At 47.9% G+C, this 72,089-nt stretch overlaps 1 protein-coding gene across 1 annotated transcript; it reads left to right on the top strand.

Annotated features, from left to right (window-relative positions):
• Positions 1-31,471: 31,471 nt before the first annotated feature.
• Positions 31,472-44,880, top strand: GPR20 (G protein-coupled receptor 20). The gene is made up of 5 exons (XM_026058519.1): positions 31,472-31,549; positions 32,202-32,209; positions 33,501-33,505; positions 42,982-42,985; positions 43,814-44,880. Coding segments are annotated over exons 4-5 (1,068 nt in total). The 5' UTR covers positions 31,472-31,549; positions 32,202-32,209; positions 33,501-33,505; positions 42,982-42,984.
• The last annotated feature ends 27,209 nt before the right edge of the window (positions 44,881-72,089 follow it).

The raw sequence follows: 72,089 nt of genomic DNA, 5'->3' as shown, positions 1-72,089 counted from the left end.
CACAAGTATCATGAAAGGATCAGCTCTTTTCCCATGCAAGCCAATGGGCGTCAAGTGTCACTAGAGAAATGGATAGTATTTGGGAGAATTATGCTACTCGTGGGGGATAACTGAGCTCTGCACCCATCAGCAGCTAAGAGGTGAAATGTGTGTCTGAAGTCTATAGCATTAGCATGCACTTTGCCTTCCCTGTAGATCCCAAATGTTCCTAAACTCCATCTTCTCTGATTCCCACCCCATCCATCTCCACATCCATCGAAGGGGATGTTGTGATGACTAGTGAAGTCCCTTAGCCATTAGACAGTGGAATGGGAAGAAGGCAGAGAGAGGAGGAAGAGAAGGTGTCAGAAAAATAATCCCATCTTAGCTCACAAAGTGTTTCTGCTGCTCTTCACCCACAGGGGGAGTTGGGGTGGGGGCAGAATGGAGAACACCTGTGGGGGTACAGGGGTTTGGAGGGAGTAAGTCCCTTATCTATTATTTCTAGCCTGTGCTCATCCCAGTGGATCCCAGAACATCRTTCTCCCCTGGTCTCCAGAGAACTGGCTGTGGCATTCAGGATTTTGGGGCTGTCTGTGGCCAACAGCATCTTCTTCCTACCCTAACACACATCCTCAAGGAGCATCACCTTCAAACCATGTCCTTAAGGGGGGTTACCTCCAACCCACATCTTCAAGAGAGACCACCTCCTCAGGAACGCCATCTCCCCTCACTTCAAAATCCTTCTTCCAGCCCCTGCCCTGGCAGTGGTGTTCACAGAGAATCACCTCTCAGCTCACCACCCCCTTTTGAATCAGAAAGTTTGCCTCTCCCCATCTTCCTTCCTTTCTCCCATTCTGCTCCTACGGACCAGTCATCCTCTCTAGCTTTTTAATCCAGACTAACACATTCATTATAGTCTAGTCGCAGCAAAATCAGATTTTGTTTTTTGCTTTTATGCTGAGGGGTGAGGTCCTCCCATTTGAAAAATAAAGGCTGGGGATTTATTTAGGGGGGAAAAAAAGGTAATTAAAAAAAAAACATAGAAAGGCGCGCAGTAGCTAAATCTCAGAGCTGTTAAACCACATGTTCTCTAGTGTCTGTGTCCTAGGTAGGGAGATTTTCATCTATAATGRCGATCTGCCTTCTCAGTAGCCCTTTCTTGTCCAGCAATTTTCAAACATAAGCACACCAATTCTGGCTAGAGTAGCCAGGTAACACTCCTTCTTTTGAGCCAGGGAAACTGAGATACAATAGATGTGGCAAGAGGCCACCAGCAAGAGGAAATGGCAGTATTAGGAAGAAAATTCCCCTTCCCCTTTCTGGGATATTTTAATCACAGACAAAATCTTCTGGCTGGTGAGAAAAGCATGGAAAGAAAAAAATCTCCTGATACAGGAGAGCCTGTAGAAGAGAGACAAAATGATGCAGAGCTTCTTGCTAGTCACAGACTTGCCAGGGYTTTTCCATCCTTCTCTTGACTGCATGTGAGAAGCATCTCACACAGCTCTCCCCAAACAACTGATGCTCCTGAACGTGAAGAATAAAGAACAGAAACACAAAGGGATAAACAAGGGTGGGAAAGGTATAAATTTAGAAAGAGAAAAAGGGGAAAATGGTCCTTTCTAAACAGATCAGACAGGAGAAGGACATCCAGCAAGTGGCCACACAAGCCCAGCAGGACGGTTATTCATTGAACAGTTGCCCTGCAGCTCTGTGTTTGCACGTTTCAGGGGTGTTAGGACAGAAAAGGGGAAAYCCAGCTCTTCTCCCTGCAGTGGCCCAAGCGGTCCAAGTGGCAAAGGCACCCATCATTTTGGGCAGGGGCTGTCACACCCGTGACTCATACTTTTTCTCACCCTGCAGGCACGACTGCCTTCTCCTGTCTGTTCTCTGTCTATGTGACAACTCTGTAAGCAGGAAGGAGGAATCAGCATATCTCAACCGTGCTCTCACAGCTCAGCAAGCAGTGCTGGGCCCAGTCCTGCGCAYGGCTGAGCACCTTGGCGTTCCCTCCCAGCTGGTGGCAGGCCTGACACCATCATGGGCCAGACTGGTGGGACATCACAAACAATGCAAGGAGAAAGATCAAGCTGAGCATGAGGAGAAAGGGACCCTACTGGTTGCTGATCCAAAGGGTAACATGAGCTAAGGTTCCTACAATTTCTTCTTCATCCCTTTCTGCTTTGCTATCTCCAACATTTTCCACTACTGCCTCTCAGAGAAGCTTTGAGCTGTGTTCATCCCAGCCACCTTCCAGTAAGATAAGCTAGGGTTCTCATAAGGCCTGCAGTCAGACACAGCAAGCCTTACCCACTCTCCTCCCCTCTCCCTCTCTGTACAAACCCAACTTGTCCAAATCTCCAGGGGACTACAAAAGGATGGAAGATATTACAGAAGTCTCCTGGGCCCTAGTTGCACAGTCACGTCCCTGGAAGGAATGAGGAGATTTAGTTGGGGTGATTCCTGTTTGCAGATCTCACATGCATGGCTGGACTTTGCAATCTCAGAGATTTGGTTCCGAAACCCTGGGTGTGATTTCAAACCCAAGAATCCATGCTGCCTGCTGGCATTGCTGCTCATTGTTTTCCATGTCCCTGGCAGGTGAACAAGGAAGAGATGACAAGTACTATCATGGGACTTGGGTGGTTATTGCTTTTGCTGCTCACATTTAATAGCCACATGTTCCCATTGACTTTTATTTCTGATGACTTCCGTTTCTTCATAAAATGATCACATCTCTCTGTATGGAAAATTTAGCTGCTCTAAGTAACAAGCTGTGCTGCTTGTTCCATATGGGATGGACTGGAAACAGCTTAAGCAGGGTTTCAAAATGCAGATTAAAATGATGGGCTGGAACAAGATCTTGGTTTGAAAGAACCATGAAAACATCAGCTCAGGTTTCAGCAAGCTGAAAGTTAGGAGTGAATTGCAAGCCGGGACTCTTGCTCTTGGAACTTCAAAACAAATGCGRTTCTTCATGTAATATGTGGTCAAACTGTGGAACTCTCTGCCATCAGATTTTGTGGGTGCTAAAATTTACACATGTCAACAGGACAGTAGGCAAGTTCAAGAGAAATACGCTGAGCGTTACTAAATACATAAAACCAACATTCAGCTCAGAAAGTCCCCAACACACAAAGTATTGGAGGCAGGAAGAGCATGTGAAAGAAAAGCTTCATATGYGTTTGCTCTGTTTTTATACATTGTACATACAGACCATAAAGCTTCAATTCCCCTCTAAGACAAGGTATCCTGCAGGGAGACATCCAGCCACCCCAAGGAGGGTAGCACAAGGCAACTTGAAAATGTSCCTGCCATTGTGATTTTTATCAGATGAACACAAAGGCTATGCAAAATAGCAGCCCAGCCACTGATCATGGTCATTTTGTTCCCTCTGTTGATTCCCATTTGAGACAGGCCCTCCTCCAGTAACAGAAGGATGAGAAAAGGGAAAATCCCCATCCACCAGCATCACTGTTTCTGCGGGAAGTTGTCAGGGAGCAGCAGTTCAGCCTGAAGTGACTGTGTGCATCTGGAGACCAGCTGAACAGGCCTGCTCTATAGTAGGAAAGTCCTCCCAGGCCCTCAGGTGATAAGGTACCTTCCGGGTGTTTTGCCACAAAAGGACGGCAATCCTCCTKGCATGTCCCTAACCCTGCTTTGAGCAGAGAGTTTGGGCTAGAGACTCCAGAGGTCCCTTCCAACCTGAATTATCCCATGGTCCTATGATCCTATGCTTGTTTGCACCCATGGTTATATTCCTCTATTGGTTCCTTGGCAGTAGTCCAGCCCCGCAGGTTTAAACCCACAGCAGTGCAACACCGTGYTTTGGTGTGACCAAATCACAATTAAACCCATGGGCCTGTGTTTACAGCTAACTGTGCAAATGGTCACAGCCAGGTCCCTGGGATGCTCCTGTTTTATTTACTGGTGTAGACATGGCCTGTGCATCCTCCTGGGCTGCAACTATAGCAGGAGAGGTGAGGCTGAAACAGTCCTGAGGCTGAGCTCCTGCAACACCAGGATCCTGGAGAAAATAAGAGCGGGCTTGCAGCTCRACGTGGAAGCTGTTTGGGGGATGATGGCTCACCCGTGGTTTGACACGACTCACCTTCATCCCAAGTAACTGTCCGGCTTCAGTAAAACTGGGCTGCCTCTCACCATGGAGCAACCACAACTAGCTGCACAGTTGCCCCTGGCCAACCCCCTGTCACAGGGGTTCTCCCAAAAAAGGATGGAAATAATATCCCCAGAGGGAAAAAACTCCTCCTGACCCCGTCAGTCGTCTTCTCCCTGCAGCGTTAAGGATTTCTCTCCATGAGAAAGGGCCCRTGGAGGCTTTCCTTTCTCTCCCAATGAAGACCTATGAACATCCCTCGGCTCCCTAGGGATCACTGCTGACCCGGGGATCCCCTGGTTCCTGGGAACAGGCCGGTTGCTTAAATATAGCACAGAAGATTAAGGATACCAGGAAGTCTCACAGCTTTGCCCRGTTTGAGGAAGTTCCCAGTCTTCCTCACTGCTCAGAGTCATTTGCGCACTTTGGGAGAAGATAGCATTTTTCCATCTGATCCAACCCTGTCGCCGATGCTCCTGAGTCACGCTGATCACTTAGCATCGACTAAATGCTCAGACTCCCCCTGAGGGTGTCCCTCTCCTGTTCTGTGTCCTGAAATTCAGTCTCGCCTTGGGGGAATTGCAGCACAACTCTGTTTTAACCAAAATAAACTGTATTGGCATAAGTTCCTGTTTTTCAAGATGCATCTTTAAAATAATAAGGAGCATTTTTTTCCTCTTCTTTGCTCTTACAGACAGCATGTGCTCCACTGTGAAGGCTTCARAGATTGTCACCTACAACACCATTGTGACCCCAGAGTACTTGTCTATTTATTTTCTCGTGAGAGACACTTGTGTACTCAGTGGAGATTTATACTYTGAAAACAGACAAGATTTTCCGTGGCTTATAAACATGTGGAAAAATCAGAAGGACAAAGACAGCTTGGGGTTTCAAAGATGTAAGCTTAGCCTATCTCATTTTAAATGTTTGAGACTTTATATCAATATTGTTCTTCCATGAGGAGGAGGGAGGAAGAGGGACACAGCTACCCCAGCAGCAGGAGAAATCTTCCAGAAACAACAACAAAACCACAGGCCTGGGTAATCCCTGTTAATAACACCACAGCTCAGATTTTATTTACAAGATGAAATCAGGCAAACACCTTATTCCCGTGATGCTGTTGAGAGAGAAGAGATATCAAAGTGGTTGCAGAAGTCTTTCKGAAGCTTCCCAAGTGCATCCTTTAGACTTTGTCTTCTTTTTTCTCTTTTAATTTGAAGGAATCGAGTCCTGAGTACTATAATTCTGCYTGGATCTCCCACTCTGTTCCTCCTGTTATTTTAACTTTAGGCACAGCAGTTCTTTGAAAAAGTGCCCTGTTCCCACTGCCTGGGAGCTATGGGAAAAAGCTATCTTGGTCCCATCAGGAATGCGCCTCGCCTCTGCCCTGCGGTTGTGCTGCCTTCGGAGAAACTGGTGTCGCAAAGCACTGCGGAAGGACGGGCCACGGCATTCCCTCGAAGAGTCAGAAGTGTTCAGGAAAGGGGGGGGGACAAGTGGGTCAGGCTGGGCTGTCCCTTTGCTTCTCAGAGATGGATGGAAGTTGGAGAGATCTGGGGCTTTTCCTGCTTCTTATGACAGGAATGTTTTAGAACAGAGGAAAGTTTAGGACAATGTGCCACACGTCTTTGGAACACCCACGCTCTTTAGAGCAGCTAGAGGCCAAGTGAGAGACCAGGCAGCATCTCACACAATGCTAGAAACTTGTATGTGAGCAACTGAATTAAGACCTTTCTGGCTAGTCTCTGTTAACTATGTCTCCAGAAGCCATAATAGGAGCTTGGACACCTAGCACATGTGGAGATACAGACATGGAGACTCCTACATGTACAGGTGTCAGTCCAGAGTTGAATCCCACCCTGGAGTTAGTGAGATGAATTCCTACCCATGTGGAGGTAGGGGTATGGGGACCATGGAAATAATACAGCAATGCCTGGGTGAAGAAACACAGGTTTTGTAGCTTGGGTTTGCTGCAGGACCTACCTGACACAGCTCCTGGAAAGTTCATCTTTGAATCTAAAGGCTCACTCCCTTTGAAGGGGGAAGAGCTTAAGCCATCAAAGATAGTCCAACAGTAAGTAGTGATCCCATGACACAAGCATCTGGTACCTGCCTTCCAGCCTTGCGGAACGGGTGTTAGCTGGAGGATATTCCTTACTGAAAGGATATGTCTGGAGTTCCGAAAACAGACCCTCTACATATGGAAAATGAGGGTAGCCTGCCCCAGATTCTCTAACAGAGCTACAGGAAGTGACCAGGAGGGACATGCTGAGACATCAGGACACCCAATCTCAGAGGATGAGTCAGTGTATTAGTTCTGTCTCCACAAACAGGGCCAAAATCTACTTTCCATACCAAAATCATTGCCTCCCTCTACCAGTGCCACTGTCTTCCATCCCATGGCCTCTGCAAGCTCCAGCCAGTTGCCTGCACATAGGTGTCTCATCCTGTTTGAGCTAACCTGGAGTATCAGAGAGGTCCACCTGGAGCTGGCAGATTTGGCCCAGGAGCCTAGAGCTGTGAATGTGCACACTCTCCTTTCCACAATTACCCCCAAGATCGTGCTAGTTAATAGGCTCTGGAGAAATCTGGGTGAGAACTCCTCATCTTTGTTGAACCATAGAAACAAGGAAAATAAGTGTCAAGCCATGGAAAGTCACTACTTACTTCCATCCTCACTTGGTGCCTGCAGGCTCCTCATTTGCACGCCTTCGGGTAGGCAGGATTTCCCTCATCAGTCGTGCATCCACATGAGTGTGCCCTMCACTAATGTCAGGGCCTGCAAGGCCTGCAAGGTGGTACCTCACTGCATTTTGTCATTKGTTCCTGTTTGAAAGGGGATCCAGCAGTTGCACAGATTCTGTGCATCCAGCATTTGGGCTTTCCTGCCTGGTTTCAAGATGAATTTTTCCAGGGCCCTCCTCCCTCCTCTGAGAAGCTCCAGTGTTGCTCTGCCATGTGCCCGTCCTCCTGCCCTGGGCTGGCAGAAGGTGCCTCGTACTTCCCATTGCTTCTGTATGCTGTCCACCGCAGGCAGGCTGACTGTTCAGAAACAAAGAGAAAAAAATTGCACAACAAAAAGAAATTGCCCGTGATCTCTGTCCTTCRGTGGGGGGAAAGTGAGTTTGGACAGAGCTTAGCAAGCTGCCATGCTCCTGTCCATCCTCACTCACATTCCACCACACRTGCCCACCTCTCAGATGGAGGATGCATCTCTTCAGGCTGTCATCTCTTCAGGAGCTAAACCAAGGAGGCAGCTGCTTGGAGGGGACCTGCCAGTTCCCTTGCTGGACGCATTTACTGAGCTGTCGTAAGAAGGGACCACAGGTGTAATTACAGCACTTTTAAGACCAAAAMCAACTTGGAAGCAGATTTACGAGTCCTTCTGGCTAAGTAATGAACTAAAACTAAGAACAAAGCAGATCTGAACATCACTTGCAAATAAAGACCCCTTCCAAATAGTGCAGTGCCAGAGGAGTCCTAAATGGATCAAATAAGACATAAAACACAAGTCGTGGAAAATTTAGTCTAAATGAGAGGGCCTGTTTGTGTCATCATGTCCAGCCCAAAGTGGTCAGGAGCAACTTTGGAAGAACTCAGAATGGAGGTCATTTCCAAGAACAGCACAAAACCATTGCACAACCAGCATTTGTTCATCAAAGCTTGATATGGTTTTGCTTCAGAGCTATGCTGGTAGACAAAGCTAATTAACAACATCACTTTCCCATTAATCTGMAGCTCATATAGCCATTGGATGCATGGAAGCAAAACAATACATTGCTGAGATCTACGTCTTTCTCCCTCTTTTAAACCCAGTGTCATTTGTCAAAAGCTCCCAAAGCAATCAATAGGAACAAATCAATAACAGGCCTGTAGTCACTTCCAGGAATGAAATGTGTGYCTGCTTCTAGTAAACTCCTAGAGGAAAGATCTCGGCCTCATTGTTCAAACACACAGAAAAACTTCATAGAGTGTAAATTAACAAGCTATAAAATATACCAATGAACTAGCTATTCCTTAAGCATTTTACTGCCCCCTTACGCATTAATACATCTTCTTTATGGGCTTGAGGCTGAATGCAGCCGTGATGGGTATGACTGGTTACGTAAGTGGATGGAGGGAGCGTGGCACTTTCTCTTTAGAGAGCATCAGCCTGCTGCCAGGCTTACAGAGCACGGCCCTGCCATAAGCAACTCACCCCTCTGCTGGTACGGTGAGGCAGACGGTGATGTTAGAGGCCAAGTGCACATCAGTAAAGAAGCATTTTCTGAGCTCAAAAGGGTAAGGACACACAGGGGAAGRGTAAGGACACAGAGGGGAGTGTTTTGCTTGCCAACAACAGACCGTGAGTGTAGATCTGTGGTCAGCTGCAAGCAAGCCCATGCTGTTGCAGAAAGCACCAGTCCTGCTTTACCCACCACAACCTTCCCAGCACACATGGGCTCTCCTGCTCCTTTCGTGCAGAAAGGCTRACAGGGGAACTGATCCAGCACTGGATTAATCAGTGCTCAGGACCCTTTCATATCACTTCTCTGAGTCAGGTCTCCAGAGAGCCAGTCCAACATTTGCACTGGTGCATGCAAGGCAGCAGAAATGTACAGCGTGGCAGGAGGGCAGGGTTCAGGGACTGCAGAGCTGCATCCAAAGCAGAGGGAGACCAGCAGGCCTCATCCTTGCAGCATAGCTCCTATTTATGAGGAGACAACAGATGTGGTTCCGGACAGTAGATAATTGTCACCACTCTCTGCAAGGTGTTCCTATCCTCAAGTCAATGTGCCCCATCTATTTCTGTGCAAGGTCTTGCAACTCAGCTCAAAAGCCAGCAAAAGTGGGTTTTGCTTTGCCAGGCTCGCTCTGGGCGAAGTGGCCTCCATCCCAGAGGACAACAGACACCCTGGAGTGGTAACCTGCATGCTACCATCAGATCCTCTTGAGCTTTTCTGCTTGTATCCGTGTTGRCTCTGTGCTAGAGCAGACAGGGAAAAAAAAACTACATTTGCATCATATTTTAGGCTCCTTTGCATCATCAGAAGAAACTTAGCACAACTCAGAATCAGTCTTCAGTGGTGAATTTGTCCCCAGGGTACATTTTCACATAGCACCTATCAATCATGTTAATGGTTTGGTGTATTCTTACAAGCAGCTTGACAGACCATTTTCACTGCAGTTGAGGGYGAAATAAAGCTTCCTTCCAAGACAAGTTGCCTTGATCTGATCTGGGTGTAGACAAGGCCACTCTGTAGACTCTCATCTCACTCACTGCTCATGGGAGGAAGTGCATTCTGCCATGAGCCATCCGGTGCAAGGCACAAGAGGATCAAAATAGTTTTAGTTCCAGTTCAAGTTTTGGTTGTTTCCTTTTTTACAARAGGCTTTGAGAAACTGTTTTCCCCAAAGTGACTATTCTGCAGACGCCAAGGAAAAGCTATTACACTTCATGTAAACACACATAAAGTCCCATGATGTCTCCTGTAACTGTGTCACAGTGCATGATATATTGCCTTCTATAACTCATGTTAAAGACCCTGCCTAAAAGCCAAAGGACCCAAAGGCAGAACTCCCACTGATTTTAACAGAAGAATTAGCCCCAAAAGATTAACTCCTTTGATTGCATCGTTAATGTCCACGCGTTTTACATTGCGACTCATCAACAAGGTGAGATTTACATTGCCTGGGAGTTTGCCTTTCAGCAGCAGGCTGACTTTGGCCCAATAAAGTCCTGGATATCCCTCCCCTGGCTTTACTACTTTACATAAAACAAGCATGTTATTTTCTTTCCAAACATCACAGCTCATTCCAGCCACAAATCTCTGAGTTCATTTCACCCTTRGAGCAAGCTAGCCAAGGGACAGTGAGGACACTTTTAACGAGGGCAAAGCTGGTGGGCTTGAGGTGATGATGCTGGAAACAAAGAGGAACAGGTTTTTTCCCCTTTTTCTGCTCTGGGATAGATAAATCCCCCTAATGTCAAAGTTCACGTATTACAGGGGKTGGTGAGYCTTGATTACACACCTACATAGGAAATGCCATTTCGCCTATCAAACTCACTTAAAATAGCAAAGGTGCAAGYGCACCAATAGCCAGCTGCTTCCTTYGTATCGGGCTGGCATTCCTGTGGTCTATAGCTTACRCTAACTGTTGTCAAGTCTGGGAACAGCCCTGTATGCCAGCCCAGCTGGTGTTGGCACTGCTGCTATACTGTGGGTCACCCATCCTGTTCGATCGTAAGGACTGGAGCAGGTGGTTCCCTTAGGAACCCAACTCCATCCATCAAAGGTTAAACCATGGAAAAATTCCCAAGTACCACATCATCTGCCATTTGCAAATTGGGTAGTTCATTATGTGTGTCCTTCTCTGGCCTATTGAACTAGGACCTCTATGAGTTGTCCTGTTGACTAATGGAAAGTTGAGCCATAAGGGCTCTGAAGSTTGGGCCACTGAGCCTTAAAATTGCTGTGCTTTGCCAGTTTGTCTGAGACACTTCGGGCAGTACAGGACGTTGTTGTTGGGTTTTTATTTTTATTTTTAATYTTAATTTTAGCCAGAATGGAAGAGCAAGAGGATGGAAGAAATGCAGCAACAGTATTTGAAATGGGCATGGAATTTTACACAGGACAGAGCTCCCAGAAATAGCTTCCAAACAGACTGCTGTAAAAAAAAAAAAGAAAAATAACAGATTTTATTGGTGTTAGAAGGGTGATTTCTCAGGACTCTGTTTACTGAGACAAGCCTAGAAGGGAGGGAATGCATATTCCTACACAAGCAAAAGCAGGAAACATGCCATTACACAGCCAGCTAGGACATGAGACAGGGCTCCCTACGGCATATGTTTTTTGAATAGTGGCATTAAAAGTCTCATATGTTCATGTAGCAAAATGAGCTTGTAGTTCCAGATCTAAGACTCCCAAAGAATTGCTCACATCACAGGATTTGGATGTGCCCCTTGTTGGTTTGGGGGCGGGAAGGGTAAAGATGCAGATCAGTTGTAATCTGCTACTTGGTCACTGAGAAAAGGGAAAAAAAAATGCCACATGCTCCTTTTGTAAGTAAATTCTTTGGATCTGGTTTCCTGTTTCATTGGGTCTAGGCTGTCAGTTAAATTTCTGAAAAATGGGAATCAAGGGAAAGGAAAAGCTCTTAATGAAAGAAGCTCAGCCTGAGTTCCCTCCAGCTTACACTGAACACCCTTTTACAGAGGTCTGTCAGCAGCAAAGCAAGGAAAATGCAGCCTCCGAATGCAACCTTCATCTCAGCAACAAATGCACTGAGAGAAATAATCACCCCTGGCAGAGTCCCAAACTAACCGTTATGAATTTTATGAGCCATTGTTTCCCTCATTGATGGACCAGCTCTGATACACAAAAAAAACCCTGATTTTGCAAGGCAAGAGGAGAAAACACATTTGAAAATAAAGAACTGAGGCCCCGTGTGGTTACAGCACCATGGGAGTGTTCTGGGAGCCCAGCTGTTATTTACCTTGGACAGCTGCATGGCCACTCTCAAAATGTCTTTGTGGACAAATCCGCTTGCTGCCTGCTTCATTCCTTTGCGCCTGTAAACCTTGCTGTGGCATTTTCCCTCTGGGGCTAATGTTTGGGGGCCCCTTGCAGCTAAAGGACCTCTAGGAGTTTCTCGTGCAATACCCTCCCCTCCAGCATGCACCCCACTGATCACATAGATAAGTCATTACTCAAGGGATAAATAAAGGAGAAAGAGACTGAAATCCGAGTTGTTTCATCCTTCGATTGCTGAGTTGGCCAAGTGACGAGACCACTGGCCGTCTAGCTTGCAAGAGGGTGTGAGATCCTTCTCACCCACTGCAAAGGACTCAGTTCAGTTGCTCGCACAGAGGCACGTCGAGCCATTGGCATTGCCCTCAGCACCCAATACCTGTGGGAGCCCATGCCATTAAAGAGTAGCAACCAGAGGCCAGGCTARCACCTCTAAAACGGCATCTGCATGTGAGCAACAGCCTCAAGACCCTCCTGGCTGGTCACTGAATGACTGTCTAGGCTACACAACTGTATTGACTAGATCTCCAGTGATCGGAGCAGGAGTCTGGACACTCAAAGGACAGGGAAACACCAACATTTGGGAGTCTTTACTCAGGCTGAATATAGCTATCTTTGTTATGTCAGGGATGCAGCGCTGTCTAGTGTTGTCTGAGATGCCTTAGGAAATCTGAGTTCCTCACAGGACTGGGAGATATGACACAAGACCTATGGGAGACCTGTGAGCTCAGTGACTACCCTCCAGCATCTCAAGTGGCACTAGACACCTGCGCAAAGGTGTCTAGTGGGGCTGAGTGYAGCCCCAAGCTTTTTTTTCCTGCTTCGTCCTCTAAGACAAGCCACTTAGATCCATACTCTGAAATGCATTTATGTGCAGAGCTTGCAGTGCCAGGCCGAGCTAGCTTCAGGCCTGCAACAAGGGTGACCAGCCATGGGGACATGACCACAAGCTCCTGTGTCCCACAGCTGGCTCAGATGCCAACACCTCCCATAGCCCAGCCTGGGCCTACAGCAGAAGACAGCAGGCTGGCTGGGAAAGGGATGCTTTTTCATCTTGAAAAGAGATGTGTTTGCAAATGCTACTGTAGCAGAGAGTTCCCAGCATGTTCATAAGGAGTCAGAGAGTGGTATCTCCTCCTGTGCTGGCTGAGAGGGGTGTTTTTGGCAGTGTGGAGTGCTGAAGCCTTGTCGGACTCCACCTCTGCGTGTTTGCTTTTGGAGAGGCCACTGCTGTCTCTGAAGTGACACTGTCTTGCCTGCATGCAAAGGTGTAGAGGCAGCTCTTGGACCCAAGTGATCCCACTCTGTTCTCATTGTCCCCAGGAAACCTTGGATGTTCTTGTCTTCAAAGCACAGTGCCATGCTCCTGCAGTCTCCAAATGCTGCCTCTGCTCCCAGCACCAGGAACTGCAGGGAACATTTCTTCCTGCCTAGGAAACTCCTCAGATGTGTGCCAAATTAGAACCAACCCTGTCCAGCTGCTCTGTGCCCCCCTACATGGTGTGGACTTGGAAAGCCAGCTCACCAGTTCATCTAAGTACCTAAAAAGACTCCCCAGTGGCTTGAAACATTATTTGTCTGACACCACCTCAAGTCTCTGCCATGGGAGCAGGGGGAGGCTGGGGGAAGGAGAGCCTCACTTGGAGCCATGAGAAACTGGATGCACACCAGGACATCCTGAACACAGGGAGCAACCAAATCCCCCCAGCAGGATCTGCAGAGCTGGCATTCAGCTTCAAAGAAGGAGAAGTCCCACAGACTACAGCCACCCAACAAAGGACCTGGGAGAGCCCATCTCCACAGAGGTTTTGAGAGCCTACAGCTGCCTAAGCTCCCACCTCAAGCACAGAAGTTGAAAACTGTYGTCCTAAACTTCCCCTCCACAGCTGCCTTCCCTCAAAGAACTCTGAAATACCCACTCTGTTTTTTTTTGTTTGTTTGTTTGTTTTTTGCCAGTCTCTCTCACTGGGTGCATGGAAACAGCTGGTCAAGCCTAGAAGATCTCTCTTTTCAGCCCTGGKCTGCTCTCCAGACCCATCTCAGCATTTAGCCTTGCTCAGATCAGTGGCACTTCAGCCCAGGAGGCACCTCARCTCAGCCAGGCCTACATAAAGAGCATCCAAAGGATGAAGAAGACCTGCTTGTTTGGGTTTTTTAACCAGKGGCTCCAAAATTCACTCAAAAAAGGGAGACACCTTTTTTTTCCCACTGCAAATATTCTAGTTCAAATCCCTCCTGCACCTGAAGAGGTTCAAATTCACATCACCTGTCCCTCAGTTACCAAGTTAAACTGTCCAGAGGTGAGGATCTCATAGTCACCTCTGTCAAAAATCTTGCAGTTTATGTTAGGACTCCCCATCCAGACAAGGCATGTCATTGTGCAGGCACTTAACTGGGATGATGGAAGGGATGTCATAGAAGATCCTGCTATAATGAATGCTAAGATATTTTCCAAAAAGCAGTCACTGAATATATCTTTCCGTAGTTAAAAGAACAAAGACTGCAACCCAGGTGTCCAGCAAAACCTTCCTAACTACTAGGCTTGACAAAGAAGAGYCTCCAAATCCCTTCCATCCTTGGATGAAAGGGAAGATCTGTTATCACCATCCATCCATCAAGGACTAGCTAGGCTTTTCATTCAAATTCAGAGTTCTGAATATTCAGCTCCAGTCCCTTGGCTACATCTRGACCAGGACCAGATGCACTCTGTATAGTGGCTAGCAGACCTCATTCCCTAGTAGTCTGTACTAGAGCCCTGACCAGGACATGCCACAATTCCCTTTCAATCCACAGACCCTCAGCATCATAAGATCTCCCTGAACAACYCTTCAAAACCTTTTATGTCCTTCAAAAGCTGTGAAAGACTGTAAAAAGACCAGGAATCCTGTCAGGTAAATAGAGGGTTAATATTCATGCTACCTAGGATGTTATCTCTAAAATGGGACTGGTGCCTGGGAATGATGGCTTATGGGCACAGCTCCACCGTGATGGTTTCTTCAGAACTAGTTGGTCTGACTTCTTCTGTTCAGGAGGTCCATTTGTAGTAAAAATCTAAAAATAGTCTGCTAGGTCAAGAGATGGAATGAAAAAGGGCCACTGCTGGATCATTTAATGTATAGACAAATACACGTTCACTTGATCTGTCATGTAAACCTCAACTGTTCAAGTTTATCATTCACTGCCAAAAATGCTATTACAGCAGCTTGAGATTTCAAAAACACTTTTATTCCTGTTTCTGACTGACCTTTGGATGGATTTTTCAACTTGGGAAAAAAGTCTTTACRTGCTCTGAAATGGAGTTAAGAAGGTTTAACACATTTCTAAGTATAGACATGGTGATTTATCAGGACCTTTCTTCTGTTTTTTATAAGATCCTGTCGTTCTGCAGCCATGATTGGATTGGTTATGACAAGGACATTGGGAATATTTGAGACTTTAATATTATTTATGACAGACAGCATATGATCCAAGGGCCAAGGAACTGGACTTAYTACTTGGGCTCAGCCATCAATGTGCTGAACAACCTAAGAGATTCCCCTTTCTGTCTCTGCATCTCTGTAGGGATGGTATGTTCACTGGGGCAAGAAACCACCTTTTCACTACTGGTTTGCACAGAGCCCAGTGCAGCCTGGTTGTTCTGGTGGTACCAGATGATACTTCCTTGATAACAAGACCCAGATCCCTGAGAGGTTGTATTACTGCAGTTTCCAAGGTTTGGCCAACCCAATTACACTGGTATCACCAGATGCTTGGGGTGTTGTGAGGTCTGGTGCCTGATTCATACAGACTAATCTCAACGCCTGCTTCTAAAGGCTTCCAATGAATGGTTTGTACCAACATAGCATATAAAAAGCCTAATAACAGATGACAGACCAGTTATGTCAAGAATGCATCACAGAAAGGTGATCCATGACCCAGGGAAAGCACTGGTTTAATTGCTGTTGTGCAAAAGCGCTGGAGAAAGCTCTGTATTAGCTACTACATGACGCTTTAACATCCAAGCACTCAAGTGCTTGCATCACCTTACCCAAGTGAATGACTACCCACAAACCCAGAAGAAATCTAACAGCATTTAGGGCATGAAAGACGCACGTTGTTTGGCCACACAAAGAAATCTGGCTCCGTTCCCAGGCAGAAAGAAGTCCTAAATATAGGTGTGATTAATTTGCTGTGAATAATTCAGCATTAATGATTGCCCTTGCAGCTTCCCCAGTTTCTGCTGGTGTTCTCTGAATCTCTCACAGACACCATCTGGTGCATGCCCTGCACAGTGCATCTATGCCCATGCACACGTCCCCTGCACAGTGGGCGCACAGAGAGTGGGGAAGGATGTGCRCACCATGCAGCAAAAATCCCGGGATGAAATCTGAGCCCAAATATGACCCAGCCAGATCTCTGCAGGAGACGAGTGCTCTCTGACCTTAGAAGGGCCACGGAGAGGTGAGCGTCCTGCAAGGCCTCAGCAGTTATCAAGGCACTTCAATCTGGGCATGAGAGGTGGTGACCTGTAGGTCTGGAAAATGCTGATCTGCATGTGCGTACATGCATGTTTAGGCAAAGACACTGCACACTCATCTATGATTGARTGGCCCATGGGGCCTATTTCTTTAAGGCTGTGCTTTGTGACCACAAAAGCAAACCAAATCGGCATCTCCTATTCCCTTTGGCAATAGACACAGCCCTGGTCTGAGCCTAGAGACAGCCCACCTGGGTGGCCATGTCCACAGGGCATTGCGCAGGGGCACTGGACCTCCCTTGGTCCATCCTCACTCCCTCCTTCCCTCTCCCCTTGAACCAGCACCCGGGTACAAACGGCTGCCCACAGTGGGGGAAGGCCAGGCTTGTGCTCCCAGTCAGGTGTTSGTGCAGGTGAGAAAGCAGCTCTCTGAGCAGACAGGAGGGTCAGGCCTCCAGCATATCCACGTCCAGGTGATGAGCTACACACAGGGTCAACTTGGGCTCAGTATGCACCCCCTCTTTTAGTGCTAGCCCTCAACCCTCCTACCAGTGGCTGCCTACGTCACAAAAAAGCATCTCCCGCTCCTCTTCACTCCTCTCCCTTCCCCACCCCTTCCCTCCACCCTGAAGACATCCTTTTACCAAAACGAGCCGTGGAGGCTAGAAAAGACACTGACGTCAATGTAAAAGTAAACCAAAGAGGTCTGGTTCCTGTATTACTGTGCCGGGCTGAGCGCTGGGGAGTGAACACGCTGTCGAATCTGGGAGCGGGCTCAGAGACCGGCAGCTGAGCTTTCTCATTCAAGCTACGTAAGTACCGGCTGCGGCGCGCACAGGGCTCGGAGAGGCAGGCAGGCAGCAAGGGGGAGAGAGAGGCAGTCTCAGCAGCTGCAGCTCGGAAAGGCAGCGTGCTCCGGTCCCAGCTGCATGGGCTCTTTGGAAGCCATGTGGACGGGGACGGGACTCCTTGCAAGCCGGGTTGAGTGCAAAGCACGTGGGTTTTGAATCAGTTTGCTCCACGCACTAAGCAGGCAGTACGATGTGGATGGGAATAGCAATTTCGAGGAGCAGCTCGCACACCAAGTACTGCACAGGTAGGGGAGGATCGGGAAGTTTAACAGCCCAGCATCAGCACAAAGGGAGAGAACATCTCAACGAGGGAAATGTGGCTATTTTTCCTAGTTGCTGAACTGGCCCGTTTGGATGCCAGATAAACTTGTACTGGTCTGTTATCTCAACAGGCTATGGATGTGTGAGGACACTCACATGACTATACATATAAAACAGGCTGCAGGCAGAGCTGTCCAAGGGAATTCTGTATGCAAAATTGCTTATGCCTGGTATATCTTCATATACTGCTTACCTCTGTCAAGTGCTGCTACATATACACTTTGGTATCTTGCAAGTGACACTGCATAGAGACGCTGAGCTGGGTGCAAAGGGTTTAGACTCAAGCCATGAAAAGGTGGTCTGAGACAGAGCAAGATGAACTTTGTAACACAGGATTAGGAAGAAGAAAACTTCCCCCAGGGAAATGGTATGGAAATACCCATACTTCGGGCACTTTGACTGTGGATGGAAGAAAGTGGCAGGGCCAGAACCAGCTTGGGTGGGAGGAATGAATGTCCTGCTAGCCCCATGAGTGAGCCACTGCCAGCTGAGATGGGTCTGCTATAGCTCGGTCCATCCAGTATAGAGAGCATCGCTCGTCCTTTACACAAACTATACTCGGCAGTAGAGCGTGATGAATTGGAAATGCAGCTCTTCGGACTCAGTTCAGCTGTGTTTTGGTAACATGGGGCGCCTTTTCTTTCAACATTTCTTACATGCCAGGGCTAATTTCTCTTCTTAAGCTAAAAGCCTGCCCTTTTCCTGAAATGGCAGCTTCTTCAGCAAAAGCTAAAACTCCCCCATTCGGAAATGAAAGAGAGTGGGTGCACAAGTTAATCATTATTACATGCATGTGACAGTCGCAATTGAAAACCACTAGGGCAAAGGCTTCTGTTGCTCATGATTAGATACAAATGCTGCATCTCAGCTATTCTATAAATCCCTCTCTGAACAGAGATAAAGGAAAGCTGGGAAAACACAGAAAAAGGAAGCAAAACCCCCGTCATCTCCATGCCTGTGTTATGGCACTGGTATCATAGCATCTATAGGGCACAAGTGAAGGCAGAAGTGTGTCTTCAGTGGGAACCTTTYTTCCCAAGTGAGAAACTTTTCTAGCTTCTCTGAATGCAGAAATTTCTGCCAAATCACAAATCGGAAAGCAAATCCCCTTCTTTTTTCCCTCCCTATTTATAAGGGCACATGGCAACCTAGCAGCGCAGTCAGCCAACTACTTTATTAATCAATTGATTTCACTGAGGTTTTGCTTAACTCCGTTTCAGCCTCCTTCCCAATCTCACCAGTCTGTCTGAGACAACATACTTCATACAGACAGGGAGTCATTTCTTCCCTCCCCGCAGAGCGCAAAGGCGCCAAAAGCACCCTACAAGTCTTCCTTTCCCCGTTTCAAAGAAGGAGGCAAAGGCCAAGGAAAGAATTGTACATGAAACATCTTTCACAGCACGTTCTCCYGGAGACAAGGCAAGCAAGACGGGGAGGCTGCTGAACAGAGCAATAAATCCCACCGCACGCACGTACAGTGCTGCAGCATCTCTGCTCCCCGTTACKTGCTCGTCCCCAGGGTTGCAGCGCAGTCCGCCAAGTGCAGGGACATCTTCCAGGATCGGGAGGTTCCTGGAGGGATGGGAGATGTCCTGCCCCTACGGTCTCTTTCAGGGGGGAGACCAAACCCTGCACTCCACTTTTTCAAAAGAGCTGTGAGATTTTGGCCGTCTGCACTTTCATCAGCTTGAGACATTGAAACGGGGATCTTTAGTGGGCAGGTGCTCAGCACGTTCAAGGAAACCTCACCCTTTAAGGACATGTGAATCCTGGCATCTAAAAATGGAGACATCCAAATTCCTGAGCCCGTTTTTAAAATGGGAGCCAAAAATCCCCCATGGGAGTAGTGCTCTAACAAACACACAAAGTGTACATTGTTTGGACTTTCCTTTACACCAGGGACTTTTACAGCAGGTTTCTATAAATGCCCAGTTGCTAGGTTTAGGGAGAGGTTAAACAATTTATTACCTAAACGCGCGTGTTAGCGAACATCCCATGACATCTAAGGTAAAGTCTACAGCCCCTTCTGAGGAATGTCTGCAGGTTCTTCGCAAGCCCTTCTGCAAATATTTTAAGGACCCTGCCCTCCATTCTTGCTCTCTCTTTCTCTCCCTTCTCCTCCTGTTTTCATCTTTGCATTTTTCTTTGTAGCTTTTAGCTGTAGTTTTTACTCCATCTGGAAACAACCAGTTAAGGATACCTGCACAGAGCAAATCCTATTGAATTCTTTGCAGAGAGAGACTTCCCTTCCAGTAAGTCTGAGAGAGTCAAGGCAGAGCCCAGCCAAGTATGACACAGTCCAGAGGCAGAAGAAGGGCTGAGGTGAAGGATGAATCAGTGAAACAGAAAGGTGAGGCCCAGGGCCAGAGCAGACTGGATCAGTAAAGCTGTGGTTTAGATAGGGCTAGGCTGAGCTGGGCTGTGACACGCATAGAAATGATGTCACCCGTCAGGATGGCGCTAACCAGGGATGCTGCTGTTCAATCTCAGTGTGATATTTACTGGGGTCGATATGCCATTAGTGCATAAACACAGAAGAACTGAATTCRTTATTACCTCTTACACATAATCCATAAAAGATGTGTATCTCATCTATCAAAGCATCAAAAAGTGCCACTACAGCTGTTATCACACAACAGAAAGGGCAACTTCTTCCACATTGGGGGGAAAAGATTTACTGGTAAATGTCTCCTCTTCATAACTTCAGCCAYTTTCTCTCCAGATGCCTGCCTAAAAGATGGGGCACAGAGAAATGCCCCTAAGGATAATGCATGTGGGACTATGGCTCCTGTGGTGGTGGTCCAGTAGACAGCTCCCCATCATTGCATACCTTGAGGTTGTCAGCCTTCTCCATGGGATACCTGGAGATAYGGATTTGGGTCTGTTTGGGGAGCTGCCCCACAGTGAAGCCATCACAAGCAGACTTTGGCCTCATGGGTGAGGACCATCTGTGGATGCTGTGGAGGTTGGCTGAAATTCTGTTTTATCCAGAGCACTAGACAACTACAAAAAATTATCTTAAAGCAGCTTGTACAAGCCTGAGTAGGCATTGGCAAGGTTGGCTATGAAACTGCACTGAGCTCTGAGCATGCAGACTGGGGCAGAGATCATTGCAGGTGTTCGTAACCCAACTACACACTCTCAGAGCAATGTTTCCAGAAGGACAGAGTAAAGTGGAAACCTGGAGCACAACAGGAGAGGATGCTGAGACAGGCTCAGCAAGATGATCAGCTTTTTGTATGAGATGAAGGGGCTTTCTAGAGCTTGGGTGCAGAGGACAGGAGATTGCCGATGGAYGGCTTAGGTGGCACACGGTGGGCATAGAGCTTCACCAGGCAGAGCTGCTATCGCCCAATGAGCCCCTCTGCTCAATGGAGTATACGAATGTTTGTCTTACTGGTCTACCTGCTCTCCCATCCCCTGCTCCCCAATCATGCTGCTGCCCGGGTCCAAYGCAGGCCTGCTATTGCCTGCACGCYGACAGCCAGGGGGTGGATGGTGTGAACCGAGCCACACGGAGTACACCGCCTCGCTATAGCTGACACTACCTGACTTGTCATTACCCGTGTCAGCAGGGAGGCCAAGGCATTAGAGCGGGCTCATTAGCAGGACATTAGCTGGGCTCAGTTTCATCCTCACCCCAAGGTGAGGAACACCCATCCTCACCCATCCTCACTCTTCTGGCAGGATGGAGAAGGAAAGTTGGGTTATTGCAGCTGGGTTTTATCKGCTTGGCTCTTATGCAGAGTTGCAGCCCCCCAGTAGCCAGGCTGGCTCCTTTTGCCCTGCATGAATATGCCAAGAAATATATCTCCAAGATAAATCCAGGCTGCCAAGCAGCGTTATGCTGTCTCCAGCAACCAGTTATGTGGATAAATTGATTGTCATTAGAGTGATGAAGTAGCTCAGCAAATAAACTTTCAGGAATGAAGCAGCCCATTTTTCACATGCCAGGCTCAAGGTTTCCTGCTACTTTCATCAAATGCACAGAAAATTGTCTCCAGGCTGCACTGGTGCTAGAGACACAGACTTGTGAAGGGTGGAGCAAGCCAGTGAGGGATAGAGATTTATAATACACCGCTAACTTCACGTTTGCACGCTGTTGTGCAGGCCAGGTTGAGCAGGTAGTTTGTGAAGGAGTCCAGGGCTGAGCCACAGAGCAAGGTTACACAGTGTGCAAGGTAAGCCCAGGGGGACAGGGCTGCTTCTGAACTACCTTTTCTCCCGCTGCCCACAACGAGGTTCAGCAATACTGGGACTGATGCACAAGCCTTATATTTCCCACCCATGTCTCAGCAGCACAAAGAAAGCTGGTTGTCACATCCCACCATCGCATGAAGYACCACAGAGTTCATCTCGACTGGCAGCCACCTCAGAGGATACCCAGGACTGAAATAGCAAGGGACAGACGTCAGGAGCCAGAGACGTGGGCAGGAGAGGAAAAGGAAGGGGTGTCATGCTGCCTAGATTAGGCCTGTCTCATACCAGGGCTCTTAGTCTCCCACTCACAACAGTATTAAGTTCACTCAGAGAACCATAGCTACTAAGACACTAGCAGTAATAAATCCCAACAGTATGACTCCTCGTGAGCAGCTTACCTAGGAAAATGCATAATTGTTTTAAATGCACTGATTTATTAATACACTCGAGATGGCTCCAGCCATTAGTTCTTGCCCAAGGGAGCTCAGCAGTGGAGCTCAGCTTCTTGACTCACAGTATATGACTGATATGATATATGACTGGCTGTGATCAGATGGCATATCTAAAAATACAGAGCCTGCGGTTTATTTTTCTTGGAAAATGGAAAGACACCCAAAGAAGCATAGCCCAGTTTAGCAACCGCAGCAGACAGGATTTTTGCTTTAAAGAAGCATGCAAAATTTGCCCAAAGGAAAGTGCCACTTAGGTTGTGTTACAGCAATGTGGTTAACTTGCAGCCAAGTGCTGTGGGGGGATCCTCTGGCTGGCCAGGCCAGCCACTCTGCATGACAGAGGACAGCAGTTGCCAATCACATATTCCTGCCTCAGGAGACGTGAGGAGYAGGACCTCTCTGACCAGAAGGAGTTCTCTACCCTGGAACCGCCAGGGACTGGGTTGGTCATTTAGGCTACATCTGTACTAATGAACTAAGCAAGCCGAGGGCATGGGCTAAAGCCCTGTCTGCACAGTGTCCTCATCACCATGCAGGCTAGGAGGCCAGAGACATCCCACTAAAAACACCCGCTTCTCTGCCTTGGCTGGAGGGWGCTGGGGGTGACTCTCAGACTTCCAAAGCCAGGTGAGATGAAACCACCTTGAGCTGCTCCAAGGAAAGCTGCCTTGGACATCTCTGGAGCTGTTAGCAGGTCTGCCTTCGGTCATTGCCTCTCTAGACTAAACAACCCCAGTTCTGTCCRTCTCTTCTGGTGGGACATGTCTGCTGGACTTCAGGTCATTCCCACTGCTTTGCTTTGGACCTTTTCCAAGGCAGACAGAGACACACACCCCTTTTATTATCCCATCCAACAGTATTTATTACATCTAGAAGTGTTTTTCTGGAAGAAAAATCCCTCCAGAGGATGCAAAAGACCATGGTGCAAGGGTGTCAAATAGGTGACACCCAACACCTCACAGCACCTCCAGCACAATGGCAACTGAAGCTATCTGCAATGAGGCAAAGCTACAGAAAGGAATAGGTGACAGTTCAGCAGTGGCAAGTTGCACTTTTCCTCCTAGCAAAAAACTTGCTTTGAGCCCATAAATGCAAATTAGGGTCTCGTTTTGAGCCCATAAATGCAAATTAAGGTCTCAGTTTTCCCCACATCCCACCATTCATGGCCCACATCTCAGAGAGTTCAAGGCCTCCTTGATAACCTGCAATGTGAAGCTGTTTCTGTCTATAACCTTGTCCCAGGCAGGGAAAAAATCCCCAGGAATTTCTGAACAGTCGCACTTCCACCTGTCTCGGCTTCGCAGCAGGTCCCCTGTGTGCAGCAAGCAAACCATCGCACCCAGAAAAGACAAGTGGGGGTAGGCACAAGAGGAGCAGGAGTCCCATGGTTGATATTGCACACAGCAGTGTTACTGCAGAGGGGRATGTCTGAGGATTAACAAGCTAAAATGTGGTAGGTTTCAAATGGCTGAGAAATTCTGCAGAGGGTCCTCATGGCCAGGACAAAAGGATGTGCAATTCTGCAGCAAAAAGCATCAGCATCAGAAAYGGTGCCTGTTGTATTTTCCTGCCCGCTATTTGCCTTTAAGAGAAAATTGATTATTCTGACATTGCAATTTCCAGTAAGAAAACTCCTTAAATTGCATGTGTAATTCCCTCCTTCACTTCCTGAAAACTTTTCTTGAAAAGGGCATCTCTGCACCTTGTGTTTATAGGGGTCATTTCAACAAAAGGGAAACTGAGGCACCYCCCCAGAAGGTGGCTCTTTGCCCCTGATGAGGCCCCTCACACAGGGCTCRCTGCAGGAGCAGAGACTGCCTGCAGGGACTCAAAATGTAATTCCAAACAGCTGAAAACACAAAGGAAAACACCACCTCCAAAATAACAGACAAAAAATCAGCAATTGTACCAGCTTCTTCCAGAGGCAGCAATTTTAGGAACCACTTGTAACTAGGCAGCAGCAGCAGCAGGGTTTGTTTTTTTTTTTTTTTTCCAAATGGGGCCCTTTCTTTTCTTCCTTTTCCTCTAGGGTTTTTCATCACAGTGGAATTTCCTATCACAATCCATTAGATTTATGCTGCCCTRTTCCAGATCAGAGCATCGCTGAGCTCTGTGCATGTCTAACAAAAGACAGCCCTGCCCTGAACCACTTGCAATCTCTACAGACCARGCAAACAAAGAGGATAGCAGAGAGAGGATTAGTGTGTCCAGGTTGCAGAGAGCGAACAGGGAGGAGATGTGACTTTCTCTAAGCCCTTTTAGGACTGTGGGTCCAAAGACCAGATTTTCTAAGTTGCAGGTGTTCTTCCTCCCGGGAGCTGTGATTCTAAATGGCATTGAGGCATGGGCTAGGATGCTCGTACAGCAAAGGACCTCTGCTTGTTGAGCAGAGAGTCCCGTAAGCATCCTSCTCCCCTTTGCCAGGTTTGTGCTTCCTGACAAATCAGAGCAAGTGGAGGTACCAAAGTGGTGCCCTTAGACCTCTGCCAATTCCCTTCCACGGGTCTGTGAATGACCCTTCTGTCCTCACCACTCCACCAAGATGGAGAAACTTCTCTTGCCTGGCCCATGCCCAGGACAGAAGTGATCTGACACAGAGGAGTCTGCAGGCAGATGGGCAAGAGGGAAGCAGCCCCAGTTAGCACCTCTGTGGCACAGCATCTGCTCAGAGTGAGCTCTGGGACMTCCAGCCCCAAGCTGCACTGCACTCCTGCCACATGCTGGGGTGGGCAGGGCTGCCCCAGATCGGGGGGAGGCTTTAGGCACAGCTGGACTCTCCTGTGCTGYCTTGCAGGTTGCAGCTCATGTTGAGTTCCAGGTTTTCCTGCTCAGCTCGGCCACGCTGTGCTTCCCACCTCCCTGAACTCAAGAGCAGAGCACYGGAGAGCTGTCTGGTGACTCTCTCRACAACCCTTGAGCCACAGCCCAGTGTAGCCATGCCAAGTGTCCTGCTGACTTCTGCTTTGCAGCCCTCCAGCCAGAACTGGGCAAGAGCCACTCCGCAGGGCCCAGCTCTGACCTCCTCAGGGCATGTGTGCCCAAGCAATGCCAGAGCCCTGACTGCCTGCACAGCCTCCTCCTCCAAGTGTCAGTGTCCCTGTATGCCCAGTGACAAACAAATCCAGCAGGAAATACTTTGCTGGGAATGGAGAGAGCTTCGCAGTGAGGTTGTGACACTGGACATCATGTTCTTGGCAATTGGCTCCTGAATCTTTAAAAAAATAGCAAGAAAAGAACAAGGAGTGGCTGYCAGCCAGAGCTGTTGGGGGGATGAAAGGGTTGGAGTGGGATCCCATGAGGGACCCCAACGGAGGCTGGATCACAAGGGGTAGTGGAGACATAACAGGCCCTGTTGGGTGCCCAAAGGGTCTCTCCAGCTCATTTTGTTGGTGTGTTGACTGAGGAACCTTGTTAGAAACCTCACTGGCCTAAGAGTGGTGGTGATCTGGGCAGACTAGACTGTAGCGAGGGATTTGGACTCATCCCCACACAGCACATTTATACTAGTACAGGGCACATCCAGCTTTACATTCCTGGTCATGCAAGAACTGCAGATAGGCAGGATCAAGTGTACTCCAAACCAGTCATCCAAGAGAGATCTCAGGGTGGCCCAGAGGAGCAGCTTGCTCTTTCTGCTCTGCAGACATCTTCATCTTTTTGAACTCAGTAGACCCACCAGCAAAAATGCCATAGCCTGGGGAGAGAAATGCAGAGGAAGGCAATGATCAGAAGAGTAGCTTCCCAAAAATCTGGCAGGCAGGCAGGAAGGAAACTGGCTCTTGCACACTTTCTCCCCCAYGCCTGACTCACTCAATGGGAGCTGTGACTGTCATTTGGGAAGCACTTGTCTTTCACCGTCCCTCATCAAACAGACAAATCACGGCTGGATCCCATCAGCAGAAGCCYCCATGTGGCAGCTGTCTGATCTCTCTTTCTGTATAAACACACAGACAGGGAGCTTRTTCAGAGGCAGGGCCATGCGCTAATGGTCCCTCTGGCCTTTGCAGTCCTTTGAGGATGGTGACTGACAGCCCAGCAGGCTCTGGGAACTGACTGTGATCTCGGAGCARCGCTTTTGTAGGGAAAGCCAACTGCTCTCCACTGATGCAGTTATGTTAGGTGGGTAGGGCTGCCTTTGAGCACTGCTGAGCTGGAATTACAGAGGCAGTTGGATCATTTTTTTATGGTTGGAAACTACCTCTACTGCCCATGCTGAGAGCCAGACAATCAGCCCTGGAGATGCTGAATGTGACCAGGAGAGAGCGATCCAAGTCCTCTTTATCTGGGCAGAAGATGCTCATGTTCCCTTGCCCCTTTTGTGTTTCTGCCCCAGCATCACATCCTGCCATCAGGAGAGGGGACAAGTTCTGGGGGACAAAGTTTGTCTCTTCCCCACAGGTTTTGTCTAGGGCTCAGTAAAAAGGGCTCTGATCCTTCCCTACAGCCCCTCCAAACTTAGAAATAGCCACCTTAGAAATAGCCATCAGGAATAATAGTGCTTCAGAGTTCAGATTCCAAGGGATTATGAAGATATTCCTTCCCCAGATAGCCCAATGTGGCACACCTGGATCATCATGTCAGAGAGCAGCAGAGAATGACTATTCAACAGCTCAGCAACTAAAGCTACATCTCTCTCTGCTTGGATCCAAAGGAGCAAATGCCATGAGCCCAAAGTTGACTGCTGACTATCTTGGATCCAGGTGTCAGCCCCAGACTTTAAGGTTTTTTCAGYTGGGCTTCCCATGGACTCTACTAAGGAACCCAGACAAATCCCAGATCTGCTTTCAGAATCCAYCCATTTCCTCACTATTGCTTTCACAGAGCCTGGGGTGAGAGAGGAGCAGAGCAGCAATGCRAAATATAGGCTGCAGCCCACTACATAGCAGGTCTCCCAGCACAGCTGGCAGGATCCATTTCCCAGAGGCAGCTGCATAGCAGGGCAGATCCTGATCTTGGTGACATGGCCACTGGTTCCCACAGAGACACAGGAATGGCCCCAACCATCGATGTGATTGAGCAGCATAGTTCAGGAAGAGACTCCAGCACCGACTGGTTGTGGGTCAGGAGCTGCCAAAAGGGAGTGTGATTTCTCTTCGTGCACCAGCAATGGAACAGGACTGAGTGACATGAACTCTATCAAGGAGTAACCACAAGGCCAGATCYTCTGTGAACTCCTTTTTCCTTGCACAACCTGCTGTGTCCTCCCCAGCCTCTCTCTCATGGACACTGGRTGCTGCACCCATCTCAGTGTTGGCATCCCTCCAGGGTCCAATTTTGACTCGGCTAGAGTAAATGGAGCTCATCGRGGTGAATCCAGCCCTTGAGCCCTCTCCCATCCTGTTCCCAAGGCCCCACTAGCAAGAAGATTGCCACCCACAGCACAAGCAGGRTCAGGGCTGGATGTAGGATGAGGAGCCAGGGGTTCTCCCTGSCCTTTCTCAGTTCCACTAACTCAGAATAGCTACAAGTTGTTTCAGTCAGATATCTTCTTCTCTCCCCCTTCCTCACTGTCGGAGTGGGGAAAGTTAGGGCAGGTGCTTTAGTCCATCAGGCAGGAGCTTGGCACCTGCCAGACCCTGCCCTGCTCCATTGYGCTCTGCTGCAGGGCTGGGACAGAAGCCAGTGTTTTGTTCCACATCCTTTGACAATATTCCTGCACTGCTGTCCAAGGCTTGCCTTCCAAGGGAAGGGAAWGTATGTCTCACTCATTAATGATAAGGAAGCACAATGGGGCTGAAACACACCTGACCAAGCAACACCATTTTTACAAAAAGAAATTCCTACATATCTGGCGACAGTCTCATTGTCTCCACATTTCCCCCTAAACCAAATACCATGCAATACTTCCCTAGCAGCTGTCCCCTGTGGTCTCACAGCACCATGCATTGAAAGGTGAGTCCCAGAACGGGATCAAGTACAGCAACTTCTCCACAGCCTCTACCCTCGGGCTACCCATGAGAACCAAACAAGTTCTCTGGGTCCTCAATCCTGCACTTGATTCACAGCATCCAACGATGGCCCTGGATGCTGTAGAGAATCAAGAATTTAGGGAYCATGGGCAGTGCATGTCATAGAGACATACACAAGTGTTTTCTAGTGCTTATGAACACTACAGAGGCCTGGGGATCATCCAGGGCAGATTTACTGCAGGAAAGGAGGAGTTGGGGAGAGTAAAATGGACATAGGTCCTCCCCCATGTCATTTACTTTTTGTGCCATGGTAAATGGTTTACTCGCATGACAGGGAGCAGAGAACATCCAGTGTTGCCTCTCCATTAACCCTGCAGCTGCATCAAGTGGGCAAACTCCCACGCAGGCAGTCTCCTGAGAATAGTCTCCTGTTTGTGACTGTGGGCATTTCTTGTTYCCATTTCCCTTCTGATTCTCCTGCTCTCTGGTGCAGGAGCAAAGACAGTAGGAAAATATCTCAGGAACATCTGTGTTGGTGGGAAGATAGGAGAGGGCTCAGTGGAGGTGGTCTAGGGGCAGGTGAGCTCATTTCCTCTAAAGCAACTGATAAAAATGGTTTCCCAGMGAGCTCAGTGAGGATCCCACTCTTCTGTGTCCTCCATGCAGTCACGAAYATGTGTAAAAGCCTGTCAGCTTTCTGAGCTCTGATTCTCCAGRTCTAGGTCCATGAGCTTCTTGAGTAGAAGCTCTCTTTTACCACTGAAGAACACAATGAATTTCTGAGGACCTGTTTGGTCTAACAGAGACAAGATATAACATCCTGAAAAAACAGACATGTTCAGACATGGATTCTGGTTTGGGTTCTTAMAGAGTTGGACAGCAGAGATGTCCTGAAAACTGATATGGCCATGCATCTTGAGCCCATCYTGACAGTATAATAGTTCACTATGCTGTGGCAATCTCCATCTCCTCTCATGCAGCGAGGGGTGAAAGGACGCTCAACTCCCCTCTTTGAATAGGACTGAAAACCCTTCTGACAACAGCAGAGAAGACATCTCCACAGAAAATTGTGTGGTATCACCCTTTTGTYCACCTTCTCCAGAGCTGCCCAGCTTCTTGCTTTGCTGCTCTGTGACACAGCGGGCTTTTAACCAGAGTCCTGTCCCATCCCTATTTTACATGAAGCAGTTAAGGGACTGCTARGAATTAATATGGGCCAGTAGCACCCTTTCGTGCTCTGACTCCTTCTCCCACATGCTAATTTCAGCTGAGCCAAAACCTTCTTCTACCTACAGCCTCAAGACATCCAYTGCAATATTTAATATTGTTGAATATGCAGCCAACAAGCTTGAGAATTTTCCACTTAACTAAAGCTTCCCTTTTTTTCCTGTCTTTCTGTCTGRATGTCTGAAAATCAAAAGACAATAGAAGCTCTTCATTCATCAGCTACAGTTGCAACTCCTCCTGAAGTCAACTGTGGGAACTGGGTCTGGGACAAAGCATGTCCCAGAGCCYGGATGTGCCTTCTCCACCTTAACAGCAGCATCTGCTTCCCAATATGGCATGCTCTGCACTATCTCAGGCACAACTTGAAACTTTGCAGCTGTTGCCACTAAATTCGGCAAGGAGGGAGAGGCTGGGATAGCGGGGGAGTGCAAAGCACTCATTATCCTGTGCACGAGGGATGAGAACAAAGCTCCCATGTATCACGCAAAAGCACAAAAACAAGACACTGCAAGGGCCAGGAAGTCCCAGATCAGGTGAACAGAGTGTAGGTACCAATATCTCATCGTGGAGAAAAGTCTCCTCCTTTTTTCAGTCTTGCATTTGTAACTCCAGAGGCTTCCTCCCCTGAAGATTTATTCCCTAAATATAAAAGTTTTTTTGACAACCTGGGGGGAACTCAAGTGTTTGCCACCATTGGCAACATGAAAGATGGGGTCCAAGTTCAGTCTTCTGGCCCAGCACTTGATCATAGRTTGGTTTCTTCTCTTTCGTTCTTCCTCCCATTTAACTCCCAGCATGGAAGGAAGTGAGGGCAACTTTATTACCCAGAGATGACTCATGGAGGCCTTCCAATCATACGTGCTTTCCAAGTCGTAAGGAAGTGAAAAGTAGATGAGAGCCCAGACACATGCCTGAGCTGGAGGTCARTTGTGAAAGGCTGGATGTCTGGATCAGGAGCACGTGAAGTCAAGGAGGATGTTCCTGAAATTGGGGGAAGAATCTGCCCCTCRTTCTGAGGAAATTCAAAATAGAAAATCAATAAAATAACATGACAAAAAAGATCAGCTCAGCCTTCCTGGGAAAGATCCAAGGGTGAAAAACTAATTCCAGAAAATGAGGTCAACCTTCTCTCATATCCATAGCTACCGTTTGTGCTCTAGTGAGACACACATGTGTAGAGTTTACCTCTCCTCTATTTATGGATTTGGCCTCTTGACCTGGAATTCAATGCCTCTCAGTTGATCCTGTCGTGTTGTGACGGGCCCTATCCTGCATGTTTATTGCAYTGGCACCAGCGTTGTCTTTATCTAAAGGATGAGGGAAAAGAGCAGTCCAGGGCTGACACTAAAATCTAGCATCCATCCTCCCCATCCTTCTAAATAACTATATTTGATGCAGCTTCTCACCTTAATTTTTCTGTTCATTTTCCCAGAAGGTACTTCTATAACTACCATATACCCTCCTGGAGGTAACATCTCTGCATGTCCCTTTTTTCCCCGCGCCCCACAAAAGATGGCATGTATTGCTACCCAATTTAGACCAGGTAGTCCCATCATGAGCTGGGAGTTTGGGGGATTACCCATTTGCTTACCAGCTCTGAGATGGTCCCGATACCCACAATGACGGTTACCATCAGTAGGTAAGGGCTGTGTGAAAATGGATGAATGTGGCAAGTTGTTGGGGGGCTCCCTGGTGGAACCTCAGACTCTCATTTCCACTCTCATCTCATATACACTCAGCCACTTAAGGCCATGGCTTGGATAGATCCTCTTATTAACCCTCTCCCAGATTAGTGCAGCCAGAAGTCACCAAAGCGTGCAAGGTCATCCTTCATCTCCCTGTGCCAGGTCCCCTCTTGGGGTCTGCACAACTGGTTTAGCTCAGAGCATGTCCCAGGCGTCACGGCATTTGATACAGCACCTTCCTCCAACTGCCAGAGATGCTTCTGTCTAATCACAGTTCATATCGGGAAGATGAAAAGAGAGGTATTTTCCTCCCATGTAACACGGCAATGGCTCAGCCACATTGCAGTGGCCTGGAGCTGGCTAGTGCTCAGCAAGGAGAGTTTGTTCCCGCAGAGACACAGGGAAGTTGACACAGAGAGGGGACAAAGGGGGTCAGCAACATCAGTTTTAGTTTACTAGCAATGTTTAGGCATTAACACCGTGAGGAAGGCTGGATCTTCAGCATTTCCAACACTTCATAAATTTCAGAGAGACTTAGGGCAAGGAGCCAGATGTTTGGGGAGAAATTCTGAACACTGAAGACAAGTGGAAATTTTTTTTTTTTGGTCGTGTGTATTTTTTCCCATTAGTTGCAAGGCTATATTTAGAAGAGAAGGGGGGGAGAGAGAGAGGGAGAGAGAGAGAGAGAGAGATTAGGCATTTCTTCATATTCTGTAGTCACTCCAGTCGTTCTGCTTGTAGGAACAGATGTCTCTTTCCTGGGGCGATTACATTCAGGTCCATGAGGAAATTTTCTTAACGGCAGCTCCTCTAACATAGAAGGGAGATCGGGCCAGAGGTAAGTCAATCTGTTGTGAAGGAATATACTGCAGGGACTGTTGCAGTGAATGCTTTGAGCTATTGGTCAGAGAGAAAGGGAGGGCACGGTATCGAAGAGGTGGCAGCAGGGGGCCAGGAGGGAATCACTGGAGACCGAACTCAAAGTCTGCTGTGGAAAGCATGGTTATCATGGCAGGGAGCCTTGTGGGGCTGTGAGCCATTGCAAGTGAGGTGGAGAGGGCCCCGCATCCAACATGTGGAAGAAGACCTTGGCAAGCCCCTGACTCTGTTTTTGTAGCAAATGTCGAAGCTCCTCAGGAGCTACCTGTCCCCAGAGAGCCAGGTTTCTGGCACATGCCATGATATTTGCCTGTTTCCCAAGGAAATGGGGGAGTGAGAAAAGGTGTATGAAATGGCTGTGAAAAGTACTGTGTCAGCTCATGTGAGGAATGATATCTTATTTGTATCAAGGTATTCCCAGGCATAACAAAATCTTGGGGAAATGATTCAGGCAGATTTTGGAAGTCAGGAGGGGAGATAGTGCACTGTTCCTCAGATGTGTGCCAGGTATGGGATCAGCCAGGGCTGGGGACATTTTAGTCTCTGTTCGGCCGTGCAGCAGGGTGCAAGTTCAGCTCTAAGGAAGATGCTGTTTTCCTTCTCTGAATCAGTTTGCTGGGTCAGCCCAAAAAGAAACAGATTCTTTCCAAGATCCTTAAGCAGGGCGTGTTTTATGCCCTTCAGAAATGTTCACTGCTTTCTTGGCACTACACCCACCAACAGCTCAACTTTTCTCCAGTTGACCCAGTCTATCCAAAACTTGCAAATCCCTGAAGGGACCTGGGCGGGGGGGAGGAGGGGAGGTTGTCTCTGCACAGCAGAGTGTCACATGCACCCAGCAAAGGAAACAACAGAAACCAGTCTCCCAAAAGGTTAAGATCTGGCAAGCTACCCTGGGGGCACCTTGAAAACCAACCCAGGGCCAAGCAGGCACGGGAAACTGGAAGCTGCCCTCAGGGCGCAGGGAACTGGCTTAGAAGAGAGGAAATGTCTGCTTCCCGAGGATGTCTCCCACCTTGCTGAATTCCCTGGGCCAAGCCAGGGCATGGCTCTGTGCCTCTGTTTCCCCCACAGCCAGGAGAGCAGCACAACTTGAAGCGTGCACTGTGCCACAGAGAGTTGCACCCTTGGCAGGCTGGTCTGCCCTTCACCAGGAAGCGGGAGTACATCTGACCCTTCTTCCCCTGTTTCTCCCCTTCATCTCCTCCCTACCTGCATTTTGATCGCTCTCCTTTCCTTGTGCTCCTTGGGGAGAGAGCCTACCCTCTTCTGTCCTGCATTCCTGGGCCATGCAAGACCCAATGTATTCCCCAAATGCAAACCTCCGCTGTTGTTCTTCCCCCACTGTCCTGCTTGGGCCTCTCATCAAGAGATAAAGCAAACAGGCAGCTGAAGGCAGAAAGAGGGAGACTTGCTCAAAGATTTACAATTAAAAGCTTCCCTTTCAGAAGCTAGCAACAATGCATTGGCCAGATGTCACTCAGTTAAATCTCTCGCAATATTTTTTCGCTTGTCTGTGAAGTTCCTGTATGTGCCTATATGGCAATTCTCACTGCAGGGATCTCCTTGTACACAGCCATGATAGCTTTTCTTCCAAACTGACATTTCTAGCACTGTGTACTAGGCACCCCGGAGATGCTAGATGGATTACCGTAATCTCAATAAAATCAAATTCATTTCTCTTGTAATGTTACTACCTCCCAAGAAGACAGGCATAAATCCATCTCTACTGACTATACTTATACAACTCCAAATCCATGAGTTTCTTTCCAGATCTAACCTAAAAATAATTTTAAAACCTGTTGGAAAAAAATTTTTTCCCCAGAAAAGAGGCACTTTCCCCTCACATTATATAGGCCCACAAAGAACAGAGAGGGAAGTCATGCTTTGATTTCTTGTATCAGAGTTAGAAAGAGTATCCATTGCAGAGATGTCATTCCATGCTTCTTCATGACAGATGGTACTTGGTACTAGCCCTGGCAGGCTATGAGATATTGGACTTTTAAATGCTAACAGCATGATTTATGGAGCATTCACCAAGGCACTTAATATTTCTGTCATTCCAAGGCCAAGCTCTGGTAACGCAGAGAAGAGGGATATGAAAAATGCAATGGTATCAATAAGGCATTTTAGAAGTCTAAACATTTCAGGAGGGACTTTTCTATAAAACGTGGTATAAACAAGTGAGTGGAGGCACTTATTAGCACTTACAAGAGGACCTGTATAAGCAAGCCATATCAGAGACCTGTAAAGGGCCTGTGGTTCCCCCGCAACTGCCATGCRCACATGTGCAGGCCCTGAGAGGCCAGCCAGGGAGCTGCAGCTTGTATGCGYGAGCCTGCTGCTTTGTTCATTTAAACCAGTGCGCACAGCTGGGCTCCTTCTTTTGAAGGCTGAAGCATTACTGCTGCAAATGAGCGTAGAGAAGGTATAAACCGTTAAGAGATTTGTCGACAAATGAATTTCCTGCTCTGTGTATCTTTGGGAGCTTTGTTCCATATTTTCCATGCATGCTCAGGACAGGGCTGGGGGAGGACCATGCAGATCTTTTCAGATGTTAAATAGTTGTGTCTGGGGTGTCTGGGACTGGYGATCCCTTGCCTGGTGTTAACCAGCGTGTTTGAACCTAGATGCGGAGAGTGTGCCTCTGGGCCAAGCTGAGTGGTCTCCCTCACATCTGGGTCATTTTGCTCCATGAAGAAGATAAATGCAGTTCAGAGAGTTGTGTTCTCTCTCTTCTAACTGGCAATGATCCCTCAGGGCCTTGGATGATCTGTTCGACTAAATCGTTGCTCAGGCACCCACAGGCTTTTGCAGCTTGACTGCCCCTGCCTGAAACAGGCAGCTGGGTCCCTCGCTCACGGAGGACCTGATTTTGGCCTTAGACTTACTGGGGATGTGGGGTCTACCCATGTGCACATGAAGCACTGAACACAGCCGGGTGGGTGGAAATCAAATCCCATCTCACAGCAGTACCCATATCCCATCCACAGCAAGGCCTTAGAGATGGAGGGTCAAGTGTAGACTACTCAGGCACATCAGACAAGAGGTAAATGGCTCAATGGCATATCAGCAACAGCAGCCCAAAGACTAACATCGTGTTAGCCTCCACACATCCGTAGGCTGTGATGGCTTACACAGCCCAAAGGACAGCCTCTGGCCATGCCAGGGGCTAGACATCCAAGTTTTTCCTCTGGCCAGACAGAATATCTGATTCTCAAGAGCAACATTAGAGCTGCAAAAGTCGGTAGGAGATTGTTAATCTCTCTTGGTGTCATGCAAAGGGAATTCAGACCTTCTTCTCAGCTCCGACCAAAGGCTCTCTGGCTGTAATTCGGTATGTGGCTACTCAAACTGGGAGACAAGCGTAGGAGTTGCTGGCCATCATGCTCTCCATTACACATAGAGAAGCAGGCCATGGCTGAACAGTGCAGACACCAGGCAATCAGCTAATATCTATCCTTAGTCAGGCTGGTTCTGCCTTAAGGAAGATATGATTTGGTGTAAATCTGAAATTATTTCAGTGCAGTCAAACAAAGAGAAAGGAGGAGACAGGCAATGTTTTTTCCCTGAAAAGAAGCCACTCAGGCCTGTTTACAATGTTTTAGTGCCAAAGCAATTGAGAGTTTGCAGGGACGAAAACCTAAATCAGAGCATATGTGGTGGAGAGTGCTAGTAAACTCCCTTATTTGAGGAAATAAGGATTAGCTGGTCATGTTTGTGTGTTTGTCAGCTCTGGCTTCTTCTGTCCTCCTAATGTTTTTCAATCCATTGGCTAATTTCACCCAAAGTTTGGCAGAAAGGAAAGATCACCTCAGTTTTCAAGAAACTAGGTAGTAAAGAGAAGAGAAAGTCTAACAAGTGCCTGAGCCAAGGGAAGAGCTGCAAAGTGAGTTCTCATTAAGGCACGAGAGAGTCCACATGGGAAAAAGTTACAATAAGCAACCCAACCAGGGGAAAGTGTTCATCCGATCCCGTAAGTCACTGCAAGACACAAAACCGTATGAAAGCAGATGTCATTTCATCCGGCACTCACAGAACAGTGTGTTCTGTGTCACTGAAGCACCTTGTATTTCCACAGCACTGAAGGCAAAGAAAAAATCCCGCTTTGGACTGTTTGACTATTTCCAAATGCAATTCTCCAGCAGTCAGGTGTTTCACACACACTGTTCAACCATCTACAGACCTGGAGGTTTCTAGGACACATCAATGCCCAGGAAACAAGTGAGAGCAGAGATCTGATGCCCTCAAATACTGGGTCCTCCTGCCCCAGAAACAGCCCCATTGCTTCCTGAGGCATGATTCCCCTCCTACAATCCTAAATTACGTTCCTCAGCACCAACTCAGCAGGGCCAGGCCAGGGAGGGTAGGCTGGGTCAGAGAACCAGCAGCGTTTAGTTTAGGCACCTACCGATGCAAAATAGGGTTGTTTTGGGGATTTTGCAGGGGAGCAAGGCTCCCCGCTCGTAGATCAGTGAGAATTCAGTGCTTGTGACAGTCCCACAGGGCATCCCTCTGCAGCCAAGTCCCTCAAATCCCTGCAGAAAACTGGCTGCTAAGTTCAAGGGTGTCCTTTGCCAAAAGTGCCCATTAACAAAGCGCTTTCTGCCTCGGGGTGGGATCTTTCTCCCCAGGACATTAGTTCCTTTCTCAGAGCCTGGGGGCTAGACGGAAGCTAGCTCTTCCCCTTCAGCAGCTGGATTTATTCCCTTTCTCTCCCTTTCTCCCTCAATTCCCTGTCAGCAAACCCACCCTCCCCATGCTGTGTGTGAGGCACACAGAACGAACACTACCACGTATAGGGCAAAGTCCTCGACATGCACAAAAACACCATATTTGGCCAGTTTGAGCCAGAGTTGAGTGAGGGCTTGCCAGAAGGAGAATCATACAATTTAAAACTGAAAGAGAGTAAGTTTAACCCTTCATTTATAAATACGATGATAAATCACCCAGGGAACTTTAAACACRGAGAGGCGGAAAAACTAAACACATGCTGCTGCCATCCCCAGCAGCAGAGTAACGTTAGCAGGCTGGACTAGATGAGGGGGAAAGGGGGAACGATAGGGGAGCCAGTTTGCCAGATCAGATGTTCTGATTCAGTGAGACAGGGAGATGAGAAAAGCTGAAGCTGTTTATAMAAAATAACACTCGTTCTCGTTTCTTAATGTCCTTTTCATCTTTCCCATCACAGTGCACATCTCTCTGGTTCTCCCTCTCTGTGTCCGCACGCAAAGATCCTATCTGCACACACCAATAAATAACCTTTTTGGAGGGCGGTTAGGACAGAGTTCAGTTGCCTGACCCGTCTTGTCTTTTGTGTCCCATTACTTGAATTGCTGAGCAAGATCCAAAAATCCCTTGGGTCAAGGAAGCAACTCAAATTGACTTCTGCAAGTGGAGGGTGAGGTTTAAGGCTGACATTGAACAAAAAGTTGGGCRGAAAGAAATAGAAGATCAAGGTCAAGGATCAAGAAGGTCAAGGAAATCCTCCTGGGACAGATGTAGCACTGAGCTGCCCATATTAAATGAATAAATGCAATGCCAAACAGTGAGCGAGCGAGGGAAGAAGCCGGAGGGCCCGGTTTCAGCACAGCATCCATCTGTTTCCTATTTGGCCCAAGAATGATGGAATTGGTTGCGTCACATAAAAAGAGAAAGTATTTCACAGCAAGTCCCTGTCTCCCAACGCTGAACAGGGACCTTTATCAGAACAAGGGAAACCAGGTCAACCTCAAATCTCTGTCCCTCCCCTTATCCCTTTTCTACCCAGATGCCTGCTGTACTTTTAAGGAAATGCTACCCATACTCTCAGGCCAGACAGACAAAATCCAGCCTGCAAGGTATAACATAACAGCGTAAGCCAAGTGTCGCTTTCAGACAGCACTCAGAAGGGGAGCCTGTTTACCCATCTTGGGCTTTGCAGACTACCAGTTCTACAAAACAGGAATAGCATGGAAATCTGGGGGGCTGAGAGCTGAACTAAGCAGGAGGAAGGCCCAGCTCCAAACTCTCAGGAGATTTTAGGGAGAGGGGCAGCTCAGAGGCTATTCATTCTGTAAGCAAATATAACTGTGGTTTCTGTAGCTCTGCATGAGCTCATGCTATGGCTGCAAGCTGGAGTGGCAACAAGCAGTGAGATCATAACAGCAGAAGTCTCCAGGGCTGCAAAGCTTCCCATGTGTTTAGCCATGACCCACACTGACTGCTATATGTCACCACTCCATGGTTATGGGTAGCTGAACTGACCCACCTAACACCAGCACAAGTATTTCTGATCACGGAGAGTGATCTGGTTGTGGGAATTTCTGGACTCAGAAATGGGGGAGGTTGGAAYTGAAAACTTTTGGAAATGTTTGCTTTTTCCTTGGACACAAGGTCACGCTGCCTTTCTGTGCCTTGTTCAGCCCACTGTAAAATGGGGCAATGTACCTTTGTCAAGTGCTTGGAGACCCACAATGGAAAAACACTTAGTAGCTGTTAACCAGGGGGTTGGTCCAGCTCCATCTCATTAAGAGTACTCAGAGGAATGCTATTACTTTGCCAGTCCAGTCCTCCATCCCTTCTGATTGTGAACCATGAGATGAGAGCAGTCCCACAAAGAAAGCAAAAAAGGTCATTCACCCAAACATCCATCAGCAACAATTTGATTAGAGGAAGGCTTTTTGCATTGCAGACTAAGAGATAGCTCATAGCCTGTCAGTGAGGAAATCTTCAGAATTATTTAAATTTGTTGGGGTTTCTTGCATGTAACTGCTCGGCTTTTGAGCCCATGTAGGACAGCCATGGAGTGGAAAGAGATACAGTACCAGCTCTTACACAACTTCAGYATTGCATATTCAGTCTGGCAGACAAAGTGCTACCTGTTGTTTTTTTAGCAGTCTACAACATCTAGGGTTTATTTTATTGTAAATGGGACTCAGTGGGAGGGGTGAATATGTAAGCAGCACACTGTATATGCTGATGATTTTAATTTCCATGTATGGGCAATACTCAAAGGATCATATTCTATTAGTCTGTAAAGTGGCCTACACACCTCAAGAGCAATCTGAGGATGAGGCACATTTGAATGCATTTCAAGTTACTAATTTTGCTGAAGCAGAAAATGAAAAATGCAAGATGAATGTCAGGTATTCCTRATAAGAAGGTATCTGAGACTGAAGAAAAATCTCCCAGAGGAGGCAAGCTGCTAACAGACTGTAAAATCAGAGTGAACAGTCAGTACCTTAGAAGTACAATAGGAAAACAGACAAATGCACCCTCAGGGTAATAGTGGGATAACTAAGAGGTGGGATAGGTGATTTTGTCTTCTCCACTTGCTCCCCCATCTAGATGAACACAGATACACAAGATCATGCTGCACTCAAGAAGCAGCAAAGTCTTCATTTCCTGGTTTGCGCAGGTGCAGAAGCTTCCACGTTGTTCCCCTTGACAGCATCTGCAAAGGGAAATCTGGGAGCAGATCCAGGCATCTGCTCATTTGTTTTTGTTATTGGGTAATTAAAGTGCTAAACAAACAAATAGAGAGGATGAGATGTTGAGAAAATCATTAGAAAGTCATTAGAAAATGGGGCCACGCTCTGCATCCTCCCCATGCATCTTTCTCAGGTACCAGATGTTCCAACTCTTCTACCTGCAGCCAGTCTTGGGTCTAGTTTTTCCTCTTATTCACTGACAGCATGCTTGGCACAAAATGTAAGAGACAAGACTCTCCCCCAGGAGTTTGCAGGCTCAATCAGACCCAGACAAAATAATGTGAACATGTGTGCTACTTTGGCTGCCACTGGAGTTCAGTGCAGAGTGAGGTAATCCAGTCATTCCTGAAACACAAGATGTTCCAATGTCCGGTTTCTGCTAGAGATGTCCTAAGAAGCGCAAAAGTGGTTGTGAGTTAGGATTGCTCATGTTTGCTGATCAGTTCCTTGGGACATTACAGGTGCTCTGACCCCAGTCTTCAGGATTTCACTCCTATCACATAACTCAACACTGGGTTTGATCTGAGGAGGGCTTTATGGATGAGCCCCAGCTGCGCCAATGAGCAATCCAAATACATGCAATTGAGTAGCTACATAAAAAGCACAAATTGCCATTTGATTTTAAATATCCTTCCAAGTTCAAGGATATTTGAAACCAGCCTTTTTCTTTGACACCATCTCCAGAGACTAGATGACAGGCAGGAAGAAACTAGAACAATCACTGCACTCCAGACCAGCAGATCCAGGCTCCTTCATGATGGTAAAGCCACTTCTCTAAACATTTATAGAGGGAACATCATGCCACCCCTTCTAAATTCCCCATCCTAGTCTCTGCTTTTGCTCAAAAAATATTCTGCTTCACACTCACCTGGCTTGAATGAACCTCACAGAATAACCAGACTCTTGATCTGGAGTGTTGACTTGACCATTTGCCAAACGTACTTTATTCCCTGCCTTCTTCAAGGTGAGAAGGGCAGGAACACACCCACACTTTGGCTGTTTAGTCCTTCCCAGGAGCCTGCCTGGCCATATCCTATGATCCTATTCACCAACACAGGCCAGGAACTGCTCTGCTGAAAAGAACCTGTGTGTTATGGTGGATCCTAGGCTGAACACATGCCAGCGAGCAGTGTACTGACACTGAAAACAAGGCAAACTGAACACTGTGCTATATTCAGAGAATCACAGCCAGCAGATTGAGGGGCATTATTAACTCCATTAATTCAGCACTGGTGAGGTGTCCAGTTTAGGACTTCTCCATTCAAGAGGATGATGAAAAACAGGAGATGGTCCAGCARAGAGTCACCAGGACAGTCAGGGACTTGGAGCACATATCCTATGAGGAAAGGTAAGGAAGTTGGGCTTGTTTAGTATGACTAAGAGTAGGCAAAGGGGGAAATCTAATCATAGCCTACAACTACTTGAAACACAGTTACAAAGATGATGGAACCAAACTCTTCTTTGTAATGCCAGATGTCACAGCAACAGGAACAGCCAAGGAGTCCTGCATCTGGGAAGGAATAACCCCATGTACCAGTACACACTGGGGAACAACCAGTTGGAAAGCAGCTTTGCAGAGAAGGACCTGGGGCTCCTGGTGGACAACAAAYTGAACATGAGCCAGCAATGAGCCCTTGTGGCAAGGAAGGCCAACGGCATCCTGGGCTGCATTAAGCAGAGCATTGCCAGCAGGTCAAGGGACGTGTTCCTTCCCCTCTGCTCAGCCCTTGTGAAACCACATCGGGAGTGGTGTGTCCCGTGCTGGACTCCCCAAGACAAGAGAGATACGTACAGACTGGAGGAGTCCAGGAAAGGGCTACAAAGATGATTAGGGGACTGGAGCATCTCTTATATGAGGAGAGTCTGAGAGAGCTGGAACTGTTCAGCCYGGATAACAGATGATTCATGGGGGATCTTATCRATGTGTATGAACCCCTGATGGGAGAGTAAAGAAGACAGACAGACTCTCCTCAGTGGTGCCCAATGACAGGACAAGAGTCGATGGGCACAAACTGAAATGCAGTAAATTCCATCTGATCATAAGAAAAAAGCTTTTTAGTGTGAGGGTGTTCAAACRCTGGAACAGGCCGGCCAGAGATGTTGTGAAGTCTCCATCCTTGGAGATATTCAAAACCTGACTGGACACAGTTCTGAGGAACCTGCTCTAGCTGACTGTGCTTGAGCAGGGGGGTTGGACTACATGATCGCTAGAGGACTCTGCCAACCTCAGTTATTCTGTGAAATTGCAGTTTGAGAGGTTCAGGTTGGACATTAAGAAAAACTTCTTCACTAGGAGAGTAGTACAGGGAGGGTGGAGGTAGGACTAGACCCAGGGGTCCCTTTCAGCCAATGTTACCATGATCCTATGATCCTGTTCCCGTAATGCTGAAGGGCAGTGAGACAGGAGCGTAGGCCTTCAACCTATACACCACTGGAAAGCTCATACCCCTCCCCTGYCATTCAGACCCTAAGTATGGTTTTTTATTAAACAACTTCTCCTTTCCTCAGTTCACACAACTTTGACAGATGCTTTTATCCACAAGATGGAAAGTACAAGATTTYCCATCCTGAGCTAACTCACGACCAGTGGCTCATTTACAGAACCATCAGTGCACCCAGCAAAAAACACCAAAAAAAAAAAAAGAAAGAAAACTCACATTCTGCTGTTATTTCTGAGACATGCTCCATCAATAGTCTGTGATTGTGCTTATAAAAGTCTCTCTTTCCCAGGGTTACTACTGTAACTCTAAACCAAGCCAACCGCCACCTTTGGCCAGCATTTTTCRGAGGGTTTTAAAATCTCATAGTCATTGAGGATACAGTTCTGTTAGCCTTTGATCTTACTCAAATTTGGAAACAAAAATATTTTGACAATCCCCAGCTGTCTGTTCTGAAGATACAAACTGTAGGGGCTGGAGCTATTGAAGATCCATAGGCTCAGGGCCTTGGGAATCTCTTCTCCTAAATCTCAGTTCCCCAACTTTTTATCCCAAAGAGCTGGAAACCTTCTACTTTTTTCAAGAGATGTGGAGCAGCCCAAGAGCTTGAGAGTTATGGCTAACAGAGATTTACATTTCATTAGATCACCAGGGTTTCTGTTGGAGCTGGGTAGGAAAGGTGGGCTTTGGCACTCATCAGGCAGGCCAAGATCAGTTGTGACCCTCCCTGGACCTAGTTAGAACAGTCCCCACAAAACATTTGCTTTTGGCCAGCAGAAACTCTCCTGTGGAGTCACTTTTCACTGGAAAGCTTCTGGCCCAGGTAGCCTCCTCCTCTGCCATCGACAACTTGAAACATCTCACAGCCAACGGGACACCATCATTCCATCCTCACTATCCCCAGAAGCAGCAAAGAGGACTAGTGCAGGCAGAAAGCCAGCTGCCAAAGGACACAGGCAAGCTGGATATCCAGACCCCCTTAGCAATTCAACTTTCCCCATTCAGATACGCAACCCAGGCGCACTGTATTTTCTGTGAGTGCTGGAAGATGTTCTTGAAGCTCGTTGTCTCCTAGCCCTTCCGCACTTGGCTCTTTGGTAGCAGGGATTTCAAACACTCATAACTCAAGTCTTTCAGCATCATTCTGTGCTGATTCAAGCTGATTTTTTTAACCTCACTGTCCTGTTCAACCACTTTGAGATATTCCAGACATTTTTCAACTATTTATTTTTATTGAAACCAGCCAAGTCTCTGTATATATTGGGCTTTTTTTTTTATCTTTTTAATATACAAATCAGTTTAAAATAGTGTATAAGTCAGGAATGATTTGCAAATTAAACTGTCAGACCCTGGCAGGAGTAGCAGCTGACGCCCTTGGTTTGAAATCTCCCGGCTGCTGTTGCTATGAATGCAAATCTCTAGAAGATGCCACACAACCTGCTCGTGCTGCCTTGGAAAATTCAGCCATCCTTTGCCTTTAGGCAAGTCTCACAGTTCCTGAAAACGCTGCTGCACATGACTCTCATGTCATCACCTGGCTAGGCGAATGGATGCGATATTTTAGGAGTCACATGATGGGGCTACAGTTGTGCCATTAGGTCGGGCAAATGTCTTCTTGTGTCTGTCAGCACTACCCTGCTCCCATGGCACGGCAGAGAGAGCGTCCAGCTAGGAAGAGGCTGTTCTGATGAAAGAAGTAGTCAAAAGAACGTAGTCAAAAGAGTGAGTGCCATGTTCAGAAAACAAAACTTGTTAGGAGTCCCATATCAGTCCAACCCTCCCTGTCAGGACAGGAAACATACGGTGCCCTCTATGAGCAGCAATGCACCTTGCTTGCCCTCAGCAACCCCGTTTACTTCCCTGGGCCATTTGCCACAAGGCTGGGCCAAGCATGACTCACACTTCTCCACCTTACCACTCCAGTCCTTCCCTTCTCCTTTCTGCTCCCTTCAGCACGGTTCACTTCTCTGTTATTGCTCTGTCCCTAAAAACACTTGTGCCCAGAGCAGGGGAAGAGCAACTTGCGGTGGGGATTGTGTGGGGATCTTCTCTGAAACACCCAGCTGGAAGCACTAAAAAACAGCAGTTATAAAAACAGGTATTTTGTAGGCGATTATTGGTAAACTCGGCCTGCCACTTAATATATTGACAGGTGAAATGCTCAGAAACTACAGCAATATACATTGTCATTGAGGCTGTGCAAATACATTGGTTAAAATGTTCTTAGGGGACAATGTTTTGAGCCCTAAAGGAATGCTGACATACCCATCAATGTCTCCCTGTTTCTTTTCTTCCAGATCTCTTGGAAATCAGTGACCATGCCGACCTYCTCTACCCAACTGTCAGTCACTGACTCTATCAACTCTACGCAGGGACTCAACTCCAGCCTCCGGTTGTTCTCCAACTTCATCTACCTTGACAAAGAACTGTACGGAGAATTTTACAACCTGTGGATTGCCCTGATGGTGGTCAATGCTATCATTTTCCTGGTTGGTGTTGTGCTGAACAGCTTGGCACTGTATGTCTTCTGCTTCCGTACCAAGACAAAAACCACCTCCGTTATCTACACCATCAACCTGATTGTTACTGATCTCTTGGTGGGCTTCTCCTTGCCTGTCCGGCTCATCATGTTCTATAGTGCAGGGGACTGCCTGAATTGTTCCTTGGTTCACATCTTTGGCTACTTTGTCAACATGTACTGCAGCATCCTCTTCTTGACGTGCATCTGTGTTGACCGCTATCTTGCAATCGTACAAGTGGAGGCCTCACGTAAATGGAGGAACCCCACCTGTGCCAAGGGGATCTGTGTCTTCATTTGGATCTTTGCAACCGTGGTGACTTTCTCCATCCTGAGCATGGCAATACAGTTTGCCAACTGCTGCCTCTCCAAGATCCTAGCCCTGATGGTCTGCGAGTACTTCTTCCCCCTCATCATAATTGTCTTCTTCACCACCAGAATTATGTGTGCTCTGTCCAAGCCCAGCCTCATGCACCAGAGTCGGGAGAGGAGGATGAGGGCTGTGCAACTCCTTATCACTGTTCTCATCATCTTTATGATCTGCTTCACTCCCTTCCACGTGCGACAGGTAGCAATCTCCATCAACTCAAATATGCCCAATGATGTCAGCCTYATTGTCTACCATGTGACAGTGACTCTGAGTAGCCTCAACAGCTGCATGGACCCCATTGTCTACTGCTTTGTCACCAATAACTTTCAGTCAACCATGAAAAACATCTTCAGGAAAACCGAGCCAGAACAAACCAGTGTGGACATCCTGGGTATGAACAAGAACACCAAGGGCTCCAATGCAATCATTGCCTTCTCAAACACAATAGGAAGCCCTCTGAGCTTGCCATCAGCAAGCAGTGCCCAGATCTAACCCACTTCTGATGGGACATGCTGCAGTAAGCCAGTGTAATGATGCTGGAATATTGTTAGGATTCATGGTACTATTGTCTTTGACCTCTTTGTTTTTTAGGCTGAGGTTCAGAATGACAGTGGTGGAATTTATTCCTCAAGAACATTATTGTCTGTTTGGAAAGAAGAACTTCCAGTGTTGTTAGTACCAATACAAAAGAGAGTCTATTAATTACTGTTCCCAATAGGAATGTTTTCTTTGTATTTTAATACAGACATTTTGCTAGCAACAAATTCCTTACTGTGGTTTTCTTTTCCTGTTTGACATTGTAATGCGACACTCCTAGGATGACTTAGAAAGCAGTAAATCCCTTTGTTTTCTATGAAAGCTGTCAGGCCTTGGGCATGTGTTTAAGAGTAAAGAATAACAGAGATGTTTCCAGAGCTTTCCACTACAAAGATTTTAGATGCCAGCAGAGTGGGACAGAAAATACTCTAGCCTGCCTATTACCTGCAGCTATTCAGTTGTTTCCAAACTTTCTCAGGGAAGAGATGATAAAGTTAAGCAGTAATGTCTCCTCTCACTACTTCAACTATATGAAAAAATATATGTGGGTGTATGTTTTCCTGCATACTGTCTGGGCTTGGGGAGAGGTTAATGATATGTTCCACCTTCATTTGGATCACTAAATCCCMTAAATTGCAGACAAAAATATAAAAAAGCTGTGAAAATGAACGTGCTTTCCAGCAAACTCCGTTGTTCTGTACTTGCACTCTCCTCTTGAAAAGCATCCAAGATGAAAAGCAGAACCAGACTGTGATGCTAAACTACCCTTGCTTGAGTTCCCTTCCTGGCACAATGTGAAATTAGGGCTTGCCATCCTAATTCCCACTATCAATACACCCTCTCAGTTGCTTAAATACTGATGCTTCAAAGGAAAGAAAAAGAATCCATCTGAAGCATCTAGGTCAAAACTCATCCCAGTATAAAATCCCTCAGATGATTTAAGACTCATATTTAAAAGTTACATGAGGTTAAGGATGCTGGGCAAATTCTCTCCACAATGCTGGTTAAATATTTTAGTATACACTGTACCACGGATTAGGCTCTGACTTCTCAGCCGGGTTAGCCACTTCACATTTCTGCCACCATTTTCCACCAGCCCCTGACTTGGAGACAATCTGTTACACATCAAAGCTCTGCACTTCCCTGCAGCCCGCCGAAGCTCATGCCCACCAACCCACAGCACACTTGCAGTCATTACCATGCCAGATAAGTCGTCTGTAGTGAAAACGGGCTTCCCAGCGCARAGCTGTTAGCAGTACTGTCTTTTGCCAAAACTATCTCAGAGAAACAGGAGCAAAAGTGCAGACTAAGTACATAGCTTATTTCAGTTTCTTTATTCCAATGAGCTAAAGTTTCACACCTCCTTTTCTTTTGCAGTGAACAATATTTTGCCTTATACAGCAATGCCTGAACATCTTTCTCAGTGCAGTTGCTCATTTGAGGCCAGTATAAAACCTCTGTGATTTTTTGCTTAGATTTTTAGTCCCTAAATGGGCTCTTAGTTGAAGCTCGCTCTTTCTGCAGTATGACTTATCTTGTAATAGTCTGAATTGTGTATTATTCACCCCCCACCCACAAGGCCCAGCTGGGACTGGACAATTCTCTTTACTTGGTAATGTCTATTGCCTTATCTAGAGCTTCCAGTGGTCCCTCTTCACTTTCTTCCGGCTCCAAACCCGGAGCTGGTCCCTTGTCAAGGACACAGTCTCCRAAAAAAGGCAAGAGGCTAAAGCAGTCACCAGCCAACCTATTTTTCAGTGACTTTTTACACTGTCTGCTTAGTCCGTGTTATTTACACATCCCCTTTTTCCTCAGGGTGCAGCAGTTGCTACATTTCTGTCCCTTTATTTAAAGTCAGCCATTTCTGCTCATATTAATGGGCATRATGTTGAAAATCAGTACCAAAAACTCAGCTGTCATCAGAAACAACTTTCCAAATGGCACAGTTTTGGCGGACACCTGCCACTGGCCAGTTCCCACTGGTGCCAAAGCCTCCCTCAGTTCTCCTCCACATTTCTGGAAATTGGGGCTAGGTATCTGGCCCTTACCCACTTCATCCGTCTGTTCACAGTATCTTCTTGCCTTTCAGTGATCACTGATGGGGATTGCAATAGTCCTATTCCTACCCTCATCTGCGCTTTCTCTGATGAGAACAGCACAACCAAAGCCCCACTGAAACAGCAGGAAAGTCTCCACAGGCAACCCGAGTAACTCCATATACCATTAAATACACACAGAGACTGCTGGGCAGGGAGGCACCGCTCCAGGCAAGGCAGGCCCTGGCTTTGTTCCTTTCAGCACAATTTAGTTTCTCACGGTGTTTCTTTGCATGCCCATTTCTGCTAACTCAGCTGCAAGGCTTGCACCTTCTGGCCTTCTGCTTGTAGTCCCTGCCATGAAACCAGAGAGAGCTCTGCACATCGACTTTTGCAGGACAGGCTTTTATGCGGGGCATTTAAAGATTTAAATGCCAAACTCCCAGTGATTTCAAATGAAATCAGGCACTTAACAGCCTTTGAGGATCTGGGTCATTAGCCAAAGACTGAAATAGTAATAGGGATAGATGGGCATTGCATATCTGACTATCACGGCCAAGTCTGCAGTAGACAGAATACAGCGTTCCCTAAAGAGCTTAACAGCAATAAAGAGCTCTGTAAAAAGCCCCGACCTTTCAAGGGAATTACAGCATTCATTCCTCTTTGATGTGCTGTGCTTCTCTTGTGCATCTAAAATGCTATAAAGAGAATTAGAAATATACTCTTCCACCAGCTGCCCAGGGGCTAACAAAAAAGACCATGCAAAAATCTCACATGTATTTCTTGGGATCTCAGCCATTCCTGTGATAAGAGATCTCTMGCAACCACAAGCTTGGCTGCCAGAGTCACAAGACACTGATGTGTATAATCTTTTGGCTACCTGATGCATGCCAGTGGATGGGAGTCCAGAAATATAGTTTAGCCTCTTTCTCTCGCTGCTGTGTGTCTCACCTGCGTTGCCTCCAGCACAGCCTGTGTTTCAAAGCAGCAAGGCATTTTGTGCCAGAACAGGGCCCCCTGATTCCACACATGGGGTTATCTGCCAGACTGGCTTCCTCTTGGGCTCCAAGCAAACTCTGCTCTCCCTCCCACCCCCAACTACACTTTAGCCTTGTCAACTGCAGAACTTCAGGAAGTCCTGAGTGGCTTTTTAACAGCAATGCTCAAAGACAATTTCTTCCTTCTTGTTTGTCCTCTGGGTTCTGCTGCCCCTCAGATGTGTGCACATGAGTCTCATTATTCAACCTAATCAGCGTTAACAAGTACCATTAGCAGGTGTGGGCCTGATTTGCAGAAAGGCAGGGGAAGGTGGAATCACCTGTGTTAGGGCTATCAGCACAGGCCATGTGTGTTAGCATCACAGAAATAGTGGCCTGTCTCCCTGCCTATTCTGCACCTGCCTGCTGCCTCCTCCCAGCTGTAAGGGCAAGAGCGGGCCTGGGGAAGGATTTGGGAGGACAGGGCAGTGCTGCAGTAGGTCCAATCCCTATGGCTGCCCCCAGGGCAGGAGAAGATGAGGAAGGTGTTGCAAAGGGACCAAAGCCCCAGACAAAGCAGTAAGAGAGGAAGGAAAGGAGGGGGAGCCAACGGGTTAAACAAGTGAAGCTCAATGGAGGGGAGGGCTGGTGAGGACAAGGACGGTGAAGCTAACACAGGGGAAAGCAGCCAGGGAACACAAGGAGCTGATATCTAGCAAAGGATGACACAGGAATACTAGGGAAGACTTGGCTTGCTTTTCCCCATCTGGGCACTTAGACCCAAAACAGGAGCTCTCGAGAGGATTACAGTGCTTGGATCATAGCTGGAAGACTCCCATTTTAGGAAGAAAAAGCAGAGCATTGTATCCCCTTCCCAAGGCGGGGCCCAGAAAAGGGACAAAAGTGATCTCCCCACAGCTGTGTGAGCTGTTGTGGTCTTGGGGTAGAGGATGGGAAGATCTCCCGTATGCTGGAAAGGAAGGAGAGGGCCTCTGTCCCCTCAGCTCTCAGGAGGGCTGTGCCAAGGGGGTGCAGGTGGGGGCCTGGTGTTATGTGCACATTCGTGGGTTTGTATTAGTATCCATTTTGTACGTTGACTAAGTAATGAGCAGGATCATCACAGGAAGCGATGAGTGGCTTTTAGGCTAGATGGTGCTACCTGAAATGTCACAGCACAGYACGTGTCCCATGCCCTGCACTGGCATCCCAGGCAAAGGCAGACTGGGAGACTGCAGCATGAACCCAAGCATGGGAAATGATCAGAGTTACGTTACTGAAGTATCTCAGTGCTTGGAGGTGGGTTCCATTTTGCTATTGGGGTCAGATGTGGATACAGGGGGGAACATCCCCTGCAATATTCACCCATCTCCCATCTCTCTGATCCCTTCTTTCCCCCATGCAATTCCCTCTCCACATGTCCCCAGTCCTCTCCATCCCCATTCCTTCCTTCCCTTTGCTGTAAGACCCTGTCCCTGTACATTCCCAGGTCTCCAGCCCTCTTCTAAGAGAAGTCCCCAGTCCTGCAGTCCTGTTTTCTGTCCACCACAGGGGGTGTGGGACAGTAGCCATTGGTCAGCTGTTTTCTCAGTTGTGCAGACTGCTGTCTTCCTCTGCTGGCTGTCCATATAATCATCTACACAAGTCCCATATCAATCTGAGAATCAGCGATTAGACCAGCTGAGTCCTTATGGCACGCAATGCCATAGGCAAAGAACTGGCTTTGCAGGACACATGCAACCTGCAGGCTGTGAGCTGCTCAGGCCTGGTTCACTCCCTCCCATGCACCCAGCAGACACTGTAAAAAATGACCAAAACTTCCCTGGCARGGACATGAGATTCCCTAAATCTTTTTTATAATCCACCAGCGCTGGCAGAATATCAAGGTCTTTAATTCATGAAACTATCCTTCTTCAGGATACATGCTTGACTGTAGCATCCCAGCTTAGATTAACTTAGGTATGGTTTGATTTTTATCCCAAGTGATGTGGCCTTTCCTTCAGGGCTGCATGTAGAGCCCACAGCCCAGCACGGGTCTGAGGTTCTCCTCTCCAGCTGCCCATGCTTCCAAGAGAGAGCCCCTCAGATGAAATAAAGCCAAGGTTACATGTAGGATAAAATCCTTGTTCACCTTACTGCAATCTCAACAAAAACTCACAGAGAGGAGTTCCTGCCATCCCATCCAGAAGGTAAGTAGCCCTCTCCCAGCTCCATTCCCTCTTTTGCATTTGCCTTAATAAACCCAAATAGTCATACTGGGAAGGGCAGAGTGCTGTCCATCACCTGTCAACACCAGGCCACAGAACTGCAATGATAAATATTTGCCATTGATGTTTAGATTAAGCTCCATTAATAGTGAGAAATTAAACAACTGGCAGCCTTTGCTGTTCTGCTCTCTTCACTGTCTTGACAATATAAGGCCATATTGGCAACAGCCCAGCAAAAAAATGGAACATATTTAAGACCTCAAGGAGAGATGAAACAAAGGGATAATATGGAGAAGCATTTTCCACATCATTCTTGATGCTATGTCCCTTTGACTCAGTTTGAGCTTGACAAAGAAATCCCTTTACCTGCCTCCTTCCAGGCCCATCACCCGCTCAGTCCAATTCTCTCAGATAACACATCTGACCTGCAGCTGCTGTAAAAGGGCTGAATGGGACGTGAAAAGCTGGTTTTCCTTGAGCTCTCTGCTCTTGACTACAAGCTAAGACTGAATGGATGTCCTACAGTGTGCAGGCCTCTCRTAAGGAGGCAAAGGGGTCATTTCAGGAGAGCTTTCTGGAGAGCCRATCTAAAGCAGTCCATTGAAAGTGAGGCAGAGGTCAGAACAGGCTGCAGTGCCATGCCTTGGTGGGCACAAGTAATCCAGAGTTTGGTTCTCTTATCAGCAACGGAGGGACGTATATTGGAGTGCTGACTGACTCAGACAGCTGTGTAGAGATGCACAATGCTCCAAGAAAGTCTAGATCTGCCAGAATAGGCCTTACTTTGTCAAAAAGTCAATCAACAGCTCTGATTCAAACACATCTCTTTCTCCAACCATGTCACCTTCACTCCTTTCAATAGGAACAAGCAAACAGAAGCATCAGCCTGAGTTTCCAGTCCCAGATTAGGTATAGCTGAGGGCTGGCTCTTCTGCACCTCTGCCTCGCTCCAGGTTCCCGGGTCCTGAAGGCCTTTCCCCTCTCCCTTGCCACAGACTCCTCAGTCCCTCTGTGTCCCCTTAGCAGACATGCATGGGACCTTCTTGACATTACCTTAAAGCAAGGCTCATGCACCTGGCATCAAAACGACACCCCCAGATTATACTCAGAGTAGCCTTATTTCCACCTCCTCCAAAAGCAGGTATCTAAAATAGGCCTAGAAATGCCTGTTTGTTTCTACAAAGAGAGCTAAAGGGGGAGATTCCTGCAGGTGGGTGAAAGGAACTTGCACAGGCAAAGTCCATGTCAGAGTAGAGAACGGCAGCAGTGCCCTGGGCCTGAGCCCAGCTGTTAGCTCATCCTTCCTTTGATCCTGCAGACACAGCATCTCTCCAAAAAGAGAAGGACCCTTATAAATTAATTTGTGAGGCTCATTAGACAGGCGCCTAGACCAAAGCAGTATATCCAGTCCCTTCAAGTTTTTGAAGCTCAGAGMCTACCCTGAATCCAGACCTCTCAGGGCAGGCCTCTCTTGATTGATATTATTTAGAGTTGGAAATGCCATCCTGCCAGCATGGCTTGGAAAATACTGCAGTGCACAAGACGCCAATTCAAACAGATTTCTCTCCACAGCTGCCCATTTGCAGYGCATGTGGTGGGAATCTGTTGATAGGTTCTTGACAGAAGTTATGGCTTGTTTATCTGGTAGCTTTACTTTGTGCCTCCTACCCAACCCGGAAACCCTTCCTCTTGTAACCTCTTGGCCTGCTATTATATACAGACTAGTCTACATGATAATTTTGGTAACCATGCTTCATCTTCTGACAAACACTGCATAAAGCAAACAAATTGGTATTGTCATAATTAAAGCAAACTATTGGATGGTTTATCTATACAATCCTAACAGTTCTGCTACTGCTTATGCTTTACCTGGCCTGCAGAGTTTTCAGCAAGCTGCTGTAGCATATTAACCCATAAAACATCAAAAYCAGGCACAATAGCCCTGCTGCATCCCAAGGCTGGCAGGACTTGGAAGCCTGCAGAACTTCTTTCTCATGTTACTGCATGCGTAACAGAGACAAAATAACCTCACCCAGTCATCCCAGCAACAGCCTGTTTAAACTGGAGCCCCTTTTTCAGAAAAGCCTCCAGTTTTGCCTAGAGAAGTCACTACAATGTCTCTTTGAGGTTTAGAAAAGATAAAGTGCTTTCTTTGCCTTTGCAGTGTCATGTTCCAAGCCACAGATATTTGCTCTGTCTTTGTCTAACAGATTACTACACACCCCAATGCCAGATTTTTTTCTCCCAGCAAAGGTATTTGTAAACCACACTCAACCCCTGCACTCTGAAAAATTAAATGACTCTGTCTCTTCCTGTGAGGCAGGTTTCCATGCTCAGGCTTTCTAGTGGCTATTCTCTGAGCCCTCTTCAGCCGTTTCAGCTTTCTTTTCCGGGCAGGGACATCAGAGAAAGGCACTGCCCTCTCTCAAGCAGGACTCAGAGGCAATACTGCTTCCCTTCTCCAGGTTTCGCCATTAGTGTCCCCAGCGTTCACCTCCCTGCTCAATGTACCAGGAGCCCTCAGTCAGCTCTGGGCAGATTATCACCCACATCCCTCCTTTCTGGGTACCTCTGTGGCTACACACCAAGGTCTCCTCCCACCCTGCAGGTGACACTTTGCTGTATAAAAAAGCATGTTTATGCCCTGCCATTCTAGCCCTTATCTGCTGGAGGCGGAAGCTGGTCCCTGCCTATCTACATCGCAGGAGCAGGGGGATGTTATTCCATCAGTCGATTTAATTGAGGTTAAACCCCTTCTTTACACTGGGGAAGATAGGGAGGTGATGCAGAAGGACTGAGCGACACAACTGACCCTCAAGGGTCCTTGGGGGAGCATGGTGCCTCTCTACCCCACCGCCAAGAGCTCCATGTCTGCCAGCACCGATGTGTATCCCTGACATCTGCAGTTCCCTTTCAGCCCCTGTGCTGTCTGGCTGGTCCTGCTTTGCAAGGCCCACATGCTCTGCAGCATTTGGCAGCCATGCATGTAGGTCTTCTAAGCCCATGAGGACTGCGGGGGGCTGTTCATTGCACACCATCTCTCCAGCTGCTGTGGTGAAATCCAGCAGCAGCTGCTGCCAGGATAGAGGATGGAGACGTGCTATTTGCAACTCTGTGTTTACGATCAATAGAGCAGCTGTTTGTCCTGCAAGCTCCTGAGGGCAAGAAAAATCAATCGATCGGTTCTGCCAAAGAGTATCCTGGAGGGCCATTTGTCAGCAATGCTGAACCATGAGGGAGCAGGAGGAGAGCCTGAAGGGTGAGTGGGGCAGGACACCTGCACAGAGGTGTAGGTGCACAGGGTCACGTGGGTGGCAACACAGAGCATGTTTGCTGTTACAATCATGTGTTGGAAAAACAGGGCACGGAGCCCAGCAGAGACAGCTCTGGGCAGGGAACTCATCTCATCTGTGTCAGGGAGCAGGAGCCTGTGGGCTGTTAAACACACCAGCCTCCTGAGGCAAATTCCTGCTACGTGATACAAATCAGACATCACTCACGTCCTGATCCAGCACCCACTGACAGCCGGGGAGGATTTCAGTGGAGGGTTTTGGGTCTGTCCTGGGCTATTCCTGGAAGTCCTCCCTGCCTCCAGCTTCAGTGATGGCACCCTCGCGAGACAAAGCCCTCCTGGGTCCCCTGTCCTGGGGCCTTCAGTGAGCCCAACACCAGCTGAACATCCAAGGCCACAGACCCTCAGAAGCAGTGAAAACAAATGCACCATAAACCCAAAAGGAACAGTGTGTTCACGTGTGTGTTCAAGCGTGGAAAGAAATGCCTTAGCATGGCTGGGGAGAGGACTCAGAGAACCATGCTGTGAGGGTGCAAACCCCAAAGAGACAGGGAGACTAGGAGACCATGGGTATGGCAGGGAGGTGTGGGGTGAAAGCCAGAGAGAAACCGAGGCACAGTCTCAACATGCGGTCCCTAGGGCAGGATGTCATGCGTTTATCTACACTGCATCGGAGGGTCACCCAAAGGCTACTGCAAGCCAGAGCCGAAGTACGGTGTTAGCTAGTGTGGGACACCATAACGTGCTGTGGCGGTTGCACAGAGGCTTCATGAGAGTACCCATGAGGATGGAAAGCAGCCAGAGCCAGGAGCATGCTGAAGGGAGGTGGAAATGCGGGGTATTCCTCTGGGACATGAAAGAAGTAGAAATTTTCAGGCACATGGGGTCCCTCAGGGCACCTTCCAACCACAGCATGACCCACCATTGCCACTGCCATGTCCAGGATGACTTGTCTTTATTGGGGACACCAAAGTTGGAAATACACTCTCACAGTGGGCATCCATGCTGCCAAGCAAGGCACCAGCTAAATGAGGTAACAGCCTCTCTGTTTTGCTTCTCATCCAGGTCTTTTCAATACAGCCCTAAGGGTCCAAGAGCTGATCTCTCCGTGAGGAAGGCCACACGCCTCTCCAGATGGGCCAGTGTGTGCTGAGGACACCAGCAGCAAGAAGCAGTCACAGTCGCAGTCGTCTCTCACTCATTTCAACAATTTCCTTGCAACTTCACTGCTCACATTGGCTCTGCTCTGTTACGTGCCCTGGGGAATCGAAAAGGGCATAGAAACCAATCTGGAGCAGGGAGCACAGATTTTAAACAGTGTAAAAATTGTTTGAACAGTCTATAGAAAAGCAAAAATCAAAGAGGCCAAGCCACTGGGTTTGGAGGCCACCCCAGAAGGGTAGAGCAGTAATTGTGCAACAGGGGTTATTCCAGGACCTTGTATAATCTCACCAAGGAAGAAGAGACCGGGGTGGAGAGCCCATCTGGGGCACTGTTACATGGATGGGGAATGGGGTGATGCGCCAGGAAGAGGGGATGGCACACAGGCTATCTCCAGGTTTACGAAGGTGTAACTGAGCCCAGATCCAGTCCTTCCTCCAGATTTTTCACAGTGCAATGGAAGAGCTGAAATCCCGTCTTCTGCCCCAATGCAGTCACCTCCCAGTAGTGCCAAGGGGTGGGAAAACAGCTTGAATTCTCTCTTCACACAGCCAGGTTTTGCTTCCAACCTCACTCCGTCTGCAAGAAGCAAGGAATGAGGCTGGAAAGAAGTGACACAAGCAGGATCAGTGTCTATAAAGCAGCTGAATGTTTCTGGGGTTGTTCTGCCCATGCTTGGCTTGGAGCAGGGCAGAAAAAGCTCACTTCTGCCTGCAGTCTCCTGCGAAGGCTGGAGAAATGCTCAGGTACTGAGAGAAGGGAGCCAACACATCAGCCTCAAGACAGCTGCGCAGAAAAAGCAAGGGAAGTCCACTCTCTTTTCTGGTTTTGTGCAGGATCAGGCCCAGATCTGGAGAAGAAACCAAGCCATGTCACCCAGACCTGAAAGAGATTTGTGCATCTAGCCAGGAAAACGAAGGAGGACTCCTAGCATGTAGCTGGATCGCCCACACTGCCYGAGGTCAACAAGCACGGGGCTACCCCCAGTGAAGACGCGTATGCTGGCATTCAGCAGCATGCCTTGGGGCTGCACAAATGCTTGTGCTTGTGGTAAAACCACAGTCCCTTTTGCCGGGCACCATCTCCTCCCTCCACACTCTGCACGGGGGGTCTGCGGCATTTCCCCACCACCACAGTCAGCAAAAAATCTTCACGGCTTAAATACACTTTAATAGCTCTCCAGGGAAGCCTCTTTGCCCAGCTAGTGGTGTGTAAAATCACAGGAAACAGCCTGCCTGAGGCCCTTCCAGCAACCGGAGAGAAGATAAAGCTGCTGGGAAGCAGGAGTAAATAACCTATTGGCTCTTTTTACACTTGGGCCTTTTCCTAGGAAGTGGTTCATCCCTTTTGCCTGCAGCAGGAACAGAGGATGCACAGCAGCAAGCAGGATCTGGCCATTGGCGTTACAACAGAACAGGCCTCCCATGTGCCTCGGACCTCCTGTCTTTGCAGGCTTTCACAGCTCTTCCCATTTGGGACGTATATAGTTAATTTTTCCTCAGCAATTTGTCAGTCCTGATCCCTCTCTTCTCCAAAGATCAGTCCTGCCAGCAGAGTTATGGAAGTGAGGAATCAGCTTCAGATAAATACATATAAAAATACATGTATCTGTCCAGCCAATGTGGAGATGGGGAAGGGGCCATGGCAGGCACATGGTGTGATGCAGGGGCTGAGCTGGACAAGCAGGTCATGGCTAAGTGCTTGATCTCATCGCTGAGCTTCTTCATTCTCGGTCCTCCCAGCCTGTCTGATTTCCTGTGTGCTTTGCTCTGCCTTTACACCTGTGTTGCAGCCATTCTCCCACCTCCTCTCTTCCAGCCCTAGTCTCACAAGTGAACAGCCTGGATATTGCCTTCAAGGCCAGACCCTGATACCTTTCCTATTGCTGAATGGCACCTTCATTCACTAAGGTGGCACTGAAGTTGCTTAGGGATTAAAAGGTTGTCAGGGCAAATCAGGCTCTGGGTCTAAACTGTGTAAAATGTGATCAAACTGCAGCAGTTCCCCTTCACACTGGGTTTTGCTCAGACCAGTGGCAGGGAGTTGACCTTCCTGCCTGGACTCACATCACACCAATACACCCAGTAGTGAACTGGAATCTGCCCGGGAGACCAGCCCTCCATGCACAGAGGTGGGATACAAAGGGGGACTCCTCTGACAATCCCAAGGCTGCTCCGTACCGACGAGTTTGGTGTCACACCGCCTGCCATCAACCCCTGTATGGAGCAACTGTCTGGGAATCCCTGGCCCTGGCCTCCTTCCTGCAGCAGCATCCAACATGCCAGCAGTCACAGGGGGACCATCACGGGACCTGTCCCCCCCAGCATTCCCTTCCCAGACTTTCTGGAGCAGCTCAGAGCAGACCCATGCCAATTTTCCTAAGGTTAAGTAATTTTCCCAAGGCTACCTAGGCCTCACTGCTTGTTCCAGGTGGCTGGTATCCTTGTTTTGCAGAAATTTTTCCATTTTCCCGCGTCTCTTCCCTTCCCACGGGAACAGGATGCCCGGACGATGAGACGCTCTGTGGTATTCTTTGCTCACATGAGCAGTAGTGGTTACATATACTGTTTAGGGAAGCTTTATAAACACAGATAGCAGGTTTTGGTTGTGGGAGGGATATTTCAATTAAACACTTACAGATAACAAAATGCCAAGCTTCTTAAGAAGCAGCAGTAAATCACCAGATTTAAACCAGGTCAAGGAATCGTAATTTGTTCCTTGGAAATTTATTTTGGTTCTGTAAAACAGCAGAGGGTGGAGTGAGGGAGATTTGCTGAATTTCCTCAAGAGATTTCACTGATCCAGCATCACTCTGCATTGCACCACTGCCGGGCAGGGAGGATCTGCTTGCACTGTCTCTTTCTACAGTCAGACACTCTGCAGAGCAGAGAGATTTAAGCAAACAAACAGCACTGCTTTACAGCAGAGCTTTAGAGAGAAAGGCAGTACCTCCAAGGTTCCCAGACCATGGCAATGGCTTAGGAGGTCTGAAGCAGACAGCGAAGTAGTGACCAAACCAACCACTGCCCTCTGCTGAACAGAGTCTGAAATCCCCCAAAGAGCTCCCAGGGGTCCAGCTAGCCAGAAAATTACAACTAAAATCCTATTTTGCTGGGAGGAAGGGGAAGCCTGAACTCCTCCTCATCTTAAATTTGGAGTCTCTTCTTCAGGTCCCAGGCCCTGCAGCTGCTAAGGTCCTGTATTTTGTGACTTCCAAGTCACACTCCTGCTACAGAGTCTCTACAGTACATATATGGGCTTGTTTCTACATAAGACTACACAAGTGCTATTTTCTGCTAACAATAAAGCACATTTTGTATTTGCATCCATCCACTAGCTGTCTCGGTTAAGAATTTTGGCTAATGTATATGAAAAGCAAAAAAGTTTCTGATGAGAATTGTCACAAGAGCACATCCAAATAGGCAAACTGTCCACCTGCTGTGGAAGAGACCCAAGCCAAGGAAGAGATGAATGTATTACATTTGAAGGGAGTCACCCACCGAAGCTGATTTCTAAGGGACCCCGTGGACTCTCCATCACAAGAAATCAAGCCTGGGTRCCTTCCTGAAAGACACACCGGAGCCCAGCCACGGGCAGGAGGCGAAGTCTCTGGTCTCTGTTTGGATGGAGGCCAGACTAGATAAGCGGCCTCCTTCCACCTTCAGAAAGTCAATCTTTCTCTTGACTAACATAGTTCGGGCTGTCCGTCCCTCAGCGGGAGAGCCCAAAGCAGCTTTGAGGGATATCTCATGCATGCCTTGGTGCGCTGGACCTCACAGAAACCCCTGGTGGCTTCTTCCAGCCCTGAGCTCCAGGTAATGGACACCATAGCCCATGCATGGTGAGTGAGGATTTCTTGCCCCTCTCCAGAGCTTTTTGCACCCCTGTGCTGAGAGCACCTGTCCATAAATCTCTGATGGGGGGTACTGGGCTCACAGGTGAGGAGTCCCCGGTGCCCTCGTGATGGCCGGTTCACCCGGAGCGATCCTCACACGACGCGCGTCACCCCGGAGGGCCAGGCACCCTCACGCCTGCCTCCCGGCCGCCCTGCGCCCCACGGCCRCAGCCGGGGCAGCCTCCCTCCTTCCCTGGGCCCCGCAGAAGGCAGGCGCCGCAGCTCGGCCCCGCAGCCGCCGCGGCGACCGCTCGGCGAGACCCCGATGACGACGACGTGTCGCGCTCCATCTTTTGAGGGGCTTTGTGTGTGTTTGCAGACAGGGATGGGGTGTGGGGGGGAATCAAGTCTCGGAGGTCTGAAGAGCAGGGTCCCGCTGCGGGCAGCGTGTGGCCGTTGAGGTGAAGGGCCGAGCCCCGGGGGAGGCCGAGGCCGAGGCGGCGGGACCCGCCGAGACCCGCCGCTGCCTCCGCGCCGGCGGCCCCGCGCCGTCACGAGATGGCGCTGCCGGAAAGGGCGAGCGCCGCCATGCCGCGCTCTGGGTGGCGGGCTGGGACAGGGACAGCGGCCCTTGGCGGCAGGACCGCCGTCCCCTTGGCGGCAGGTCCCCCGTCCCCTCAGGGCAGGGCTCAGACCCCATTCCTTGGTGACAGGACCCCCGTCCCTCGGTGACAGGGCTCAGACCCCATCCCCATGGCAGCAGGTCCCCCATCCCTCAGAGCAAGGCTCAGATCCCGTACCTCGATGACAGGACTTGGACCCCCTCCCTTGGGGACAGGACCCCCATCCCCCTTGGCAGCAGGTCGCTCATCCCCTCAGTGGCAGGGCTTGGACCCCGTCCCTTGATGGCAGGTCCCCCATCCCTTGGTGGCAGGGCTCAGCCCTTGTGCCTTGGTGACAGGACCCTCATCCCTTTCGTGACAGGACCCCTGTCCCTTTGGTGACAGGGCTCAGATGCCATCCCACAGTGGTAGGTCCCCAGCTCCTTGGTGACAAGGGTCAGACCCCATCCCCTTGGCGACAAGCCCCCCACCCCCTTGGCTGCAGGTCCTCCGTCCCCTCGGTGGCAGGGCTCAGACCCCATCCCTCAGTGGCAGGTTCTCCATCTCTTGGTGGCAGGACTCAGACCTTCCCTTGGTGGCAGGGCTCAGACCTATCCCCTCAGTGGCAGGTCCCCCATCCCTTCAGTGACTGGTCCCCCATCCCCTCAGTGACAGGGCTCAGATCTATTCCTTGGTGGCAGCGCTCAGATGCTGTCCCTCTGTGGAAGGACCCACTTCCCCTCAGTGGCAGGTCCATCATCTCCTTGGTGGCAGGGATCAGACCCCATCTGAGAGGGGGGACAACCCCTTACACCACAGTCTTAGGTAGGGAGTAGGACTCTGTGAGAGAGGAGCCCAAAGATTGCTCCAAGCAACCCCCTGCTTTCCTCAGTCCTAGAGGTGAGGAAAGGGATCTCTTTCATCCACCTCAGCATGTAACGTAGCTGCGTTTTGGCCCCACACATTCAGTCTCTCTGCGTATTGCACTGCTCCCAAAGCCAGCAGCAGGCAGGCATATGACAAGGTAGCAAAACTTGTTCAGAGTTGGAAATCATCTTTGGGGGATGCTGGGCATTCCTCTAGGTAAGCATATGGAAGGGATATAGCCCTGTGACAAGCCCTGCTGCTCACTGGACAATCCTGACACCTGTGTGGGAAGGGTCCATGCTTTCTTGCCTTGGAACGCTGTTGCATAGATGACCCTGGGATAGCCTTTCCCATTAAAATTCGCTCTGTACTCACTGTGGCCCTGGTCCAATCTAAATGACTCCTTTCCTCCTGCAAATACATGGGATGTCACTGGCTGTGTCTTGACTTACCCACCAGTCTGTATTACCGTGTCCTAGACTCACTTGGCTAGAGCTGCTTTAATCCTCTGGGACTCTTATCCATCCCAGGACGACTGGTACAAACCCAGGTCTCCAAATGAACACTGTCAATATCTGACCTGGGTGCATTCCTGAAGCCAGGACTTGGAAATGCTTTGAGGCATTGGAAATGCTGAAGAGAGCACGTATGGGAACTTTTCAGCTCCAGGACAAACCCATACAGTTATACACTGCATTAGACTATAATAGTTTCCTGTATGAAACCATGTTTTATTTGTCATCTTCCAGGACTGCTAGAAAAACTGAAAAAAGAATAGCTATGACTTGCCCCTTCCATTTTCAAACACAAAGTGCTCCTGGTTAGGCAATGTCTTCATCTGGAATTTCTTTTGGTAACCAAGTCACTAGGGAAGGAAAAGGTCCTGATAGAAATACGTCACCACAAATCAGTCCTGTGAATCACTTACTTTGGGGTGTAGCTCCAGACTGGACCACCTGGGACATCTTACCCGTTTCCTGCAAGCACTAGCAGTATGTCTAAAAGAGCCCCCAAGAAAGTCTATTCAGAGCCCTGCTCCACCACCCCCCTCCATGTGCATCACATATCATGAAAAAAGCATCCAAGCAGCCCACGGTCAAGGTGACATTTTTATTACAAAAGATCAAATGCTTCCAACAACCATGTGCCATTACAAAAAAGCAGAAGACAGCAAGAGTGTTGCCAAGGTTTTGTGTCCCTGTCAGATGATGTCACCCTTATGCTACAGAGAAGGAAGGACCCAGCCCAGTTCCTTTCTGACACCATATCTGACTGTGGGATAAAACCTGGATGCACAGGCAAGGAGGGCACCCAAACCATTTCTCTTTCCCACTAAGAGCACAAGTGGAGTGCTTGTCCTCCCCACACAGCCTATTTTCAGTCAGGCCAGTACATGCTTCCAGAGAACGGAGAGAAAAGAGCCCCCCAAAAAAAAGAAACCTAAAGCCAAGTTCTGCATCAAGGAGGAAAGGTTTCCTTCCTCCTGGCATAAACTCTGAAACATGGGAATAATTCAAAATTGTGAGAATAGTGTAGCAAACCAAAAACGACAGCAATGATCACCCCCTTCCAATGCCTTGCTGGGGATATCAACAAATCCCAAAGCCTCATCCAGCCAATTTTTCATCTCTTTCACTATCCTGCAGTCCCTTTCTCAAATTTACCCATTCCACCTTGAAATAGGTTTGGTGCCTCTCATTGGAAAGCTTTCCTAGGATGTCCCTGAGGCTTAGAAATATTATTCTCCTTCCCAGCCCAAAGATGCCCATGTCCATTTTATTCCCATTTGATCTTCCATTAGTACTATCTTTTGACATATATGCCTCTTATGCCCCGGTGTACTTACAAAGAGCCACTGGAGCATCTTTCAGCCTTGGTTGACTAAGTGATCCACAAGCTCCTCTCACAAAACTGATCTCCTTTTTCCCTGATCATCCAAGGGACAGTCTGAACTCCCTGAGACTGTGCAATACTCTGGATGCTGGATTGTAACTCCCAATACTTAATTCCTCCTTGGTTTCATTTAGACACAGAAATTTCATGGCTCAGAATGCAGCAAGGGAGCAAATATTTCCATTATCTCCTATTCTATCCCTGATTGCACATACCTCTCTCCGTGACACAGTTTGCTGCAAGGCCATGAGGCATCCATATGCTGGGAACATTTTCTGACGTTCCTTTCTTAATCCATTTGAACCCTAACAATTTGACAGGTCAGGCAGACCTAACAGGTTTTGCTACCAGCTGGCAGAGGAGAACATAATAGCTCATCCCCCTTTAACTAGGACTCAAAGGGCTAGAAGGCCATCCCAGCCTCCAGCCCCGTGAAATGCACAGTTCAGTGGGCCGTTCAGAGAGACAATCAACAGTAATCTTGGAGCCTTCCCTGTAATTCGCACTCACGTGGACAGGACATGTAACCTGCCTGTGATTCATCTCATTCTCAGGCAAACTGCCACAAAGGAAGAACATTGAAAATGGCCCGTGATGACTCCTTGCAGCTTCACTCCAAATAAAACAGGAGAAGGAGCAGCAGCTGCAGAGCATATTTCAAAACATGGAGCCACAATGAAACGGTGACACAGCAATTCGCACAAGCCCAAAACAGAGCAAACCTCTGACATAAGCAGCCTCTTTTACAACCCAGCCTACAAAGGCAGGGAGCTCTCCTGGCTGGTCATTTGATTTGTTTCTGAGTGACAAGTTCATGCAGAAAAACATAGTGATATTATGGTCAGAAATAGTTGTACACAGCAGTGAGGCAGCTCCAGAAATTGCCCTCTTTGCCCTTTTCCCTTTTAGCAAAGCAGTGTTGTGTTCTGGAGGCTCCTGCTATTTCATAGGCAGGGGACCCCCAGCCTTGCAGAAGAAATCTAGACTCCACAGAGGCAGGGTAGTGAATGGCTACATCTGACTAAATAACCTTATGGATAAATGATACAGCTTTGGCACTGCTGTCCATCAGGGCCCTGGGGCCATTTGTATCCTCTACCCTAAAACATTTTCCTACCATTGTAGACTTTGTGCTTTGCTCTGCATGGGGACACATTCTTACTTAAACCACATTAAACCACTGTGTTGACACTATGAGTAATAATTAAAGCAACTTTATTTCTATGTAGCTTCACTCACTTTGACCCAGTTTAATGAGGCCACTTTAAATTCACCCCTTTGGTTATTCCAGTTTAACTTGCAAAGGTGGCTCTGCACAGATGAGCTCCCCCATAATGGCTCTATGCTAGTTCTTTATTCCACACTGCAGGTTTCTCTGAGTTTTAGTTTATTTCGGAAGACGATTAAACTAATCCACAAAAAAGATTCCTTGTGCAAAAGCCACAGTGCCAAGAGCTAGAGCAGGATGGCTGGGGGTTCAGATCCACAGCCTGGTTTCTTATGCCATGACTTTCCTCAATAGAGATGTCTCAACTTGGGAAAGAGCTCTGAAAACCCCAGTGGGAAGGATTAACCTGGCTAATTGTAGGGTACTATCTACATCCTGGGTGGAGATGATTTCTACATAAACCTGGCACCCACTTCGACTGTATCTACTCTCCCCTGCATTTGCTAACATGGGATTTACCTAATCCTCTTACCAGTCACACCCATCTGATGAGCTGAGCCTAACCTTTAGGTCTGAGTTGGTACCAGAGCCATAACAAGGGAGGCCAGAGACATGCAGAGCAGGGCAAATACAGCTGCCCCAACCCAGGGAGAGGAGCAGAATGGATGGGGCAGGGGTGTCAGGCAAAAAGGGTGTCCTGCGAGGCTCTGGGTTTGTTGGCAAGTCTCAGGCCACAAAATTTGAAGGGAGCTTTAACAACTCAGCCTGTGATAGCATGGGACATCCTAGCTCAGACATCATTCGGACCTCTTGGCACATCATTTGTTCGGACAGAAATGGGGTAGGAGGGTGCACAAAAGCCAGCTCCCTTGCTCCTAGAAGAGGCAGCACCCAAGTCAACCTCATCAGCAAAGGATGACCCCAGCTGAAGGCATGGAAAAGGAAAAGTTGCAAATGGCTTTTGTGAGGAGGTCAAGCTATGTCCCAAGTAATCTTGCTTGCTGACTGTACAAGAGCCAGCAAAGCATCACTGTGTACATATAACTAGCTTTCAAAACAGAGAACGTGGTGGGTGTCTTCAGGAGGACTGTCAAGCATGTGAAGGGAAACTCAAAGGGAGGTGATAGCTGCTACTGTAATTTTCTTAAGTGTTAGTTATGCCTCTGTTTGTATATGTAAATCAAATTTCCCATGGGTTGGAAACTGTATTCTCAGGAACTTTCAAGCTGATCTGTATCTCCATAAAAGCCCTGTCTTCATCAGAGACTCTATTTCATTAGATGAAGCAAGCGTCTCATCATTTGAAAGAAGCCTTTGTGCATTTGTCTTAAAACTCCAGCTTCTGCAAGGTCCCACCAGCTAGAGTATTTTATTCAGAGAGTTCACCCTTCTGCTGTGGTACAGGCTGCCAGTGTGTTTCAGATGAAATTCTGGTTCTGGCAGAAGGTTCAAGTCTGCCCAAGGTTATAACCAATCAGTGAAATTAGCAGTGGCTTCATCTCAGTTAACCTCAAATTGCCTATGTCTACACAGATGCACCTTGAAGCAATTGAACTGGAGCTTTCCCCTGGCACTGGATCAAGCACCATGAATTTGCATTTGAGTTTCAGCTCATACTGCATGTAAAGTTTATCCAGACAACAGGCATATATAAGCATTTATGATCTGCTTCCCTTCCATCYTTCTATTTCCACAGCAAATCGCTGAGGAGTGCTCCTGAAAGCCTTTTAAAGCAGTCAAAATATATATATGTAGGGTTTTTGTAGACTAATAAAACGGTAGAAATACAAATAAGAGTCTACTACTCTGTTACAAAGCTCATATTCAGTCTATGTGAAAGCACCTCCATGTGCAGCACAAGACCTTATCCGTGCAGAGAGAAAGCATTCATATGTAATAGGTGGCCAATATAGCACGGAGTTACAATACTTGCAAATTATCCCATTCATCCACACCATTCCCAGCATTTCAGGACCTGGAGGTCACCAGGACTGTATCTCTGGATCTAGCTTTGGTCACTGAGGTCCTGTCACCATCTACACTGGGAGAAACAAGCAGATGGAAAAATCAGCGGCACTCTGGAGAACGTGGGAGTTTGGCTTATTGCAACGGCTGGGGAACCACATAGGTCAGCACTTGCTGTTGCAGTTTATGTATATAAACTTTGCTCCTGGGATTGCCCCACGTTGCATCATGATGTTCAGGTCAGCCTGACAGCCCATATGGACTGGTAGGACTCTGGTCTGGAGTCCAGATATCACTACTGAAGTTTTGAAAGACCTAGAATTTTTTGCAGATCAACACAAGATATTTTAAGGTATTTTTTGATACTTGGGAGTGAGTTAGGCTCTTTGGAGAGGGTAGCCATTGCATTAGGAGGTACAAACCCCAGCTCTACATGATATGGCCTTACCCAACTGCAGGTCCATAGAGACAGCTAGGAATAGCCAAAGCACAGACTGATTCTTGCTCTATGCTGCAAAGGACGGAGGTCCCCTGAAAATCACTAGATCCCCCTCTAAGTTTGCCATGTAGACTCTCTGTCCTCATTAGAGGAGAAGAGGACATCTCTTTTAAATGCCTTTGTTTCCAGTGCTAAAGATCATGAATTAAATCTTTGCCATTGTTGTTACTGTAGCCCTTACCAGTTCTCATCAGGAGCATCCCTTTTCAGGAGGGATAGGGAAGGGAATAAGAACACATCCAGCAGATCATTCATCCACGTATTCATTACCAGACTATGATGTGGATCTTTATGTTTCTCAGGCCATGAACCATCCTGATGTCACAAGCCATACAGCAGTTTGATCCAGCAAAGTTCTAGCAGCAACACAAACAAAGCCCTGAAGATGTTATTGGCATTGGATGCAYTGGGGAGGGCAGATCACATGAAGAAATTAATTAATGGTTAACACTCAGCTTTTTGTGCAAATAGCAATGTCAACAACTCCGTATTCTTGCAAAATAGAGCCATCAGCGTATCATGGCCAAATCTCTTTCACGGTGCCCTAAAACCGGGCAGCAAGAGTTTGCTGAGATGTGTGCATGTAAGGAAACATACACAGAAAATCACAGTACATACAGAAAATCACAGAGCCATAATGCAGCCAGAGACAGGCATGTAGCCCATGCCTTCCCAGGTCTCCAGGACTTTACTTCATCATTCCATGCAATACGCTGTGTTTCTCCCCTTGTGATACGCTGTGTTTTTCCCCATGAAGCTCTGCAGAAGGACAGCTTGCCACCACCAGCAGGGCAGTGATGTGTTACAAAACCTCAAAAAACTACAGGGCTCAGAGACCTTCTTGGGATCTGGCCGGAGGAACTCAGACATGGGTCCAAAGTAGAAGCCTGTTTACATGGGGAGCAAGTTACAGTGAGAGATATCAGCCTTCATTCTCCTGTTTGGGGGCATAACATCCAATCTGAGGCATTAACCTGCAAATTTGCAATTTTGAGTAGTCTATACAAGTGATACGAACTGAACAACAATGATGGCTGGAGGAGGTGGCAGAGATCTGTCCTGGGGGTCAGAGCATAGGCTGAGCTATAGCAGAGGTCTGCCTGGATACCTGCCAGGCAATCCTCTTGTCTCTCCCCTTACAAAACAGTGCTCAACTCCAGCTCAAAATCTTGTGATGTTTGTGAAACACAGTGGGGTCTTGGCAAAAGGCACAGTGAGGTGCCTAGGACTTGCTTACCTGGTCCACATATCCGGTAGTTGAACTGCATTTCTCTGGTTAAAAGCAGACACGGGGTTCTTTCAAAGCACATGAGGCTTTAAATCCCCATTTCACTTCATTATTTCTTTCTTTAGCACTTTGGAAAAATCTTCTTCCTGGCTGATTCTCATCTCCACCTAAAACTCTTCAGTCTTGGATCCAGGTGCTGTGATGTAAATCAGGTAGTGTCAAGGAAAAAAATATCTATCCTGTTAGAATGACAACGAATCCCTTGCTTTAAAAAAAAAAAAGAGTCATTAGTATTGACACATTTGACAATAATGGTATTACTGTGTGCTGGTCCCAGCCCACATTAATCAGTCCCTTTGCCCACTGTCCTTCTGGACACACAGACACTTGCAGATTGTAATGCTTTTTTTTCCATCTTTTTATAAATCCGCCCACAGACACGGACACAGATAAATACATGTTTATCATTACAAAGCATGGTTTTTGCCTCATTTCCCTTTTAAACCTTTATGTCCTGGAGTTTCTGCCAGAATAGTCGCTACATTCATCCCCTCTGCTAAAGCTCAGACCATCATCCTCAGCTGTCTCCAGAGACGAGACCGCCACCATTCCCTTACCTGCCGTACAGCCCCACAGCCGGTGGCAGTCCCTGTCTGAAAGAGGACTTCACAGCAGAGACAAAACAGGAGAATGAAAGAAAAGGATCAGCTCATACAACTTCCAGAGACTCACTTCCTCCTCTAGCATCTTTCCAGATCATAGCCCTGACTATTCTGACCAGCATAAGGGGCAGGCAGAGGGACCTGGAAGACATATGTGTCTCCAAGCTGTTCAGAAGCCCTCTGCAAAACCTCTGCCTGACCAGGCTCTCCATTACATCCTCAACTGGGAGGGCTGCACTGATATACTGGTTCTCTAGCAGGCATAAACCACGTGTTGCTGAGCACCAGATCTTTTTCCCTTGGCCCATTTATAGGAAAGGAGGTCACTTAGTCCTTGCTCACTTGGCTGGGCTACTCAACACAGGGAAGACATTAGTTTTGTGCAGTTACTCACATAGGCTGCAGCTTTTTCCTCTGCAAAACCAGTGTGATCATATCAGCCAAGAAGGAGCTGAAATAATATCTATAAGGTTTAAACCCCTGGTGCTACACCTCATGAAGACTCTGGGACAGAGTCTGAGCTGGTGTGAATGAGTGTAGCACCACCAAGGTTGCTTAAACTGGTGTAAATCAGGACAGATCTGGATCCTTTGCTTCTGGTGCATCCCTGCCTTGTGTGATGACTTAATAAACACTAGCTAATAATAACATTTAGTCTCCCAGCCTGTGCGCTGTTCAGAATATCAATGTATTTCACCAGGAGCACAATAACATGACTTTCTCTATCCTTCCTAATCATAAAAACGTCCTCTCCTCCCACATCCAGGGAAATGGTGAAGTCATTTATCCTCTAAATTATACTGAAAAGTCAACAGAAGCGGCAGAGTCCTTGTTTTACCTGACGTTCCATTTCAAAAGGAGCAATGCAAGAGCCTCTGTCATGGCAACTGATCGTCCCTAGCAGACGAGCTGTCTCCAAGCCTCTCCGATTACATCTTTGCTGTTATAATTCGCATCCTGCACCTATTAGTGATAAGGTCAATAGGAGCAAATACAATGGGAGCTGCTGAAAACTCTGCTGTTGTTGCACATGCTCTCAACTACACTCAGTGCGCTACAGAGACCAAAAATAACTTCCTGGTCTCCCAGAGTGGCATGGAAAATATTTCCCTGTAATTTGGGGGTTACAGATAACCTCCTTTCTTTAGGTTTATGGTGGCATCTATTCCCCACAAGGGCTGCTCCTCCAGGAGAGATGAACACAAATATTCCTTGGAGGCATGTTTTCCCCTACACTCTGCAAAAGTGCTCTCACCCCAGAGACCTCCATGCCCTCCTTACAAGGGCAGGAAATTACTATCCCTCACTCTCTCCGTCTCCTATGTATGCACATGCAGCTTTAACTCAATAATTCCCCCTTCCTTTCTTTTTTTTTTTTTCCAACATCCTCAGCTTAATCTTCTTATTACAGGTCTTGTAATGTTTGTACAAGGGTGTGAGCTCTCAGTGCATGCCCTTGGCAGAGTAGCAACATTGCTTGTGCCCTCCGTTGTTCCTCTAAACTAAACTAAATAAAGGTAACCCCTGAAAGTCCCAGAGGCTCTTTCCTGCTAGTCTTTAAGGCAAGAGAAAATGCTACAGGAGCTCTGGTTCCTCCCTAAGAGCAACCACATTCGTACGTGCTAAACAGTGCTACAGCAATGGGCAAAAAAGTCAAGATTTGACTCATGTTTCAGCAGGGAGTGGTTCCTCTTAGGGCAAATTATGGCTTTGCTGCCTAGACTTGGTGTTTCAACACAAGGTCTTCCACTCCAGGAGCTGTCTATCAGCTGCTGAAGTTGAACTAAATCACAGTTCACCCAGGCAGGGGCCTCCTTCCTCTTTCCTGAGGAGGTCCTCAAGCACAGGGCTGAGAGGACTTCCACCACTTGAGACATCTTGTCAGTACATGACAGCCAAAAGAGCCCACAGCCCCACAGCACTTCCACAGCACGTAGTCCTGGACCAGCCTCAGGAAGAGCCTGAGACACCAAAAGGTCCTGTCCTTTGCCCCAGAGCAGGGTGTCCTGGATGGACTGGATGTCCTAAGTGTCAATGGAAAGACCACACATTTCTGTGTATATCTCTTGAACACCCAGCAGGACTTCCCCTGTCCTCATCTTTCCTCTGAYGCACAAAAAGTATTAGAAAAAATTACTTCTGCTCAAGTTCCCTGGATATATTGCTTCTCCCACCCACTTTTCCCATTTCTTCCCATGATATCTCTCACTGCCTTTCTATCTGGGAACCTTTGTGAAGGTCTAGTCCTGCAGATAAGCCACTGCTACCATATCACAAAAGCCACTAGCACAAGTTCACTTTGCAGCAAARAGAAGGGAAGGGAATCCCAGTTCCTTTTCCCCTGCGCATTTGAAAATGTAACTCACATATACAAGGACGGTGAACCTAGAACTGCTATTGCAGTCATATCTGGAGATCTTGGAAGCCAGCAAGGCCCCACTCTGCTATCTTGCATGGGGTCACATGGTAATTCCCTACCCCAAGTAAGTTAAACAGGCAGAGCAGGGAGAGGCAAGGCACTCCCCTGTTGGGCAGGAGAAGAAGGGATTCAAAGACCCTTCACTATAAATTTCTTACTGCTTTGGCCACAGAGAGGGATCCCTTTGCTGGGACTGATAGGTCTAGCTGTCCCCAGGCTCCCACAAAGCACAGGAACTTCTGTGTTTTCAGAGGTGCTAAAGGCTTTGACTTTCCTGATTCAGCTGCAAAAAAACACCAGCTTTCTTGACAGCTGCAACTATTGTAATGACTCACTGCCAGAACAAACATCTGTGTCTCATCTAACATACAGCGAAGTACAAAAAAGCACCAAGTTATTCTGTAAAGAAACCAACAATGATCTGATGACCGGGCCAAGAGGAGGCAGGTTTGAAACTGCTTTGCATTGCTTTGCAGTCTCCAGAGCATCATTAATATCTACAGGGATGTGTGGGGCCTGGAACCAGGATCACATGCCCTTGCACCGGATTTAGAGATGTCGAGCACCAAAACTTGTGAGCAGCCAGCTGCTCAGGGAAGCAGGCCAGGATTCATTAGGAGGGGTCAAATCCTGCAGAGTAGGAATAAGATCTCCTCTGAAACAGGAAAGATAAATTTCCCAGGGATCACTGTACCAAGCCTGACCAAGCCTCCCAGGAGTCCAAGCAGCTCAGCACACYTAATTCTGCCAGCAGGAAGAGCTTCTGCTTTTAACCTACCTTGACTGACCTCCTGAGGAATATTCCCTGTGACCAGGCTAGACTCCAGACACCGAGGTTTGAGGGACATTGTTCTGTTGGTCCCTCCAGGCAAAGAGCAGGTCAGCTCACAAGTCCCACTGAGCAAACCCCCCAGGTTCTTCCCCACATCAGCCCAGGAAGCTCTTCCTGGTCGAACATGGGGGCTGCACAGCCTCTGGATTGGAGCCCATAACACCTGTGCCCTGGACTGAGGAAGACTGACATGACCCTGTATGCATGGGGCAAGCTCTAGAGACATCAAAGCATGCACAAGGCTAAAAGAGTCCGTCATTGTACTCACTGCCTCTGCTCATGCCATTGTTTCTCAGGAAACTGCCTGGTGTTTGCTTCTCCAGCACTAACAAGGTCCAAATTGTGTGGGGTGCTCCAGGTGGGAGATTGGAATGCTCCCCAGACTATTTGGCATATTAGAGACCATCTGGTGGCTGTGTTTGGTTTGGGAGTGAGACTCATGGCCCAGAGGAACCTAAGAACTTCTGAAAATCCATCAGAGCTTGACTCCCAGCTGCTGCTTCTGAAAACCTTGCCACCCCAGAACCCACATGAACTGCAAGTGTGTTCTTGAAGAGGGAAAATGACCCAAACTTCTCACCCTAAAATCCCTAATTCAAATTCAGCTTCATGGGGGTAAAAGTTCGGAAGAGTCATTCTCTCATCTAAACCAAATCTGGCAGTTTGAATGTTCCCCTTACATCAAAACTCAGGTAAATGAGCTTGAACAAAGATGAGGGGTCATGGAGAAGTCTCCTTCCCCCCACCACCAGCCAGTCGCACAATCGCTGCCTGAAGTCTCAGGGAGCCACCTCTCACCACCGCCTCTCCAAACACACACCTTCTCACCTGCATCATTGCAGACACATTTGCTCACATCCTTCACCTCCTTAACTCCAGCTCTCCCCATCTGCTGTCTGGTCCAGATCCATAACAGGCCACACAGGTCTGTGGCCACTTCTCACACCCAGGTATTGCCCACCAACACCACGATGCAGCTGCCTTCACACCAACCTCCTCCTGCAGCCCCATCCTCTACCCACGCCAAGCCCCCAAGCCCATGGCCTCCTACCTTCTTCCTCCTCCTTCTGCTCACCTCAAACCAAGACCCTAGCCCTTAGCCTCTACTCTGTACCTCCTTGGCCTTGTTATCCCTGCTTTCCCATTGTCCGCAAGGGGAGTCTTCCCCACATCAATCCCAAAACTCTCACCACCCTCCTTTTTCCCCTTCATACCTTCTACCTCCTCCATGGCTCAAATCATAGGTGCTTTAGAGCCAGTGCACCCCGCTATAGAGAACCATTTGATTTTCTCCTGTTCTCTTATGGGATCAGATGTGACGGCAATGAACACAATAGAAAAGCTCTCACTAGAGGCAATATAGGGAGACTGGACTTCACATCTAATGACTGGGAACCATTTCATGTGTTAATCATTCCTCTTTGTTGTTTTTTATTCAAGTTGAAGATAAATCTTAATCTCCTTAATCCCACTATTTCCATGTGAAAGGTCTCCGGGCAATGTAGGAGATAAACTCAATTATTT

This window comes from Apteryx rowi, unplaced genomic scaffold (genome assembly GCF_003343035.1).
Source record: "Apteryx rowi isolate R43461 unplaced genomic scaffold, aptRow1 scaffold_148, whole genome shotgun sequence".
Classification (NCBI taxonomy): Eukaryota; Metazoa; Chordata; class Aves; order Apterygiformes; family Apterygidae; genus Apteryx; species Apteryx rowi.
Note: the sequence above shows the minus strand (reverse complement) of the source record. Positions and strands in the feature narration are given on the sequence as shown.